This window comes from Pelobates fuscus, chromosome 5, assembly GCF_036172605.1.
Source record: "Pelobates fuscus isolate aPelFus1 chromosome 5, aPelFus1.pri, whole genome shotgun sequence".
In the NCBI taxonomy this organism is placed as follows: Eukaryota; Metazoa; Chordata; class Amphibia; order Anura; family Pelobatidae; genus Pelobates; species Pelobates fuscus.
The window spans coordinates 352,554,210-352,626,298 of NC_086321.1; the positions used below are offsets into that span (position 1 = coordinate 352,554,210).

The 72,089-nt window shown below is 42.2% G+C and overlaps 2 protein-coding genes across 3 annotated transcripts; both read left to right on the forward strand.

The window, feature by feature from the left end:
• Positions 1–2,448: 2,448 nt before the first annotated feature.
• MATK (megakaryocyte-associated tyrosine kinase) lies at positions 2,449–40,215 on the forward strand. Of its 2 annotated transcripts, XM_063453308.1 has the most exons (13): positions 2,449–2,531; positions 3,592–3,666; positions 14,411–14,524; positions 14,751–14,866; positions 16,436–16,655; positions 17,083–17,176; positions 17,942–18,007; positions 27,244–27,343; positions 28,243–28,327; positions 28,411–28,484; positions 34,730–34,925; positions 36,321–36,407; positions 39,826–40,215. In XM_063453308.1, exons 2-13 carry the CDS (start codon positions 3,658–3,660, stop codon positions 39,997–39,999), a joined length of 1,335 nt encoding a protein of 444 aa, XP_063309378.1. In that variant the 5' UTR covers positions 2,449–2,531; positions 3,592–3,657; the 3' UTR covers positions 40,000–40,215. The 2 variants fall into 2 exon arrangements, with proteins under 2 accessions (XP_063309378.1, XP_063309379.1); XM_063453309.1 differs by lacking the exons at positions 2,449–2,531; positions 3,592–3,666 and having other exon boundaries at positions 14,450–14,537; positions 14,758–14,866.
• Positions 40,216–41,657: 1,442 nt separating this feature from the next.
• On the forward strand, positions 41,658–58,235 carry LOC134610355 (complexin-4-like). Its single transcript, XM_063453310.1, has 3 exons — positions 41,658–42,071; positions 44,719–44,806; positions 57,086–58,235. The coding sequence occupies exons 1-3, from the start codon at positions 41,902–41,904 to the stop codon at positions 57,302–57,304; spliced, it is 477 nt and encodes a 158-aa protein (XP_063309380.1). The 5' UTR covers positions 41,658–41,901; the 3' UTR covers positions 57,305–58,235.
• Positions 58,236–72,089: the final 13,854 nt, after the last annotated feature.

Below are 72,089 nucleotides of genomic sequence, written 5' to 3' on the forward strand. Positions count from 1 at the left end.
GGATACCAGAATACAGGGAAGTCAAAACGAAGCCAAAAAACAGGAATAAACGCTCAGGAACACACTCTCAGACAACCACTAAGGGAAACCATGACAGGGCAATGAGGAGAAGTAAAAACGAGTTTAAATAAGCCCTTGTTAGAGCATCTGCATAAGCGTACCCTTTTATGCTCAAAGATTAGATGAAGCACATGGAGGAAAAACTCGAATTTATTAAAACAAATAAATACAAAGGATAGCAAATTAAAACCAGATCTCAATAAAATAATGAATAGTCCACCTGCACTGATGTGTTTCGGCTGAACAAGTCTTTCTCAAAGTGTTGTATAATTGTATGTATTTGACGTGTTCTCACCGTTTGTTTTATTTGGTTTATTTTCTTCAATTCTAACAAGTGAGCAGACAGGTTGTGGTGGTAAGGGATTCTATTATTAAAACCAGACAAAGTAACTGTGTGATTTGATTTAGAGAGTAAGGAGGAATTTACAAACCTTTTTTTTATTTATTTATTTATTTATTTATTTATTTTTAAGAAAAGACTGACTGTAATCTTAAACATGTTTGGTGTTGCAAGAAGCTTGAGTAACAAAGTGGGTAGATGAAGTTACTGGTATCGGATGAATAGTATGACATAATTTGTATTACTCAATAGCAGTTTGTGTATAGCAGGGTGTGTCAGTGTGCATACTGTGTGTTTGGTCAGTGTATCAGTGCATGTATACTGTGTCTGAGTGTGTGTGTCTGTGTCTGTGTATATACTGTGTGTTTTGTCAGTGTGTCAGTGCGTGTATACTGTGTCCGAGTGTGTGTATACTGTGTGTTTGGTCAGTGTATCAGTGTGGCTGAGTGTGTGTCTGTGTGTTTACTGTGTGTTTAGTCAGTGGGTCAGTGCATGTATACTGTGTCTGGGTGTGTGTTTGTGTGTATACCATCTGAATGAGTGTGTGTATACTGTATGTCATTGTGTGCATAATTTGTGTAAGTTTGTGTATTGCAGTGTGTGCATGCTGTGTCTGTGTGTGTATGTCATTATGTGTATATAGCAATGTGTTTTTATAATATTGGTGGATATTTTGGCTACTTTTTTCTCACCACTTTCCCAGTGTCTAGTCAGAGAAAAGTACCAGCCTTTACATTGGTGGCATTTTTGCAATACTGGCACCAGTCAGCCAACCTCAGATCCCGGCTGTACCGGTAAAATACCGGCCAGATGGCAACCCTAGAAGTTTGTAGAGAGGCTGTATGAGTCACACAGTGAAGATGTGACTGCATAAACAAAAAGGTTTAAAGGACCACTATAGGCACCCAAACTGCTATGTTTATATTTGGGTTAATCCAGCCTCTAGTGGCTGTCTCATTGAAAGCCGCTAGAGGGCTTGCGAGCTTCTCACTGTGAAAATCACAGTGAGAAGATGCCAGCATCCATACGAAAGCATTGTAAATGCTTTCCTATGAGATGGCTGAATGCGCGCGCGGCTCCTGCCGCACATGCGCATTCAGCCGAGGAGGAGGAGAGCAGGAGGAGATCTTCCCGCCCGGCGCTGGAAAAGGTAAGTTTAACCCCTTCCATTCCATCCAGCCCAGCGGGAGGGGGTCCCTGAGGGTGGGGGCACCCTCAGGGCACTATAGTGCCAGGAAAACAAGTATGTTTTCCTGGCACTATAGTGGTCCTTTAACAACTAAATGGCAGAGAACTGAGTAGTGAAACTGCAGGGGCATGGTAAAATAACACTTTATTATAGGGACACTCCATACCCCTAAAACACTGTAGCTTGCTGGAGTGCTTTATGTGTTAAGAGAGTGTCCTCTTTTTTTTATTTTACATAAACTGCAGATTTCACCATATTACACCCCACTGTCTGTCAATAAAACAATTGGTCTTGTTACTTTCTTGTTATTCAGCTCAGTGGAGCTAAACTCAAGAGGCAAAAATTGCCCAGAGCACCTGCCTTGCAAACACTTCTAACTGAGCTGCATTGGGAAGCCTGTGATTGGACAGTTATATGAAGCCTGGCTTTGGTTAAATATAGAAGCTTTGTAAAGGCTGCAGACAAGAGATGTTTATATAACCCAATTAAAAAAATGCATGCATATTTTCATAGGGGTTGTATCTACTAAACTATTTTTTTTATTACTTGGGCAGTGCAGTGTCCATTGTAGCTAAAGTTGTTTTGGTGCCTAGCCTGTCTCTTTAATTCATGAGTTTCTCCTATTTCATCCTTAATTATTTATTTTGGAATTTTTAGACATACAGGGTTATTCAGTAAAGGGAGAATTAAAAGAAAATTTCAAATAAAAGAATAGAGTAGCCTAACTGACCACATATCTAACTTTTCAATGACGTGCAAGAGTCACAAAAAAAAAGAACCCTCAAACGTGTTGCTTCCTGATTTCTAAAATTACTTCAAACATCCTTTTACTTTTAACTGGTGTCTGACCTGGCCCCATTCTACAAAATAATTTGCAAAAGACTCTGGTGTAACGACAGTGAGCTGAAAGCGTAATTTGCTGATTTACTTGGTGAGCGTACGGTAAGTTAATTTCTATTAACTTTAACCTTTTTGTTTTAATGGACTCAACGTGACTGTTAGAGATCTCATATATATTTACTGTCAGAATTATTTGCAATTCTGCTTACCAACGTGGGTAAAACAAATTCCAGCAGAACAATATGCTTCTTATTCAATATTTCTTAGATAACGTACTGCTTAATTACTGCCTTGAAATCTAAACTAAATTACTGAATGTTACTGGAATGGTAGACTCCACTGTCCGTATGTTCTGTGGGCATGTCATACTTACATGTATTTATATATATGTATATTAATATTTAAATTCAATTACTATGGGCCTTTTACAAAAGTAGGAAAAAAGAAAGTGCTAGTGCGCTTAAAACATATACAGACACCTCTAATATATAAAAGTGACTTGCAATATGCAAAACAGTGTTAATATTAAAAAACCCAAACAAAAGTGTCGTTAAAATGATTTTAGGGCAAAAGGCTATTTTTTTCCCCAAATTTAACATACATATTAAAAAGGGGCAGTCTAATCACCAAAACTAAAATTAGTGAATAAACTCTTGAATCGTTTATGAACTGGTAAAAATATATGTTCTACAGAGGTCATTAATTCACTGCATTTAAAGGTAAACTGTAATGAACAGGGCAATTCAGAAGCGTATTTAAGCTAAGATTAGCTTAAAAGACCACAAATTTACCAACTATATCTTAATGGGATCTATAAACAACAAGGACAATAAAAATAAACAATCGAAAAATGCCTTATTTCAATCAAACATCTAAGTATATATGTTCCTGCCTACCCCCTTATTTAAATAATTATGGTGGCCATTATACGCAAAATAACTGTTAAATAATTAGGTTAATACGTCTCTGCCATGTTTCATGACTTGTTTCTTTTCTACAACCAAAAACTATGGTAATCGTAAAAATAATAATATCCTAACAGAAGGGAAATTAAATTAAAAAATACCTTGTAATCACTAATAGAAAAAAAAATGTATGCTTTAAATAAATGTAACGTTAACAACCGCATTACTCTGTAACAGTTACTTCTCCTTAATATTAGGTTTCTTCTTCCTTGAAGACTGAAGGATGTGACTCATGACTGCGAAGGAGCTAAGTGTTCATCACAATGTCTTCTGTAAGTTAAGCACTGTGGTTAGTATAAAAGTCCACGTCCCACAGTACACATTCAGAACCAAGAATATTTCAGTGTTATTTTGCTGATATTCTGCAATCTTCTGCCAGTGGCCTTGCTTGCTGCTTGCTTCATCTGAGCCTTTGAATCTTGCAAACCACTTGTTTGTTAAGTCCTCCAGGTCTTGACGTTTGACAAAACTGCTGTACATTCTTTCTTGAAAACTTGTAGTTCCATAAAGCACACTTTACAAGACATATATATTTTCCAATGAAACTAGAAGGGACGGGTCAGAGTACCACAGTGCAAGAGTTTTTTGTTGTCTTTTTATAGTGTAATGTCCACTGTTGGATGGTTATGAACGGTGTATCGGTAGAACAAGTGACTGGTTTCTAGATTGGGATTAAGGCCTGTTCTGCTACAATGCTCTTCCCTTGACCTCTGCTACTAGGACAACCAAATTTCAACCAGATTTAGCTTTAGTATATATGAGAATTGCCAATCCATTCGGAATCTGGACATCTTCTACAGGGCCGTCTTTAAAATTGATTTGGCCCTGGGCAAGAATTTGATGGGGCCCCCTAACCCCACTCCCTGACATGCAATCACGCTCTCCACTTCCCAACGCAGTAGCGGAACCATTTTCCCATGCTTGCAGAGTCGTATTTAGCACTGAGTTGTGTTTGTGTGTTTGAATGGAAGCATGTTTGTGTATGGAGTATGTTTGTGTAAATGTAGGGGTGTGTTTGTATGTGGTGTTGGTGTTTGAATGCAAGCATGCATCATTGTGTAGGTTTTTTTGCTTGCTTTTTAAATGCTGGGTTGTGTTTATATATATTTTTCGTGTTTATGTATTGTTGACGTTTCAGTGCAGGACTGTGTTTGTATGTAGTGTTGAAGGTTGAATGCAGGGGTGCACTTGTGTGTAGTGTTGGCGATTTGAAAGAGATGTATGCACATGTACACATAGATTGCCACACAAACACACACACTGAAACACATGCAGATACACAGACATAAACACTGACACTCACACTAACACACATGCAGATACAGACTGACACAGATACACACACTAACACATACAGACACACATACAAACACTGACACATATGGATACTCAGACACACTGATGCATATACTGACACACATGCATACACAGATAAAAACACTGACTATATACAGATGCACACACAGATATACACACGCAGGTACACACACTGACAACATACAAATACATACAATGATAACATACAGATACATACACTGACACACATACAGGCACGCAGATACACAACCGGACACAAATGCAGAAACACACAGACCACATAGAAAAACATAGATATACTAAATACAGATACACCGATATACATACTGACAACAGAGATACATACTGACACACACACAGACACCCTGACAGACATACTCACACACATGCAAAGTTTACACTTTTACACACTGACAGACATACTGACACACTGACATTCTGTCAGACAAACTGATATGCACACTGACGGACAAACTGACATTCACAGACAGACATACTGATACACACAGAGGCCCTGACAGACATACTGACACACACAGAGACATAGTGACACAGACACCCTGACAGACATACTGACACACATACACACATACTAAGACACACAGACACCCTGACACCCTGACAGACATACTGACACACTGACAGACATACTCACACACAGACACCCTGACAGACATACTCACACACATACACACACATACACACACACATACACCCTGACAGACACCCTGAAACATACACAGACACCCTGACAGACATACTGACACACACACACAGACACCCTGACAGACATACTGACACACACACAGACACCCTGACAGGCATACTGACACACACACAGACACCCTGACAGACATACTCACACACACACAGACACCCTGACAGACATACTCACACACATACACACATAGTAAGACACACAGACAGACATGCAAACTTTACATTTATAAAGCCAGCCTCCAGCCCTACCTTATGGGTTCCCTGGGGTCCAGTGGCAGGCTGAGGTCGTTGGGAGTGTGAGGCTCCTGCACTCCAGCTCCCTCCTGGCGGCCTCCTCATCCATCCTCCCGCGCGGCTTCTTTCTTCCTGGGAGGAAGTGACTCACAGCAGTCACTTCCTCCCAGCCTGCTGCAGTAACACAAGGGGGCCCGGTCGCGCTGTTAAAGGGCCACAGCGCACGACCGGGCCCTCTTAGTGTGTGGGGTCCCGGTGCAGCCGCAGCACCGGCCGGGCCCAGGGGGCAAAAAAATAAATAATTTGGGCGGACAGCGGGGCCCACGGAGTAGCTGCTTTGGGCCCCCCAGGAGTGAGTGGGCCCGGGGCAGCTGCCCCGTTTGCCCCGCTTTAAAGACGGCCGTGATCTTCTATATAAACCTAAACTTTAGAAATCCCAGAGTCTTTACAAGCTGGCTTATGTGTGTGGAACCTCTGCTGGTACCTGTGAACCTACTGAAAGGCTTCCTGTTACCAGTGGCATAAATACAGGGGTCGCGGCTGCAACCAGGCCCGGCCCACCAGGGGGCCCAGCCGCCCTGCGACCTGGTATGTACACCAGTGTGGCCAGCCAGGAGCTGGCCACCTCAGGGCCCCCTGAGGCTGGCCCTGGTGTCACCGGGCTGGCGGGCGCACGAGGGAGCACTCTCCCCTCACGTCATATTCCGGCTCTGGCATCAGGGAGAGTGCTCCCTCGCGTGTCTGCCAGCCAGACAGCCAGACAGCCCGCCCGGTGACCAGCCGCCCAGCAGCACCACTGGACCCCTCAGCTCTCCCAAAGGTAAGGAGGCTGGGGGATTAAATTTTAAAGAAACATGTGTGTGTGTGTGTGTGTTAGTGTTAGAGTGTGTGTGTGTTAGTTTTTGTGTCAGTGTGTGTGTTACTGTGTGTGTGTCTGCTAGTGAGTGTGTTAGTTTTTTGTGTGTGTGTGTGTGTTAGTTTGTGTGTGTCCACGGATCAATTTTCGCACCGGGGCCCCATGTACTGCTACCCTAAGACTTTGCCAGCATCATGAGAAAACACAAATAGTGCAATAATGTCTTAATATAGAAAAGAGTCAATTACATATGTGTAATATATGCTCACAATTTAAAGAGCCTTTTTTACGATACAGCTCTGGACATGAAGGCTTATGTGCCTTTTTGGTGGCAGCAAAACTTCTTCTGGTGGTCAAACAAAATCCTTCCAATATGAGATGGAAAGCAAACTAGTGGGATATTGTAGTAAGACAAATAGCCCTAAAACGGTGAAGGTTAATATGCTCACCTTTACTTGGAGCCCAAAAACAGACTGGCTCCAAGTTTATGGACAGAATGCCAAATCTGGAGTGGCACAAACCCTCTTTTGTAAACCAATATGGAGAATACTAGGCCAGGAGTCACTTCGCTGTAATGTGTAAATAAACATTTATTTAAACAAAATTGAAATAAAAATGAAGCTAAAACTTTTATGAACTTTTAAAACGTTTATGTAGAAGTGATATCCTTTAGCCTTGAGACGCGTTTTGCCTTTCTGTGGGCTTTATCAATCAAACACATAGATTGAGATAGTTGAGTCATAGAAAGAATTACTTGTTTAAATGAGGGAGGAAAACTACATTTACTGCAGTTTAACATACATTTTCATTGCTAGCATATGCAAATATTTATGGAAAAAAAATGTCAAAGTCCTTCCTGCCACCTCTCATTCAATTCAACTGATTGTAACGTGCAGGAAAGCTGTCCATTATGAGCTTCTCCTGGTATTTGGCATAGCAACTATCAGGCTTGGGCTGCAGTTTCTGTGAATGTTTCTCTAACAAGCACTTCTCGCACTTGCTAGAGGAGTATAGGAATGCAGGTGCCCCAACTGTCCAAATTGAAGTGTGATAGCCCAGATTTTGGGGTGCTGTCCCATCATTTTGGGATGCTGTCCCATCATTTTGGGATGCTGTCCCATCATTTTGGGATGCTGTCCGGTCATTTTGGGGGCTGTCCCCAGCCAAGACCACATGAGCGCATCATTAGATGCACCCGTGCTGTGCTGAGGGTGCTTAGATCACGGAGAGAGCACATCAGCAGCATTCTCTGCATTGTCAGGGCCAGCCTGATTGTGTCTAGTGACAAAAGCTACGTCACTGGCGCACTGCCCAAGGCTTATCCACCCCTTTACCACTCTCATAACACCCACAGTTAGGAGTTATGGGAATGGAGTGACATATGGCACTGTGTTGTGGAGTAGAAGTGCTGGCATTGAAGGCAGCATGCCAACATCATGGGGGGAGATGTAGAAGGAGGTGTTTCGAAGGAAGCAGATCCAATCATAGTGCAGATGTAGAAGATAGGCAGCAGCTGGGGTGCATGTCATCATTTTATGAATCGCAGATTATGGCATAACTAAAAATGAGTGGCTGATTTATAACAAATTTACAAACAAACATATAATTTAACTAAAAACAAATATATACACTCACACCAGAAAAAATAAAAGGGTGGTGAAAAAGTTATGCTATGGGCAATGTTATGCTGGGAAACGTTGGGGCCCTGCATTTATGTGGACGTTACTTTTGCACGAACCACCTACCTAGAGATTGTTGCAGATTGTACACCCCTTCCTTGCAATGGTGTTCCCTGATGGCAGAGGCCTCTTTCAGCGGGGTAATGCACCCTGACGCATATTCCAAAATCTGTTAAGGAATGGTTTGAGGAACATGACAAAGAGTTCAAGATGTTGCCTTGACCTCCAAATTCCTCAGATCTGATTCCAATGGAGCATATATAGGATGTGCTAGAACAACAAATCTGATCCATGGAATCCCCACCTCGCAACTTGCAGGACTTAGAGGGTCTGCTGCCAATGTCTTGTAGCCAGATACCATAGGACACGTTCAGAGGTCTTGTGTAGTCCATGCCTCAATGCATCAGAGCTGTTTTGGCAGAATAAGGGGGACCTACACAATGTTGGGCTGGTGGTTTTAGTGTTGTGGCTGATCAGTGTATAATGACAAGTACCTAATTCTAATGTGAATGTGATTAATGACAATTGTGTACAGTATATCATGAAAAGTGTTTACATAGTCCAGTAATGAAGTAGTGCTCAGAAGATAAAAACTACCATAGAGTCATATAGTATTAACATTTATTTATACGGTACGTTCTCCATCATACAGATTGTGTTTGCAGTTTCCAGCTCATGACCAGGATGTGAGCACGAACTTTAGACACTCGGCCTCATTAAATCATTGTTTTACAGACTTCCTCTTTTTTTATCTGGTCAGAAAATGAAGGGAGGTTTATAGATATGCATAATAATAACTATAACGTTTCAAGCACTGAAATCCTGGTAACACCATTTGGATACATCCATGACACACTGAGAAAAAGAAGGTTCTACTAGTCTGAAGAACTGACATTCTGCATACAATGTGGGGAGTAAGTGTGAGTATCTTACTTATACAGGATTATTAACTAAAGGGAGAATTTAAGGTGAATTTCAAATTTAAAGTCAAAATACCCAAACTGAAAACATTATCTAAGTCAGTAACTTAAATTTGGAATTTACTTTGCATTCACTTTGAATTCTCAATTTAGTGAATAACTCTGATAGAGAAGAATTTTTATGGACAGAAGAGTGAATATGAGAGAGTTTATATTTTAAAGTAGACAATATGCTGTAAGCTTGTTAAATCAGGGCCAGTCTATGGGAAGGAATGCAAACTGTGTGACGCGACACTCTGTAGCGTCGCGTCGGGCACACAGGCGAGTCGCAAGTTATTTTCCCGGTGCCATGATGATAGCACTGGAAACTGTTCTCTCCCCTGACGGCTCGGCAGGACCGAAGGGATCTACCTTTCCGGCCTGCTAGCACTTTGCTGACAGCTGACAGGGAGGGAGGGAGAGAGGACACGGGGGAGCTCTAACCTGCAGCTCCGCAAGCTCGGAGCGCTGCCGCGGAAACCATGGCAATGCTCCGAATTTCGTGAGAGTGAACTCCTAAGGCTGCTAAAGTTCATTGTCACCACCAGGACTTCCCCACCCAGATCACCAGGGATTGCAGGAAATAAATTAATTAAATTTAATTATTTTTTTTAATAAAAAAAAAAGTATATATTTTTAAATTTGCCCTCCTACCCCCCACAGACCCCACACCACACAATAGCTCCCCCATACAAACACACTGCACGCCATACACACACACTGACCCCCCATACACACAATTACCCCCCCCCCCAATACACACACACTGCCCCCCCATACATAGCTGTTCCTGGGTGGGTGCACAGCGCCCAGGCGCTCTGTGAGTAGAGGCGCATCGCGGCGCAAGGCTCTGCCCCTCTAGCTCACCATGCCCTTCATTGCCTGAAGGCCCTCAGAGCTAATGGAAGGCTGGCTGGGCTGGAAAGTGAGCACACACAGGGAGGGGGGGGTGGGTACATAAGGGCACAGGAGAGGAGGTGGCTAAAAGGGCATGGGAGGGTAGGGGGACTTCATAAGGTCACAGGAGAGGAAGGGGCTAAAGAGGATACAGGAGGACACAGAGGGCAGGGGGCAAAAGAGGGCACAGGGGGGAATGGGGCTATGTAAGGGTGAAAGACTGCACAAATGAATATTTATGAAAATATTTTTAAAAATTGTGGGTGTTTTTTTACACACACTCAGAGACACTACATCCCCTGCACACAGAGACACACTGCATTCTCTGCACAGATGCAAACACACACTGCATCCCCAGCACACATTCAGAGACACTATTCACTACACACACTGCATAGCATAATGTGGTCGTGTTTTGGTGTGCATGCCATTGGCAAGGAGGGGGGACAGCATTTCATAAATTTTTATTTTTTACGGTACACCTGAGGTGGAGCTTAATTTGAATTATATCAAATGTATTTTTGGGTTAAAGTCCGTAGTCCACATAGCAACGCCCCTGGTTATGGGATAGAGCCAAAAGTGGAAGAGAATGGTTAGATAAGTCACACCGGGACATTTAGAAAAAATAAACAAACATACTGCTGAAAACAACAATGAATGCACACACACACACACGTCTTACAAATACATTCTTGCACTTACCAACACATTTCATACAAAATCTATTCAATAACTGTATCTGTACACATTAATATTATACACAAATACTAATTTGAATTCACACACATCTGTAAATACATTTCTGCATTACAAATACATTGACTCTCTGCAAAATACACCCAGCTTACATGCAGTTCATACAAAGCTCTTTAAGGACAAGATGGCACTGGTTAGGTGTTTGGAAAAAGAAATGTCACTGATTAGCAATTTTGGGACAACAATAACACTGGTCAGCAATTTGGGCACAAAAATTGCACTATTTGGACACAGAAGTGTCACTGATAAGATGGGGACAAAGATATTTTGAGACTACGCTGGCACTAATTAGCTATATGGTATCAGAGAGATGGCACTGATTAGCTATTTTGAGACAAAGATGGCACTGGGAAGCTGTATGGGGACAGAGGCCACACTGGAAAGCTGGGCACAAATATGGCACTAGTAAGCTTTTGTCGGGTAAAGCTGGCACTGTAGGAAATGGTTGACATGTGACCTGGGTTGGAGGTGGAGTGATTTCCATAGAAAATGGGTGTGATTAGAAATGTTATGTTTGTAAAGGGGAGGAGTAAGCAATATAGCCGTGGGGGGGGGGGAGGCGCCAAAAATATTCTTGCACCCAGACGTCAATGACCCTAGGATCGGCCCTACCCCGATACACACACACTGCACCCCCCCACCCCACACACTCACTGTACCCTTCACACAACCTGTCCCCCCTCACACACACTGCACCAAACCACACACACACTGTACCCCTCACACAACCTGCCCCCCACACACACACTGTACCCCTTACACATACACTGTACCCCTCATGCACAAACTGCCCAACACACTCACTGCACCCTTCAAGCACACACAAACTACATCCTTCACAAACACAATGCACCAATGTACACACACTGCAACCCTGTACACACACACACGCACACTGCACCCCTCACACAGACACATATTGCACCCTGTGATGAAACGCCTTTTCTCACTGGATTTTTAGGTGACAAGCTGCCCTTTTCCCCTGGCTGTTGGAGGAACCTGATTGCCAGCCTCCTTCCGCATGACTATGGCCCCTGGGAGATTTGGCCCTTTAAAGACTATTTTAGCAGATTGGATTTTAAAAGACTTGCTGCCCCTTTAAATTGTATTGGAGCAGTTCTGCAGCTTTAAATTGGCACTTCGGATGCAGCCGAAGTGCCGAAGTAGTCGAAGTGACCGCCATTTGTCAAACAAACACATGGCGGCGGCCATCTTTGTTTATTCGAACGAGGTCAGCGGTATGTGTAGCCAAATCCATGGAACTTTAATCGGCTTCACATTTCAACGAACACCGCTGACCCTTACCTTCTCCTACACTCCGTTTTCAGCTGCAGAGACTAAGTCCCGTTCGGAAGTTTGAACTCACTGCTATACTAAGCTAAATGCACGAACGGCCCCGGTTCGTCATTTTTCTGTGTAAAATAGACCAACAGCACAGCCCAAATCTATGGAACTGTTTTGGGCAGGAAAATGTGCTTGTGGTCGGTCATAAAGGACTCCCAGCTAACTTTTTATCTACTGGGGGGATTTGTATGATTTTTGGTTATGTTTATATTTAAAGTATGCTGATTTGTGTGAATATGATGCATATTTTTCAAAGTTACAGTATATGTATGAAAAGTATATTTTTCCTGCCTGTGATAAATTACATTAACCCATTGTGTGCAGTAATTATATCACAGGCAGAGGGGAGGGATTGTATGTTTGTGCTGGGTGTGTTTTACGTTTTCCCTGTAAATGATTGGTTGTACTGTGTCCCACCCTGTGGGATGTCCCCTTGCATGGGGACTTGCATAAAAGCCAGTGTGTGGTCATTAAAAGTTCAGATCATCTTGTACCTTCATGAAGTTTCGGCTCATGTTTGGGGGATGGGAGAACTACACTCTGGGGATTGCTATAATCACTATACTCCCCAGGGTATGATCAGTAAGCTCTGCTAAGAGCTTGTTCCTGTTCCTGCTCTCTGGAATTCGGAGAGGTTGACCTACTGGAAGCTGTAACCTGGTCTTGGGTCCAGAGTTGGTGGAGACGGCGAGACCCCAACCAAGCTGCAGCAGTTCATGGGAGTCTACAGTGGTTATGGTGTCTGGCGGAATGTTTGGAGTCCTCGGAAAGCACTAGGAGCATCCATCAACGGAAGGTAGCAGGTCGGGGTGCCAGCGGTTCCGTTACACACCCCTTACACACACACACACACACACACACACACACTACAGCGCCTATCCCGGCAAACCCCAGGAAAGTTGTCAAACTGTTCTTAAACAGTTTGACTACTTACCCTGGGAGAGGACTATGGCACTACTGGCACCATAACCACTACAATGTAATGTAGTGGTTATTGTGCCTGGATTGTTTCTTTAAATAATCTACAAGTGCCACTCCCAAGGTTAGGGCCCCAGTATATGCCGCAGCACTGTACATATATACAACCTAGACATTTTTTTGACTTGGGATGTCTTGGAAAAATATTGAAATATTAAGAGGGCGTCTTGAACCTAAAAAGTTTGGGAACTGGTGAATTAACCGATAAGAGGGACATGTTAAATGTGTATAAAAAGTAATATGTGATAGATATAAGTAGTGAATTTATCAAGAAACGATAAACCAAGTAAAGAAAGCAGCACGTTGGGAATGACGCAGTTAGATTGCCTGTTGCCAGCACCCTTTGACCAATTCTAATTCTGACATTCTGACACATCTTATTTTTATAGTCCTTCAGCCATGTATGATCAGGAGGATGTTGGTCATTTGTGCACACGCAAGCCTCCTAAGGTCAGTTTAAACCAGACCCACACTAGGATCCTTGTTAAGTGAATTTGTGATTATAGTATTATGCAATTTTGACTTATTCATCGTTGCAATCCCTAAAGGATTACTGCAAGTACCATGACCACTTCATTGATTTGAAGTGGACATGATGCTTAGAGTGCAGTGTTTTGCTTTGAATTGCAGCACATACATAAAACCCTTCACTGACAGAGGTATAACTCTGATAGCATTATTAGCCAACCAAGAACAAAGATCTGAACTGGCTAATGTCAATTCTGTGCAAAATTAGAGTCTGACGCCAGAACCCACAGCATGCTGGCCCCAGACAGCCTATGGTGACATGCCACTCTGCCCCTGTGCCACCCCGTCTTCCTTGGCATCCGTCCCTACCCGGCAAAGGGGAATGACGTCAGCAAAGGAGAACTTTTTTGTGAGGAGTGGGGGGCGTTTGGATGGGTTGACCAGTGCAGAACGGGTTACTAAAACAAACACCAGGTTGGAGTACCCCTTTAATTATCCTAATCCATCTATACATTCAAATACATCATTTGCAATAGGGTAGTCCGTATCTTCATCTCTTTGAAAAGTTTTCACTATGCTTGTCCAATCTAAGGTCTACTAATATGTCTGACTTTTCTGATTTTGTCATTTTTTTTTTGAAAAAATTGGTTTCTCTCTTGGTAGAAGGAAATCATTATTATGGATTACAAGTATTGTGCATGATGCTACGTTTGCTAACCACTTCTCTGGCAATCTGATACTGACTATAGTACATGATTAAAAGAAAATTAAAACCTTAAGTTAAAGTAGATGTTTCTCTATTTTATAGAAAGGTCTGCAGCCTGGGATGCAATGTATAGCGAAGATTGACCACACCAAACCTAAACCAGAAGAACTATCATTTCATAAAGGAGACCTAATTACTATCGTTAGCACCTGTGAGGTAAGGAGAATATGTAATATTTAAAGTTTTTGTGACGCATGTGCAATATGTATTTTAAATATTTTTTCTGACTTATCTCAGTAAAACAACTCTTAGCTTCCGTAATTATGCATGAGTGTGAACTCCTATTTTTTGTTTATATATAATATTTCCGGTCATGTTTCGTGTCATTGTTATTGTCTGTTAAAATCCACATGGCCAATATTTTCCCTTTTTTGTCTGCAAGAATAAAGGATGGTACCGAGCCCATCACCATACCAGCGGCATGGTCGGTCTTATTAACTGTAACGCATTACGAGAACGACCACCCATCAAAGTGGATTCCCGACTCAGCTTAATGCCGTAAATATTTAAATATTTAATTCTTCTTCCAAGTGTTCATGTCTTGGTTAACTTTCTGTAACTATCTCCGGTTTCAATTGTATTTACACTCCCTATTAATCTCTCCTCACTTTACAGCACGTAGCTCATCTCCTATATTTTTTACGAAGATTTTATTATCATTCCCCTTTCCTTCAATGTCTTTATTTCCTTCTACAGCTCTCTATATAAATTTAGCTTCATACCATCGCAGCTTACACATGCACAATTCATTATGTTTAGAAGTAATCTGTGTGGTGCAAACAAATATTACCGGGTTGAAAACAGGAGGAACATAATGCCTACACAACAACATTCTAAAAAGATGCAACGTTACAGTTACAATATTATTTACATGGGAAAAATCACATATGGGTATAAAAAGTGTTTTGAAAAGGAATCTAAAGAAGAGTAGTGGGGCTCTCACCGTGGAATCCAGTAGAACCTGCAAGGTACATTGAATCGGTGACTGCTCCCCTTTTACTTTTTTGCACTACTGTTCAAGGTATCCACCTTGAGAGGACTGCTAGAAGAATTTGCAGTTCAGCCTGGTGTGGAAGAATTCCAGGGTGCCTGCCAATCAAGCAGACCAGTCAACTAAGGGCACACCATGCACAGAGTACTGTTTCATCGTTCTCTGCTGGGACCAAGTACATGGGTGTAGAACAAGCTTTTATAATAATCTTTTTGCGCTACTCTTTTTGGGTACTCTTTTTGGTATCCTTTTTGTGAAGACACCAGGAGCAATGTCAGTGTGGCCGGACAGGACCTTGAAATGGAGACTGTTGGGAGGCCTGTGGTGTTTTATAGGGTTTTTTTTTAACGTTATCTTGATACGTAACATACTAACTATTTTGTTTAGACATAGAAACTGACCATTTCAGTATTCATTATGCTTGTTGTAACCCTATTTACACAATATGCATCCCATATAGCTAAATAACTAGAGTTAGATTACAAGAAGACACAATATACAACAGACACGAAAGGCAGAAATTGCCTCCTTCCCCCAACATCCACCAGGGGATCATGGTCTGTAGTTTATCCAAAGTCAAAGTTCTGCTCATCACACGAGATGATTGGAATAAGCCATACCATGGCTTCTATCAGTGTATTCACAGCACTGCTGACTGTTTTGTGCAGGATAGGAGAGAGATAGATGTCCTTGAGTGTTTGGCTATACGCTTTATGTGTACTTTGCACTGGTGGTTTTAGATGACATCTGAGAGGTGTGTAGATATTCTTACAGCTGATTTAGTTATTGCCAGGATGAAAAGTTGATATAGTACATATAGTGCTATAGTGACCCCTAGTAACAATAAATTTGAGTATTTCTGCATATTTTATGCAGTGATATTAGGCGTAGGTGGAAACATTTAGTATTCTCAGCCAATCCAGTCAATTGTACAGATTTGTCTACAAATGAATGTTATGGGACCTCATAAATTGAAAGGCACTTGGGCAACAGTAGCAAAGAAAGCAGTCATAGGGGCTTGATTGTTTTCCCTGTCTATAACTTCAACCTAATTGTTTCTTCTAACTGTACTCTAGCTGGTTCCATGGAGCCATTTCTGGTGAGCAAGCCATTCAGAAGCTTCACCCAAGAGAGGATGGATTATTCTTGGTACGCCAATCATTCCGACACCCTGGAGACTATGTCCTGTGTGTGTATAACAAAGGCGAGGTCATTCACTACCGGATCTGTTACCAGGATGGGAAACTGAGCATTGACTACAGCCATAACTTCAGCAACCTCATAGACTTGATAGAGGTAACATATATTAAAATAATATATGTTATATGAGAGTTTCATTGACGAATGAAGTAATGGCAAAGAGAGATTTACTTGATTTTTTTTACATACCAATCCAAATTTTATTATTGCTTTTTCTAGTTCAATAAAACAATTATTTCATATGTGAGAATCCTGGTGGACTAATGCTATCAGCTCAACCATAGCAGTTGTGTTGGTGATTTTACTGGTAACCAACACGAGAATGGACCATGAGTTGTGAATCCCATTATACCTCTGGGCACAATCTGAACCAAAGTTTTGTCAACCTTAGTCAGAAGAGCCAAATGGTGGAAAAATAAAATTGTCCAAGGGTTAAGATCGATGAGTGTGCCAAGCGCAATAACAACAATATTTGTGCCCATATTACATGGTTTTGTTTTACGTGGGCAATTTTCTTTTCCAGTTTTACTCCACTTACCAAGGGGTTCTCTGCACCAGGCTACTGAAACCAAAACCCAAAGAGGGAATAAAATCAGCAGAAGATGAACTTTCTAGAGGTGAGTAAGTCCACTTTGGAACCTTTAGTACCCTTTTTTTTGGTGTAAATTTTTATTTTTGTTGTGCGACAGAGGAACATACCGACTTGGCAAAAAGGCATCTTTAGTACCCTTTTATCCTCAAACTTGGCAGCCTCCTAAATCCTCTTCTTGGTTGTTGGCATTAGTTAGTGTTATTAATATTGACATTATAAGGGCCATAACAGCTGGTATAGAGACTGACACAGTTAGTGCTAGGAGAATGACCAGGTATCCTTCTGACATCAAAAACGGTAGATTGAGAAGACGATCTCTTCTGGTTATTAGACAAACCTGGGTTCTGGATAATTCATATATGTATTTCTACACTATTCTCAACTGCAACTTATGCAACCAAAAGGCCCTATTTATAGTTTTATTTATTTTGTTTCTTTATTTTTGTACTATGTCAATAGTTCATGCAGCCGCAAGGCCTTTTCAATGTCATCAAGGGCTAATTCAGTAATAATTTAGCTTACGTTAAAGTCTGTTAAATCACACATAATTTGGAGCTTCACGTTATCATTGACAAATTTTAATTTTACATCTATTTTCTGCTCAGATAATTCCTTATAGCCAAATACTAAATCATCTACTTACCTATACGTTTCTCAGACGCCCTATTGGACAACTGACTAAATTTGTTACTAAATTATCTTTACAAACCTCACTGTCTCTGTCACTTTAACAATCTGTGGGTTTTGTTTTTTTATGAATTTCTTCCTTCCCATGTTGCTATCTCAACAGCTGGTTGGTTGCTCAGTTTTCAGAGTCTAAAAATTGGGAAGAAAATTGGACAGGGGGAATTTGGAGGTAAGTCTATGTACCTTTAACTTTTGACAGCCGACATTCATTCCTCTTGTTCCCTTATGATTTAGTTCTTCTTCTGGTAGAAGTTGTTTGAATATAGTAAGAGTCGACTCTATTATAAGACATTTGGAAATTAAGCAGTATATCAGATATGTGGTTTTACCTCTTGCGACACAAGTGGTTCTAGCTTAAAAAAGTAGCGACATCTATGCTAGCAACAAAAATATGTATTTTTGGCCTAGCCTGTTTGTAAAAATGGACTTCCAAGCGATACAGTGTACATTTGAGTTCTCATAAAATGAAGCTATATTGATAAAATGCAATAATTAAAATGGATTCTGCATGTTCTGACCCAATGTAGGCATTAAGCAAGATGCTCTCACCGGAAACATAAGTCTACATTTTAGGCGATTTTTAGTGCGGGGATTCAGATAGTTCAGGTGACGTCTAGATTCCCCTAGAGCAGGGCTAGACACTCTTCGACACTCCAGATGTTGTGAACTACATCCTCCATGATGGTTTAGTAGCATTATGGCTGTAAGGGCAATATGGAAAATGTGGTCCATATCTGGAGTGCCAAGGGTTGCCAACTCCGGCCTTAGAGTTTATCCGGTTGCATTGCATTATATTATTCACTAGTCTATTATTTGCTCTTACCTCCTATATCCCAGACATGACTCCACTGGCCATGCTGTCTGGGTGTCAGATTAAGAATGAAGATGGTGATCAAAGGATTTAAAACCAAGTTAAAGACCAAACAGGCACATTAGATCAAGAGTTCAGTCAGCTTATGTGTAAGGGTGGGAAGAGTAAGGAAGAGATATAGAGGTATAGCTTAAAGGGACACTTTAGGCACCGTAACGGCTTCATCGAAATGAAGTGGTCATCGTGTACGGAGTCCTCAGACGCCATTCTTACAATCAGTTTTAAACCGTTTTTAATGTTTTGCTGCTAAATAAGAGTCTCCAACAGCAGCCCATCTCCTGTGTGCTGCTCAGGCTAACGAGAAAGCATTAGCCGGAAGAGCAATAGGCTGTGACTGTCTGAGAATGTCAGCTAGCCACTTTCAGTCTATCGCAGTACCTATTGCTGGCTAGAAGGACGTTTGTAATCTCTTTCCTAGACATACTTCTAGCTGTGGGTGGCCAGGGATCCTTATTTAGTGTTAAACTGCTTGAAAACGGTTTGACGTTGCATGCAGAGACCGGGTCAGGGCCAGGGGACTCTGAGCGCCATATCTACTTCAGTGAGATATAATGGTTATATTGCCAACAATGTCCCTTTAAAATGGGCCAAGTGAGGAAATGAAATTTAGAATACCTATGCCATCACACCTAATGTTGCCAGATTTTAATTTGTAAGTAACACAGTAAAGAGGAGGCACCAAGTCCTGCAATGGCTTTTTCTCAAGAGGGATCTATTCTCTAAGTTGGGGACAGCATTTTGTCAGCCCTGTGCCAAAGTAGAAACATACTGTGATGGTGCCTGTGTGTATGTAGGCTGTTTGTGGTAATGAGTGTGTGTGTGTGTGTACTGTCTGAAGTTGTGTGTGTGTGCTGCTTGTGATGTTAAGTGTGTATGTTGGTTGCTTGTAATATCTTTCTGTGTGGTTCGGGCTGTCTGTGGTATTGTGTGTATATGAGGCCTGGCTGTTTTGTTAAGTATGTGTGTGTCTGGGGATTGGTGAGTGTATGTGGTGTGTATGTGAACTGCTTATGGTATTTGTGAGTGTGGTTTGGCAGTCTATCTGTGGTGTGTATGTGGGCTATTTGTGGTATTGTGTGGGCTGTCTTTAAAGTTAAGTGTGTGTGTGTGTGGTGAGGGCTATAAGTTTGGTGCCTGTGGTGTTGTGTGTGTGTGTGTGTGTAGGGGATGTCTGTAGTTTTATATGTATGTTGTGTATTGTAGGAGGTGATAGCAGGGATGATGTTTACTAAAACAAACTTGTAAAAAAAAAAAAGTATATTTTGCTCCCCTTGCCTACCTCTGTCCAGGGATGGGGACATGACTCCTCATTAATCCCTGGTTGTCTAGTGGTGAAACTCGCAACCTTGTATGGATGTAGACACATTCGCACCATTCCAGTGCTTTAGAAGTGATGAACCCTACATATCATGGAACAGAGTGCATCTGTAAATGCCTGATTCTAAATGTATCAATTTTATGTCTGTTGTGGACTTTAGGATCGTGTCTTTCGAGCGGATATATAAATGTCATGGTCCGCTGAAGGGTGCTATATCTAAAATCCAAGGCATGTTACAAAGTGGTTTTGGACATCGCAGGGTTCCCTTTCATTTACTATAGGAGAGAGACCTGGGTAAAAGTCTAGATGAGGAACAATGGAAGCGGATTTTTGCAAAGTGTCACACTGTGTCAAACTGTATACTGATAAATAAAAATAGCCAAAAATGCATATCTACATGGTATATGGACCCAGTACGGCTCAGCCACTTTAACTAGGTCTATCTACTCTGTGTTTTCAAGGCTGTGGTCCGAGGGGCATATTCTTCTATATTTGGTGGATGTGATAAGTTTGTTGTCCTTTGGATGGAGATGTTCTCCTTAATCATCTTTGTTATTTAACTTTTGGTCCCTGATCCTGCTTGGTACTATGCCTATAGTTTAAGATTAAGAATGAAGATGGTGATCAAAGGATTTAAAACCAAGTTAAAGACCAAACAGGCACATTAGATCAAGAGTTCAGTCAGCTTATGTGTAAGGGTGGGAAGAGTAAGGAAGAGATATAGAGGTATAGCTTAAAGGGACACTTTAGGCACCGTAACGGCTTCATCGAAATGAAGTGGTCATCGTGTACGGAGTCCTCAGACGCCATTCTTACAATCAGTTTTAAACCGTTTTTAATGTTTTGCTGCTAAATAAGAGTCTCCAACAGCAGCCCATCTCCTGTGTGCTGCTCAGGCTAACGAGAAAGCATTAGCCGGAAGAGCAATAGGCTGTGACTGTCTGAGAATGTCAGCTAGCCACTTTCAGTCTATCGCAGTACCTATTGCTGGCTAGAAGGACGTTTGTAATCTCTTTCCTAGACATACTTCTAGCTGTGGGTGGCCAGGGATCCTTATTTAGTGTTAAACTGCTTGAAAACGGTTTGACGTTGCATGCAGAGACCGGGTCAGGGCCAGGGGACTCTGAGCGCCATATCTACTTCAGTGAGATATAATGGTTATATTGCCAACAATGTCCCTTTAAAATGGGCCAAGTGAGGAAATGAAATTTAGAATACCTATGCCATCACACCTAATGTTGCCAGATTTTAATTTGTAAGTAACACAGTAAAGAGGAGGCACCAAGTCCTGCAATGGCTTTTTCTCAAGAGGGATCTATTCTCTAAGTTGGGGACAGCATTTTGTCAGCCCTGTGCCAAAGTAGAAACATACTGTGATGGTGCCTGTGTGTATGTAGGCTGTTTGTGGTAATGAGTGTGTGTGTGTGTGTACTGTCTGAAGTTGTGTGTGTGTGCTGCTTGTGATGTTAAGTGTGTATGTTGGTTGCTTGTAATATCTTTCTGTGTGGTTCGGGCTGTCTGTGGTATTGTGTGTATATGAGGCCTGGCTGTTTTGTTAAGTATGTGTGTGTCTGGGGATTGGTGAGTGTATGTGGTGTGTATGTGAACTGCTTATGGTATTTGTGAGTGTGGTTTGGCAGTCTATCTGTGGTGTGTATGTGGGCTATTTGTGGTATTGTGTGGGCTGTCTTTAAAGTTAAGTGTGTGTGTGTGTGGTGAGGGCTATAAGTTTGGTGCCTGTGGTGTTGTGTGTGTGTGTGTGTGTAGGGGATGTCTGTAGTTTTATATGTATGTTGTGTATTGTAGGAGGTGATAGCAGGGATGATGTTTACTAAAACAAACTTGTAAAAAAAAAAAAGTATATTTTGCTCCCCTTGCCTACCTCTGTCCAGGGATGGGGACATGACTCCTCATTAATCCCTGGTTGTCTAGTGGTGAAACTCGCAACCTTGTATGGATGTAGACACATTCGCACCATTCCAGTGCTTTAGAAGTGATGAACCCTACATATCATGGAACAGAGTGCATCTGTAAATGCCTGATTCTAAATGTATCAATTTTATGTCTGTTGTGGACTTTAGGATCGTGTCTTTCGAGCGGATATATAAATGTCATGGTCCGCTGAAGGGTGCTATATCTAAAATCCAAGGCATGTTACAAAGTGGTTTTGGACATCGCAGGGTTCCCTTTCATTTACTATAGGAGAGAGACCTGGGTAAAAGTCTAGATGAGGAACAATGGAAGCGGATTTTTGCAAAGTGTCACACTGTGTCAAACTGTATACTGATAAATAAAAATAGCCAAAAATGCATATCTACATGGTATATGGACCCAGTACGGCTCAGCCACTTTAACTAGGTCTATCTACTCTGTGTTTTCAAGGCTGTGGTCCGAGGGGCATATTCTTCTATATTTGGTGGATGTGATAAGTTTGTTGTCCTTTGGATGGAGATGTTCTCCTTAATCATCTTTGTTATTTAACTTTTGGTCCCTGATCCTGCTTGGTACTATGCCTATAGTTCAACTGCTTGGTAGTATGTGTGGCGAAACCGAACTCGCCACGTGTCCTTGGAGGGGGCTGCTTGCCCGCCTCTTGCCTTTGGACTATGGACCAGACTTTATGGGAATGTGATACCCCAGATAGCCATACCATGGAGCCTATCTATATAATGAAAGACTATGGGAAAGACTTTAGCTCCATGGCAATTGTACTGTGTGAGTAGGATCTGCGCGCTATTCGGTAGTTTTGTGCGTGCAGATCCCAGCTATCTGGGGATAGGTGAAATGTCTGTGTGTTATGTGTAAATGTGACTTTATGTATTTTAAAGTGTTTTATGTTGTTTTGCAACCATGTGGTTAATGGAGTCTGCCTTTAGTCCTGGGTAATTGGATTACTTCTCCAATTAACTCCAGGGCAGAAGGGAGGAAACCAGGGTGCATTGTGGGGATGTTTTTCTGCCAGCCAGAAAGGAACAAAAGATACTTTTAGTAACTTTTTAACCCCTGGTCGGATTCATGCCATTTTTTAATATGTTGTTCCCCTGAATGGATTGATTGTGGATATGTATTTTTATGTGAATGTGATGTATGGTTTTAAAGTTATGAAAGTTGTGTAAAAGTATATGTTACACTGTATGCATAATGGGATTATGTGTCACACTAAGGGGAGGGGATGTGTGGGAGGTAACATCTATGTCATTGGTTCTTTTATGCCTCCCCCTGGGTGTGGCCTGTATGTGTTAGTTGGAAATAAAAGCCAGGCTGGATGAGCCAGTCCAGAGTTCCTGTTTTACCCTCAACTTGAGTCCTGTGTCTTATTGGGGGAATCTGCTACAAGGGATTGCTATGCTAGGCATATTCCCTTGCTATAATCACTGAGCTCTTGTAAGAGCTTGTTCCTGCTTCGTTCTGAAGGGAGATAGCTGCAGCCTGCGGTGCTTATGGTGTCTGGTGGAGTGCTTGGAGTCCTCTGGAAGCGCTAGGAGCATCTTTCAACGGAGGTACCCAGTCGGGGTGCCAGTGGATCCGTTACATTGGTGGCAAGCGGTGGGATGGCGTCCTAGTGCGAGGTAAAGCAGCTCAGAGACACTGTTTGGATTTACAAATTGAGGGCAACGCTAGCACTCGTGCAGCGCCCCTGGGAGCAGACTAGTATGGAAGGTTCTGGCTCTGGAGATGATTGGCTGGCCGAGGTGAGGCAGCGAGTGGCCGAGTATGGGGATGATATACCCATGGAGACACGCCGGGTGATCTGGAACCAGGTCATGGCCGAGCGAAACACAAGGCTGGACCGAGAATTCCGGTTGGCGAAAGAGAGGAAGTATGCTCAGCAGCAGGAGCGTTACAGCAGCCGAGTAGAGGCTGCATCCGAGGAGGTTAGCCGTCTTTCCCTGAGGCGGCGGGAAGAACCCGAAGTGGGGGTCCTCATAGACTGGTCCTGTGAGGAACCACAACAGGCAGGTAGAGATGGGACCAAGGTCTCTCCACCGGGATGCTGGGCAGCCGGCCCAGATCCCCAGCAGCAGCCAGAGTTGCCAGGTGGGGAAGCAGGTGGCCCTTACTCACAAATGTTGAGGGGCCTCACGGATTGGTCCTGGGAAGACTCACAGATGGCAGGTGGAGATGGGACTGCGGTCTCTCTACCGGCCCTACAGGGATGCTGGGCAGTCGGCCCAGATCCCCAGCGGCAGTGTGCGTTACAGGGAGCTGAAGGTGCCGTTCTTGCTCCCCAGCGGCAGTCTACGGTGCAGGGAGAGGAGCCTGTTATCCCCTCTCCCCAGCGGTTGAAGGTGTGTAAGGGAGAGGAGTTTGTTATTCCCTCTCCCCAGCGGCAGCACAGCTCACCAAGGGGAGACAGTAAGCCCCTCACCAGCGCAGATGGGACCGTGGTCTCTGCGCCCTGCCTACAGGGAGTACAGAGGGTCAGCCCTGCTCCCCAGCGGCTGAAAGTGTGTAAGGGAGAGGAGTTTGTTACCCCCTCTCCCCAGCGGCAGCTTAGCACACCAAGGGGAGACAGTAAGCCCCACACCAGCGCAGATGGGACCGTGGTCTCTGCGCCCAAGTTACAGGGAGCTGAAGGGGCCGTCCTCCCTCCCCAGCGGCAGTGTGATTTGTTGGGAATTGGGAGCCCAGGCTCCATTCCCCAGCGGCAGAGTATCCAGCAGGGAATGGAGAGCCCAGCCCCCTTTCCCCCTCAGCAGGACTCTGTGCTGGGAGGAGAGACAGTCGGTCTCCCTCCGCAGAGACGGGAAGTATGTATGGGAGAGGAGATTGTTACCATCTCTCCCCAGCGGCGGATCATTAATGTACAGGGAATAGAGAGCCCAGTCTCCATTCCCCAGCGGCAGAGTGTTCTAATGGGAGAGGAGCTGGTTACCACCTCTCCCCAGCGGCAGCTTAATGTACCAGGGGGAGACTGTAAGCCCCACACCTGTGCAGATGGGACAGTGGTCTCTGCACTTCCAGCACAGGGGGTAGGGACGGTCGGTCCTGCCCCCCCACGACAGGGCTGTTTAGCCAAAGGGGAGACAGTCTGTCTCCAGCAGCAGAGCTGTGTACCCAGAGGGGAGACGGTCGGTCTCCCCCTCCCACAACCAGGCTCCAATCAGGCTACTTCAGTGGTAGCGCTGGCACCAGGGCAGAGTACCGCTGGTCTCTGCCCACTCAGCAACCCACCAAGGCAGACTACCAGTCCCCCACACAGCCGTGGTGAGGCACCTGGACCTGGACAAAGTTCTCCTCTACCCAGGTGTAGTAACCAGTTATTGTGGGTGGGAGGTACTGCTGTTTGTGCTTCATGGGTGGGTTGCTGGACTAACCAGGGCACGGACCGGCAGGAGGTCAGATACCCTGTTAGTCTGGGGGGTAAAGGGGAGAAGTGTGGCGAAACCGAACTCGCCACGTGTCCTTGGAGGGGGCTGCTTGCCCGCCTCTTGCCTTTGGACTATGGACCAGACTTTATGGGAATGTGATACCCCAGATAGCCATACCATGGAGCCTATCTATATAATGAAAGACTATGGGAAAGACTTTAGCTCCATGGCAATTGTACTGTGTGAGTAGGATCTGCGCGCTATTCGGTAGTTTTGTGCGTGCAGATCCCAGCTATCTGGGGATAGGTGAAATGTCTGTGTGTTATGTGTAAATGTGACTTTATGTATTTTAAAGTGTTTTATGTTGTTTTGCAACCATGTGGTTAATGGAGTCTGCCTTTAGTCCTGGGTAATTGGATTACTTCTCCAATTAACTCCAGGGCAGAAGGGAGGAAACCAGGGTGCATTGTGGGGATGTTTTTCTGCCAGCCAGAAAGGAACAAAAGATACTTTTAGTAACTTTTTAACCCCTGGTCGGATTCATGCCATTTTTTAATATGTTGTTCCCCTGAATGGATTGATTGTGGATATGTATTTTTATGTGAATGTGATGTATGGTTTTAAAGTTATGAAAGTTGTGTAAAAGTATATGTTACACTGTATGCATAATGGGATTATGTGTCACACTAAGGGGAGGGGATGTGTGGGAGGTAACATCTATGTCATTGGTTCTTTTATGCCTCCCCCTGGGTGTGGCCTGTATGTGTTAGTTGGAAATAAAAGCCAGGCTGGATGAGCCAGTCCAGAGTTCCTGTTTTACCCTCAACTTGAGTCCTGTGTCTTATTGGGGGAATCTGCTACAAGGGATTGCTATGCTAGGCATATTCCCTTGCTATAATCACTGAGCTCTTGTAAGAGCTTGTTCCTGCTTCGTTCTGAAGGGAGATAGCTGCAGCCTGCGGTGCTTATGGTGTCTGGTGGAGTGCTTGGAGTCCTCTGGAAGCGCTAGGAGCATCTTTCAACGGAGGTACCCAGTCGGGGTGCCAGTGGATCCGTTACAGTATGCTTACAGTTCAACTGTTGTCAAAATCAGTTCTGAGACTCTCCATAAAGTTTTGTACAGTGACTCGCTTGTGTTTCGCACATATTTGGAAGATATTACTTTATGGAAGATATGACCTCTGACTTGCTAGGTAACCTTGCAACTCAGAATAAAACCTGGTTTCTCTGGAGGCAATACCTTGGTACAATCCAGACATCAGCTGAGATCTAACTGGAAGAGGGATAATTTTCACCCTCTTTCTTTTCCTCATTCGTCTAACTGAAGTTGTTATAGTGCCTACCGTACATTTCCCCTTGTAAGAAGGCTTTTACAAGCACGGCTTCAAGACACCTCCACACCCAGTGGATAGGAAGGCTGAAACTGTTACTACCCGGCTGTCAGTCTCAGGCATACCTGTGACGTGTAGTGCCGTCACGTCTTGTCAAAGAGGATAATTGCATTTAATGATTCTCTATGACAAGAGAATCATTGGTGATTACAGCAAGCACTACACAGATTACAGCAAGCACTTCGCGTGCATCTATGTTCAATAAGGAGCATTGGACAGGACTGTTCTCCCTGAGGCACGCCAACAGGATGATGTCACACAAGGATGAGCAGGCAGCAGCACCAAAGAAGACTCAGCGCTGGTGAAAAGGTAAGTAAAAAAAAATATATTTTTTTTTATTTTTTATTATTAGAGCACACAGGGGAAAGGGAGGCTAAGACTAGCTAGGGACAGGTAAACTATTGCATTAGGATACAGATTTGTCCCTTTAAATGCATGCGTGTTTTCATATTTTTGGGGGGGGGAGAGGTGCAGTGGAGTATCCGTTTAATTTCCTCTAACCTCTGTCCTCAGATGTTCTAGAGGGTGAGTACATGGGTCACCCCGTGGCCATCAAGAATATTAAGTGTGATGTCACTGCACAGAATTTCTTGGCCGAAACAACAACAATGACGTAAGTGTGCAGTACACCACCCCCAGAATATGCAGATTTAATATCAAGCTTATGATTTACGGATGGAGACTTATTTAGAATTTGTCAGTCCTACAATTAATTGACAAAAGCAATGTTTACTGTTCCTGAACACACGATTTTTGCGACCATAAGAAATAATACAATATGTTTTAGAAAACTTAAAAAGAAATATATAGATAGTAAAAAATGGTATAGGGCTCTATAATTTCGTTATGTCACTGTAAATCTAGAAACATAGAAACGTAGAATGTGACGGCAGATAAGAACCATTCGGCCCATCTAGTCTGCCCAGTTTTCTAAATACTTTCATTAGTCCGTGGCCTTATCTTATAGTTAGGATAGCCGTATGCCTATCCCACGCATGCTTAAACTCCTTTACTGTGTTAACCTCTACCACTTCAGCTGGAAGGCTATTCCATGCATCCACTACCCTCTCAGTAAAGTAATACTTCCTGATATTATTTTTAAACCTTTGTCCCTCTAATTTAAGACTATGTCCTCTTGTTGTGGTAGTTTTTCTTCTTTTAAATATAGTCTCCTCCTTTACTGTGTTGATTCCCTTTATGTCACTAACGGACTTAAAAAACACTCAAAGCATCGTAACCACAACAGCGCTATTAGCTTTATGACTGAGAACGATCAGCTGATGCTCTCGGGCTATGAGCTGGCCTTGCCCTGCAGGGCTTAGCTTAGGAGAGCTAACAGAAGCTTCAAGCAAGAGAGAAGTAGGGAGCAGACCCTGACAGACCCCAAATAAAAAGTCAAACCATGCCATGCGTATTGAAATGGTTATGACTTTTGGGGGTGTCCTTTTAAATGCATTCTTGAATATTCTAACCATTGGATTACAATGATTATATCTGTTTCTTTCTGTCCAGGAAACTACAGCACAGAAATCTGGTCAATTTGATGGGAGTTATCTTACACAATGGACTGTATTTAGTAATGGAACTGATGAGCAAGGTATGTTGCAAGAATAGAGCAAGACATGACTGCTGTTTGGGCACAAAACTGTAGCAACTGTTGGTTCATTTTCTCTTTTATAGGGAAATCTGGTGAACTACCTGCGGTCCCGCGGACGGAGTATGGTCTCGCCCCAGCAACTTCTCCGCATCTCACTGTAAGTAAACCCAATAGTAAATGGGGTCTAAATTAATCACTAAACACTAATGTTATTGTTTTAACTGTCAATAAAATACACAAATATAAAACTTGTTTAGGCCTCAAAGGCAAATGAGGTAAGAAAAACCTTGTTCATTTTGGGCGTTGCAGAATTTTTGGGTGTTGCAGATCCTAAAATTCACAGATTCTTAATGTGTCCAGAAGGTATTGAAAGCAGTATTGAGGGGGGAGGAGCCTGATCTGCAAGCTGAACAAACACATGTTTACAGGGCTCCTGCTGTTCAAGCTAATTTTCCCAAAAAATACAAGTTTCTAAAGCTTACACGTGCGCCAAATTGCACAAGTTAGGGGGGCCTTGGTGAGTTCCCAGATACCTGATTCGAGTATTTCTGTAAATGGGAGTCCGAGATGGCTTACCGTAGCCTGCAGGTCACGGAGCTGGGGAGAAGCGGCTGCTCGTCTCGCCCTGATACTAGCTGTGCGGACACACAGATCTCTCCTACCCCACCCCCCAATGGGCTAGTGGTGGGTATCCCGGTCGACTCCTGGGCGGCAACACAGCTGTACAAGACAAGCAAGCCAATCCCGGGTGAGCGGCATGCAGACATTGAGAAGCAGAAAATGGTGGACGCAATGTGCTCCCTCGAAAGCTGGCACATCAAGGCCAGGCTGGACAGCATATTTGCTGCCTTCTGGAGGAAACTAGAACTCTGGGAGCAGCGGGTTCCAAAGCAAAAAGCGAGAGAACACCTTCCTAAGTAACTGTTGCCACAATCCCATCACAGACACATGGTTCTTAAAGTGACCAGTGCTCGAATATGGTGGCGGATGAGACCCAGCTCAACGAGATCTCATGCAACTCATCTGACCCCGAAATCTGCTAGACCACACAGCAAGTGAGTGGCAGTTCACCTTGATCCACGCAGCCTGCTACAACCTGAATCGGCTGTCAGGGAGAACCTATACCCCAACACACTCTGGGTATTGAGACCACTCAGAGGACGCCTGCATACCTCACGATGCTTGCCTTATTCCTACAACATGCCAGCAGGTTTGTCCTTAGGCAGACTACTGGGCCTGGCGTTGAGACTCTCCTGGCTGGATTCTGGTTTGCCCCAGCTGGGCATTGGCTGACTTCGGGACTGGGCTCAGGAATCAAGCATGGTACCTCCGCATTGCACCCACAGTACCTACAGCATGAAGGAAGCATATAATTTGTTTTGTTTCCCCTCTCTTGTATTTTTATTCTTTAATTCTCAGTCTGAGATATCTAGCTTATATGGGGGGCCTCCTGGGGGGATTTTCCATTCCCATTTCAGTCAGTCTCCGTGCCTATAGCATATATCCATACTCTGTTATCTGATGCCTACTCTGCACTGCGTCTGTGTTTGCATACCTAAATTTAAAAATGTGCTAATGCTTCATTACACTCATTCTTATATTACCTGTCACTTCATTACTGTTTCATCTATGTGTACCATGTAAATTTTTGTTCTTGCACAACAAAAATAAAGAATTGTAAAAATAAAATAAAAGCAGTATTGGTAAATGGAGATGTCACGGTTCACTCCTAAGGTGATATTCCTTTGTGTAGTATCTGTATTCACCACTCCCCGTTTGGTGCTATTCCTTATTTCTTATTATTTACCTACTCAACTGGTCCTTGTTGAGCACCTTTATAATTTGGTCTCACCCTTCCCTCAAGGTCAGATCATTGTTTCCTGTATCCTGTGACTCTGACCCTGCATCCTCTGGTCTTGTGTTCCTGTATCCTCTGGTCTTGTGTTCCTGTATCCTCTGGTCTTGTGTTCCTGTATCCTCTGGTCTTGTATCCTGCATCCTCTGGTTTTGTATCCTGCATCCTCTGGTTTTGTATTCTGCATCCTCTGGTTTTGGGTTCCTGTGTCCTCGGGTCTTGTATCCTGCTTCCTTTGGCCTTGTATCCTGTGGCCTTATTTCCAGTGACTCTGACCCTGCTTCCTTTGGCTTTGTATCCTGTGGCCTTGCATCCTTTTCACACTGAAGAATATCCTGCGGCTCTGGACCTGAGTCCTGTCAGTCTCTCATGGTGCCTGTCCGGTCGTGCCCAGTGTATTACATATTACCTACAAGACTGTACTTTATACTCTGCCTGCACCTTCCGTGCTAGACTTAAGTTTATTGTATATTTTGTTTTGGCATTGTATTATTGTAAATTGTTTGGTTATCGTGTGTCTTTTTTGTTTTGGTTTTCATAATATACTTATTTGTACTCACATTCCTTGTGTCTCTCATTTTTTCTATGCATATTGGGTTCCTACACTTAAAGGGATATTGCTGTCTCAAGGCAGCACCCCTTCCTACCGTGACAGGAGAGAATGCAAGTTTGTTGTACAAGAGCTTGCTTTTCATATCAGGTTATCATTATGTATATACAGTATAGCATTTCTCTCTGATTATACACACTGGAAAACTTTTTATCGACCTGGTTAACCACGATTAACAGTCTGCAATTAGTACAAAGAATCAACAGAGAGCTGTGCAATGCGATTTCTTAAAGGCTTAACAGGCCTATTACGTATCTTCCTATTTTAGCAACTGCCTGGCACCCCGACTGGGTATCTCCGTCAATCGCTGCTTCCTAGTACTAACGAGTACCATAAGCACTGCGCTGAAACACCATAACTACTGCAAACCCCACGAACTGCCGCAGCTTGGTTGGGATCTCGCCATCTTCTACCCACCCTGGACCTATGACCAGGATCCAGCTTCCAGTGGGTAGACCTCTCTTAGTCCAGAGAGCGTAGCAGGAACAAGCTCTTACAAGAGCTTAGTGATTATACTCAGGGGAGTATAGTGATTACAGAAATCCCCCAGAGTGTAGTTCTCCAATCCCCCAAACATGAGCTGAAACTTCATGAAGGTGCAAGATGATCTGAGCTTTAATGGTTCAGGTTGGATTTTATACAATTCTCCAGGCCAGAGGAACACCCCCTGGACCTGATGGGGCACTGGAACACAAAGGACATAAACCAATCAGAACAAACATACCGTCTGTGACACGCCCATGTACAGCACACAATCCCTCCCCTCTGCTTGGGAGATAATTGAGTAAAGTCCTGTAAGTAACTCAATTATCTCCAGGCAGAAAAAAAGGGGAGTTTGTCACAAACCCATTCTGTACCAGTCATCGTGCTACATCACTGGGAAGTGTCCAAGCAAATATATAGACAAACATTTGATTAGCCGTTAAAGACAAAAGTTCTGTTTTTCAGATAAAAAAAAAGACACCAGCTGTGGTAGAATTTCAATTTAAGTGATGCTCTGCTAGAGTTACTGGTAGCTTCTAACACCTCTGGGTCTATATTTTGACCAGCCCTGATGTCAGTTATAATCACTTGCATAAGGTACAGTTGGATGGAAAGTAAGTCTAGCAACTAGTTTTCGCAACAGGCACCTTTTGGAAATTTGGAGCGGTGATCTCAAGTATATATACAGACACTCTTCACTTACCGACCGGGTTCCGTTCTTCCGACCCAGTCGCAAAACGAGTTGGTCGGTAAGTGAGGATGCGCTAGCGAGCATGCGCAAGAGAGCAGGTCTAAGTTTGGGGGAATTCCCCAGAACATAGACCAGTTCATTAGCGCAGGGAATCCCGCGAATCTATGTACGGAAAAACTTCCCCTAACATAGGTTAGCTCAATAGCGCAGGGAATCGCTGTAATCTATCCCTTAATTCCCCACGCTAGATAGCTGGCCGTAAGTGCGAGCAGTCGTAAAACAGGTAGGTCGTAACGTGAGGACCACCTGTATCTTTAGCAGTAGAAGTAATATCGGGGGCTCTGGCTCTGCCAAGTGGTCTCTATATTATAAATACAAGGTGTGACCTCCCCCCCATACCTCCCCTCCCCTTTACAAATTCTGCCTCTCTGGTTTGTGTTTTATTTCTCTTACCTCATTTACCTTAGAGGCCTAAACATGTTTTGTGTATTGTATTATAGTGGTTATGATGCTAATTTAACCCAGCCATTTGTAAGGACCACTTATATCTACATTCAGGGAACCCCACTGTCATAGCAGACCTGACTCAGACCAAAGCTGTGTAACTTTTTTATATGAAAATCTAGCAAAATAGGATGTATTCAGTAAACAGTGAATTGCAATTACCGTAATGCGAAAAAAGCTAAAAATAAAATAAAATAAGTAAATAACATGAGGTTATGGCTAAATAACTCATCTATTTTTCCTGATTTTTATCTTTGGAATTTCACTTCAATACAATTCACAGATTACTGAATAAAAACTCCAATCTACTGAAAGTATGCTCTGCTGAACCTTGGGTTTAGATGTAAGGAGTAAAAATTGAATATAGTTAATTTATGCATATTGCACCTAATCCATTGTTATGTTGAGAATTATGTATTATGTTACCTTTTGTGCCTCTGTTAGAAGTTTCGTGTTCTACGCAAAACAAAAGTAAAATTGTCACATTTCAGTTAATGCTGGAATCTCTAGGAAAACACCTAATAGTCGCCTGTCTGTGAATTTCCTGCATAGATAAAAAAAATAAAAAATAAACGTTCTGTGTAACCACCGACATATATTGCATCTACACTTTTCACGTCATGGGAAATCCACCAAAACAAGAATTAACTACAAATGAATAGTGAAAATGTGCACAATTCCCCCTGATGAAGAAATAACTAATTTCAACCACCTCGATCCAGAGACACAATACCCACTTTTCAGATACAAAATGTGTTCTACGTACTATGGCTGTCCAGAAATAAAAGACAAAGGGGCTTCTTACAATGATTTCTTTTTAGAAATACAATTTGTTTAACAGGTTTATAGTTTAAATCACATTGTAAAAAAAAATATGAATAGTCTGTGACACATTTTATTTGCAATTAAAATAAATCTAATTTATTGGGGTTATGAGAACTAATGATAAGTGTGTTAGAAAAGAACATTTTGTGTCTGTCGTGGTTACATCTGCCCTTTGTCCTTATTGATGGTTGGAGATGCAGCTGAGAGAGCGACTAACCATGACAAGATTTTGGGGCATTTTTGAAAAACAAAAACGCCTCAATATTTAGTTATCCAACCCCTGGACATGCTTAATCCGCTCTTTGGGTTTCTGACATTAATCCTTGGTTTGTATTGGGCTTTCAGATGCTAATAAACAGTCCTGCATGCTGACCTCTCTACTTAAGCTGTCATTGGGTAATAGCATCAGTGGGTGGAGTCAAGCAATCTTTAAAGTAGTTATTGTATCTATAGATTTCTGGTGATGAGCAGGGCATGGCCTATTACCGAGTCAGAGGTTGTGAACAGGGGGTTCAATAAGCAGAGTCCAAACTGTCAGGGGAAAACTCAAGTCCTGTCCCAAAATCCAATGCCCCGACATTTTGAAACTTGAGCAGCCGCCACGGCACCATTTACGATATATTTGTATAGTTTTGTGACAAACTGTTCATTGTACATGACTAGTTTTTAATTGTAAATAGCACCTGCCAAGATTAGAGGAAGACAGATTTTATGTAAGCACCTTCCTAGTTTTTCCTGATCACGTGGAAATCCCAAAAATGAAAGATGGATATTGAGAAACATAGAACTCGATGGACTTTGTGACTCTCAGTCTGAAGTAATATATCAAACAAAATACTTAAAACATGTATAATGTGGGATGAATTGACAAAAAAAAAATACAGCACTGTTAATTTTAGATTTAGATATTTATTAACTACTTATTGTATTGTTGTGTTGATTTAACACTTAAAGGAACACTCCAAGCACCAAAACTATCGTGGTTATGCTGGCCGGAATGCCCCCCCCGTCCCCCTCATGTAAATAGTCAAATTGGTTTTGACTAGTTGACTTCTAAACTGGGGTCCGCTATGCTGCTGCTACCCACCTCTATTACTTACACCAAAGCTGGAACCTCAGTTGGCGCTACTGAGCTAAGTGAGAGTGTTAGCTCTGTGGGTGAGAGAGATCAGCTGACACCTAGGAACTTCCATCTCTCTGGAGTTAGTACAGGAGGGGGGAGCGGTGTTTTGCAGACTACTTATAATGGGAGGCACAATCAAATATTGTGAGCTGTAGTGCTTGGATCATTCCTTTAAAAAATATTATATCAAATTTGATTATGAGATTGTGTTCACAAATCTTAAAACGTTTCTCTACACTCATCCTAGGCTTTCTGGCATTAATAGATTTATATTTGCATGATTCTAAAGTGAGCTGCTTGTTGTACTGTAGAGATGTGGCTCAGGGAATGGAGTATTTGGAAGAAAAGCGTCTCGTACACCGGGATTTGGCTGCTCGTAATATACTTTTGTCTGAAAAAGAAGAGGCAAAAATCAGCGATTTTGGATTGTCCAAGACCACGCTCCAGCCAGATGACCTTACGAGACTTCCTATCAAGTGGACAGCGCCCGAGGCATTGAAGCATAATGTGAGGAATTTTTACATCTAACCAGTTCTATATTGTAAAATACTAAGTAACGCAATGCTTAGCAAGTCTTATAGATTCCCCCAAACTACCTGTATACTATCTCGTCTTGAATTATACTAAACAGCAATAGCCAGAGATATGTTTTTTGTTATGTTTGGTTTTTATTGTAGAGTTGAAAGTAACAGTGTTTCCACTACTGCTCTAATTAGTTAGAGGGACACTCCAAGCTAGAGCGGAACCCTTACTTCTTAATTTATTATTTGTTTTATTTATTAAACAGTAATGTATATTGCACAGCCAGGTCAGATTAGTAAGAATTAGTAAGACAATAATACATTAAAGGGAAACTTTTCTTTTCTTTTCTTTTGTTTTTTGTTAATTGTTTGTACAAAGAAAATCCATTTTTGGGGGGAGTGTGATGTTGAAAATAAAGAAAACATTCTTATTGCTTAGTTACTCCCACATTGGCTCTTACTCAAAGTTTGAGTGGTAGGGATAGTCCGAGTGAACACTGTTGCTTATGGTTGGTGCAGGGTTGCACTGCTAGCTAGTGCCACTTGGAAATTAGCAATTTATAGAGTGGCACGTTTTTATATTTTTATTTTGTTTTTTTAAGTGTTTAGAGAAAGAAAATATAGATTTTTTTTCTGATTGTGTTCACACACCCATTTTGCAACACAAACACCTATTTTTGCTGAATAAAGATGTGCTACTTTAGACAATACGCAATTATCCATGTTCCTAATTTATTGTACTAAGAAGAACAAACTCGCCATCATCACTGTCACTTACTAATACCAAGAAAACATTGAATGAAAGTAGGAAAAGGGATCCTGTTCCCCAATTCTTCCCCAGCCCGAGTGCCATGGCTTCTGAAGGTTTGAACACAAAGATTTATATCCACAGACAGGGATTGCACCGTCCACAATCCTTTCACCTTTAGTTTAGATAAGCTCAACATATAGTGAGTGGACTCTTGGCTGGTTTCTGTGCTTCACTCTGTATATTACACACATATTGCCCTCTGAAGTGTTTTTGTGTTTTTTCTGTGCTTTATATTGAGTGTATGATCTACATTTATACAGAAGAGCCCTTTTTAAATGACGATTTACGATAAAGGATTTATGCTACATTGAACGAGCAGTGGTGGATAATTCATGACGATCGATATCTATTTAACTTTTTGGCTCTGCGTTTTTAAGAAGGAGATTACATCTCGGACACACATAACCTAGCATTCCTTTGAAGATAAAAGTTACATTTTCCCAAGATTCTTGTATCCCCTAGAATAATCACCCTGCATGTGCATTTTAGCCTAGGTGGCAAGTTCATTTTGTCATTAATAATGACATTGATTAATAATTTTTTTTTTTTTTTATCATTGTTTTTTTACAGAAATTTTCATCCCGTTCAGACGTGTGGAGTTTTGGGGTGTTGCTCTGGGAGGTATATGCCTACGGACGATCACCATACCCCAAAATGGTATGTACTAATCCACTGTTCTTTTTCTCGTAGCATGATAGCTTTTTGTGTTAGTCTAGGAATAATTATTAGCCTACAGATTGGAACACAGCAGACCACAAGGCTATTATAAAGGTTACCTGGTTAATTTAACCCCTTCACTAATAAGCACTTTTTGATCGAAAAAATATTAGCGTAACATTTATTTGAAACAAGGGATGCATAGCTTGTGTGTAAACATATCATAGCACAGACATTTTGTGTATTCATTTCTTTGTAAACAAGGATTTTCACAAGTTATGTGAATTTACACAAATATATACTGAAAATGGCAACAGAATATAAAAAGTAAGCATTAATTCATTAGGTTTTAAATGAATTACGATTCATCCAAATTTTGTGTGATTGACAGGTCACCTGAATCCTGTAACTTTAAATTAAATGTTGATTTTATTCACTGATCATATAAGTAGTGACCAGTAAAGGGTATGAAGGAGTAGCAGTAAAAATAAAATATCAGCCATAACATTAAAACCACCTGCCTAATATAGTGTAGATCCCCCTTGTGCTGCCAAAACAGCTTGATGCATCCGGGCATGGGCTCCACAAGACTTCAGAATGTGTCCTGTGGTATCTGCCACCAAGACATGAGCAGCAGATCCTTAAGCTCCTGCAAGTTTCTAGACATGTTGACTCCAGCTACTTAGGGAGACAAACCAGTGATCCTGTGTTCCTACCCTTACCGTGCACATGTGGCAGTAGGAGAAAGCCCGAGTCATTGATTCTAGTGTGAGACTAGGTTTAGATTTCTGCTGTATCTTGCTATTGCTGCCAGGGGCACTTAAAATTACTTTGTGTGGGGGATAGAAGGTTGGTAAGCATTTTGTCTTTGCTCCTAGTGTAAGACTAGGTTACTAATATACAGTTGTTAAAAAGCTATTATTTATTTATTTATTTGTTAGCTGTTTGGAGAAAAGAAAATCCTTGTTTTGGGGAGTGTGGTTATCAGTAACAGTGGATAAAAAAGTTCCTCTTTCCTTCTCTGGGTCATTTATTCTAGTGTAAGACTTGAGTTTAGCTTGCAACTGTATCAAGCTACTGCTAGAGGCACCTGACACAACTTTGAGTGTGAGATAGGAGATCACAATGACATTACAGCAGTACATCCACCAAGCTCTAACCCATTTTGCAATACCAACACCTATTTTTGCTGAAAAAAAGTTGTTTCTTTACACAATAAACAATTATTCATATTCCTTACCTCATTTATTGCAATAAGGAAAACAAACTCACCGTCATCAATGTCACTTATTACTTCTAAGCCAGAAATTGAGTGAAAGGAAGGAGTACTGTTACCAAATCCACCAAATCAGCGGTATTGCCATGACTTCTGAGAGCTGGAACACCTCTTCCTTGGCCATGAGGATTTCTGGCACCTCCTCCATCATTGCCTCCTCCACCACCACCGCCACCAATATTAGTTGCAACCAAACTCAGTATAGTTGGATTAGCAGCATGTCCATTACATCCGACATTCAACACTCAGGAGGCAATTGTTTCTTTTCCCCATCCTTTTCATGCTACAACAACTCCTTCTACCACAGCTAGGTCAAGCACTATACCTTCTTGGTGCCCAACTAAGAAGCAACTAAGGGAGAGTGCATCAGAGTTTACTTTGCCACTCTTAAGTGAGGACTTAGCTCAGTAGCGATATGAAGCAACATCTGCAAAGCTACCACACGTCTATGTTACTGAGGGAAGAAGCAGACAAAGGTACTGGGGCAGGCAGTCCACTGGTGCTCTATCTGGTTCTATGCAATTGTCACAACCTACCAACGGTGCTACCACTACCCTCTAGGCAGAGCAGAGAGTTGGTGAGGATAGTTACAGTAGTCAACAGAAGCAGGTTGGACAGGAACCCCTCGTTGTCCATTGAGTTAAAAAAGAAACTATATTGTAATTTAGAAGAAGAACAGTGTATCTTATTTACACAGACTGATTTCTAAACATGTTTATTGTAGTTTAAAGGGACACTATAGTCACCTGAACAACTTTAGCTTAATTAAGCAGTTTTGGTGTATAGAACATGCCCCTGCAGCCTCACTGCTCAATCCTCTGCCATTTCGGAGTTAAATCCCTTTGTTTATGAACCTTAGTCTCACCTCCCTGCATGTGACTTGCACAGCCTTCCATAAACACTTCCTGTTTAATTAAGGTTTTTTTTATCCCCTGCTATGTTAATAGCTTGCTAGACCCTGCAAGAGCCTCCTGTATGTGATTAAAATTCAATTTAGAGATTGAGATAAAATTATTTAAGGTAAATTACATCTGTTTGAAAGTGAAACCAGTTTGTTTTTTCATGCAGGCTCTGTCAATCATAGCCAGGGGAGGTGTGGCTAGGGCTGCATAAACAGAAACAAAGTGATTTAACTCCTAAATGAAAGTAAATTGAGCAGTGAAATTGCAGGGGAATGATCTATACACTAAAACTGCTTTATTTAGCTAAAGTAATTTAGGTGACTATAGTGTTCCTTTAACCCCTTAAGAACCAAACTTCTGGAATAAAAGGGAATCATGACATGTCACACATGTCGTGTGTCCTTAAGGGGTTAAAGACTCGTTACCAGGAGTATTATTGTGGCCACAATAAAACAAAGTTAGAGGTCTCTAAAATACTTAACAAAAAATCATGAGAGCCTAACTGTGCAGGAAGCAACCCCACCGCAGCTCCAGAAAATCTACAAACAAGCAAAAGGAAAGGAGGTCTGTGCAACCAAAATGATTTGTGTACACCAGTGCTACCAAAGGACAAACTCCATACATCAAACATTTTGGGCTCTTAGCCTTTATCAGTGCATATGTCCTTCTGATTGGACCCCAAGCAGGTCAAATCACTCCACATGCAGTCAAACCCCCATATACAATCACACTCCGCCAACTCCACACATACATATCACACTCAGACAACCAACACAATCACACTTAGCTAAGCCTCACACAGAATGACACTCAGCCAAAACCCACACAATCACACTCAGCCACCACACACATCCCACAGAGCAAGAAGGGGGGCCCTTCTTTGATTCTTGCACCAGGACCCTGTGATTCTTAGTTACGCCCGTGACTCAGAAACGCCAACAATATGGAGCTCCTAGAAAAGAGGTATATTCAAATTGAAAAGAGGAACAGAGAGGTTTTGTTGTGCCCAAATTAGGGACTATCCTTCTACATAGGGACACTTGGGAGGGATGCATTAATTTGTCTGATCATTTGTTTCCTTGTTTGTTCATATTTATTTTCTCTTCGGATTTCAGAAATAATATATTTTTTTTATAAACAATTCTAATTCTTTTAAATGAATTCACATGTCTTTTTATGTATATAACTTGATTTGCCAATATAAAAAACGTGTTGTTACCTAATACCTCCTATTTTGCAGTCAGTCAAAGATGTAGTTGAAGGGGTGCAGCATGGTTACCGTATGGAAGCCCCTGAAAATTGCCCGCCCGCGGTGTATAACTTAATGAGAAGCTGTTGGATGGATGATCCAGGAAAACGTCCCACATTCAAGAAATTAAGAGAGAAATTGGAAAACATGATGAAGGGAGAGTGAAAGTGGAGATGGGTATTTTTCTGTATTTTTCTGAACTTCACCAGAGGAAAATAACATTAAAGGGACTCTCTAGTGCCAGGAAAACAAATCCCTTTTGAAGCCTGGAAAAAAACAAACCATTATGGTTAAATATAAAACACTTGAAAGTTTTATGTAAACAAACAAAACGTATAAGAAATCTTGTTTTGAAACTTGGACCACAGCCCATATTTTATTTACAGATTTAGTTTTACTAATAAAAGTAAGACAACAAAGGCATCATTTATTTTTTCTTACATTAACTTCAGTGTGTAAATGTGTGTCAATTTAACTGTGTCAAAAGCTTAAAGGAGCACTATAGTGTTGGAAATACAAAGATGTATTAACTTTAAAGGAACACTACAGTCACCAAAACAACTTTAGCTTAATAAAGCTGTTTTGGTGTATAGATTATGCCCCTGCAGTCTCACTGCTCAATTCTCTGTCATTTAGGACAGCTCTAGTCACCTCCCTGCATGTGACTTCCTAAACGCTTCCTGGAAAGAGTCATCTAATGTTTACACTTCCTTTATTGCAAGTTCTGTTTAATTTAGAATTTCTTATCTCTTGCTCTGATTATAGTTTTCTAGACCCTGGAGGAGCCCATTGCGTGTGATTAAAGTTCAATTTACAGAGCAGGAGACAAAACGTTTAAAGTCAGTTACATCTGATTGAAAATGAAATAATTTAATATTCATGCAGGCTGTGTCAGTTACAGCCAGGGGAGGTGTGGCTAGGGCTGCATAAATAGAAACAAAAGTGATTTAACTCCTAAATGTCAGAGAATTGAGCAGTGAAACATCAGAGGCATGATCTATACACAAAAAATGCTTCATTAAGATAAAGTTATTTTTATGACTATAGTGTCCCTTTAAGTAAAAATACAACTTTAAAAATGGTATTGAAATACTAAATGCTTTCTTCAATGATACACAGAAATCACCAAATTACATGCATGTGCAGGTAGGGATATAAATAAGGAGATGAGGACAAATTGGCTTTGGATTAGGGTTCGATTGGGTGCCCCCAGCACGCCTCTTAACATGCCTGTGCTGTGGAGAGTGGAAGGATTTAAATTGGAGACATATTATATAAAACATGTCTGCATGTGAATAGAGGTATCTCTTAAAACAGGGGTGTCCACAAGGTAGATCTCCAGATGTTTTAAAACTACAGCTTCCATGACGCTTTGTTATGGTAAAGCATTCTAAAGGCATGCACAGCATCATGGGATTTGTAGTTCTACAACATCTGTGGATCTACCTTTTGGGCACCCCTGTCTTAAAATATACCCTTACAAACTTTTCACTAAAGTGAGAATTCAAAGTGATTTCAAATTTAACTTTAAAATAGCCGACCTGGGAAAAATCACTAAGTCAGTTATGTTTCTCATTTGGCTACTTTCCCCTTAAATTTTAAATTCGCTTTGAGTTCTCACTTTAGTGAACAAACCCTGTTGGGCTTGTGATGTGTACGGCATCAAATCTGTTTCACTTGTGGGATAACTGTGAAAGAGGCAAACAAGTGAAAAGGTAAACGAGGGTCAGGAATTCCCTAGTCTGGGTGGAAGAGGATACAATCGACTCCACCTCCCTAATACATAATGCTTTAAGCTGTTTAAGGCTATCCGCAGGACAAGTTCACCTTGTACACCTTGACGAGAGAAAGGAGTAGCAAGAATACTGGGAGGAAGAATTAGTCCATGATTAGGGTAGTGGGTCTGTTGTTGTTTTCGGACAAAGCATGCAAGTTGCATTTCTTTTGGATCACAGAAGAAAGGTAATTTCTTTAGGATGTTCTGAGCTGTGAGAGCCATAAACCAATATCCAAAGGGTGAGTGAATAAACTGCGGACACAGGGCAGCCAGCGTTACATATCTTAATCATGGCATTCATGCTAAAGTACATGATGGGAAACTCCATGAAGAATTTGGGAAACAACCTTAGTGGGGAAACAGAGACACAAGAGGCTCCGGACGGAAAAGAGACGGCACAATCCAAGGGCATGACAAGAGAAGAGTTTGAAGAGTATCAGAGACAGCTGGTGGAGGAGAAGTGAGTGCCATTTACTGTAACATGCATACACAAACACGAAAAAATTACTAGATGTGTGCAGATAGATATTATTTGTGTGACAGTAACTAAAGACAGTATGCATACAAAGGACGCAAAACAATGAAGTGAAAATAATTCCTTTGAGGGATTTCAGAGTGATGAGACTGGATGTCAGGTGTTTTATGAATATTTCCAGTAGGCTTTAATTTCCCCCGATGAGGACGTCATGATTACATACAATTATATTTTCTGAATTATATGACATTTAAAATAAAATAAAAAAAGATTTATTGAATTCGTTCCAAGGCAGCTGGAGTACCAGAGATTGTTACTTGCGATTCCAGCTGAGTATCAACATATACACAGACACATATACACAAAATCACCACACGCACAAACACACATGCACACACAAACACGCACATTCTCACAAATGCTCCAGTTCTATTTTTCTTAATGCAGTAACTGGACCTACATGTTACGAGCTACTTGATTTACATTTTTTGGGCAGTAGGTGCAAATCACAGTTACTACTACTCTTAGTCTGTTAAATTAATGATGGCAGCTAGGAATTATGATTGCTGCCCAGGCGTGCAACTCCCATCAATCACGACAGCTAAGTCCTGATGCTGCACAAGGCATGACACACCCCTCGATTTAAAGTGTGGCATCACTCTATGGTATACAGGATCTTAAAATATTTACATGTTTATTTGGTGTATGTTTATGTGCAAAATAGCTATGCCATTTTTATACATTGTCAAAATGTTTGACATCTGTTATATATTTGTTTGTGCATGTACACATGAGTCGTCAGTGGTGTATTTTGGATTTGTGCTGCCCTAGGCACAAATAAATTCGGGCACCCCCAAAATCTAAATTTGACCCCCCAATTCGTGCAAAGGCCTATTTTTTGACTGACAGACATATGCCCTCATTGATACATGCACTGATATACACTCACTGACAGATACAGTCATTGGCACACACATACAGTCATAAGCACACACTGTTTAACAAACACACACTTTCACTGACAGACACACACTGACACACCCACTCACTGACAGGCACACATTCTCAGATACACATAAAATGACATACACACACTGACACACACTCACAGGCACACCCATTCTCACTGAAAGACACACACACTTTCACTCACTCACAGACACACACTGACAGCTACACTCACTCACAGTAAGGTGGACAGCCCCAGAACACAAGGCAAGCAAGGCATTTGTCTGGTAGCTTGGGGTGGCATTTTTTTGCGCCACCCCCCTGAAAGTGCCGCCCTAGGAAAATGCCTTGTTTGCCTTGTGTTAAATACATCCCTGTGAGTCGTAGCTAGAAACCACCAGGCCCAGGTGCGATAATTGCCCTGGGACTCCCCATGTGTCTCATTCCCTCCTCCCCAGCCCATCCATGTGACTCATCCCACCCAGCCCCTCCATGTGTCTTATTCCCCCCTACCCACCCTTCCATAAGTCTAATTTCCCCTCCCAGCCCCTACATGTGTCTCATTCCCTCCCCTAAGCCCCTCAATGTGTCTCATTCCTGCCTCACAACACCTCCATGTGTCTCATTTCCTCCCACCCAGCCACTCCATGTATCTAATTCCTCCCCCCAAGTCCCTCCATGTGTCTTATTTCCCCTCCCAACCCCTACATGTGTCTCATTCCCTGCCCTAAGCCCCTCCATATGTCTCATTCCTTCCCCCAGACCTTACATATGTCTCATCCCCCCAAGTGTCTGATTTCCTCCCACCCAGTCCCTCCATGTGTCTCATTCCCTCCCCCCAAGCCACTCCATGTGTCTCATTCCCCCCTAGCCTCTATTGTGTCTTATTTCCCCCAAGTCCCTTCATGTGTCTCATTCGCCACAAGTGTCTCACATCATCCACCTGCATGTCTCCCTTTCCTTCTCCCCTTCCCCCCCAGATATCTCAATCCCCCCAAGCCCCTCCTTGTGTCCCATCACCACCCAAGCCCCTCTGTGTGTCCCATTGCTCCTCCAATTGTACCATTTCCCCCTACATCCCAGCCACTCCATGTGTCACATTGTCTGTACCCCCAGTTCCCCTGCATGTGTCTCTCCCTCCCCTCCTGTACCTGGTCACTACCGCGGGGCCACAGATCAGAAAGGAAGTGCTCTCTCAGTGAGCATTTCCTGTCAAACCATGGCTATGCCGCGCTATGCACACAGCAGCAGGAGAGGAGCTGCACAGCACAGCTCTCCCCTATTGCTGACCACCCTGGGACTGAGCGCCCTGGGCCGGTGCGGCAGTGCACTGGCCCTGAAGGTGGCCTAGAGTCGCAGGGGTCGCAGTGGCGGCTGGGCCACCTGGAATGACTAGCTAAGTCGCGACTGCGATCCCTGCGACCATGTTAGTCACGCCACCGTGCGTGTATTCATAAATCACACCACAATTTTAGGAACCCTCAACTCTTTGAGACTATTTTTATATTCAAAATAGACTCCAATAAAATGCACATTTCCAAATCCACATTTCGTTTAATATCTCTCTAGGTTTGTGTAAAAGACAATGTTTATTTTTGTATGTCATAGTAAAATTGCTGTATATAAATTACTAAGGTTGAGCCTTGTGTTTGTGTAGCGCAATAACATAAATGTGTGTACGCAGGATTGAGAGAGATCATGTCTTTGCACAAAAGAAGGCAGAGCGGGCAACGGTCAGGATGCATATGAGGGACAAGTACAGACTACCACAGGTAAGGATTAAGACCAAGCTTGGTGTATTATTATTAATAATGTATTCATTACTTTTCTATAAATATATGATTATTCATTTCAGTGCCATCTTTAAAATCAATGGTTCCCTGGGATAACCTGTGTTTGTGGACCGCCACAAGCCACCCATCCCTCTGCGCACACACAGAAAACCCTGAAGACAGACACACACAGTGCAGCACAGTGAGAAATGCACACAGACATAAACATATATATTATAGCACAGTCTTACACTCATACAAAAAAATAGACATATAGACATAATGCAACACAGTCACATACACACTCACAGATACACAGTACAGAACAGCCAAGCAACTACAGTCCAGACAGAGTAACACTCAACATACATCACAGTCACTGTGTGTATATATGTAAAGGCACAGTGTAGCGGTACTTACCCTCTCCAGGGGCTGGCTGGGGTCCTCTGTTCTCGCCGCGCGTGGTCCTGCATCTGCACGAGCCGCGTGCGGCTCATCCAACGACAATATCAGACAGGCGGGCAGTGACCGCTCAAGCCATCCAGACTCTTTTATCTAGAACAGCTCCGGTACCTGTACCAGCGCCTCCTGTAACCCCTGTACCAGACACAGCTAATATGCCTAATGCTTCAGCACATCTAACCCCTCCACCTAGGTATGGAGGGGATGCTAAGACAGGGGATTCCTTTATCAAGTGGAATTCCACTTTGAGATGTATCCACGTTCATTTCCCACTGATAGATCTAAGGTGGGTTTTCTTATGCACCAGCTTACTTATAAAGCACTTGAATGGGCAAATCCTATTTGGGAGGCTAATGGACCTATGGTACATGATTTCAATAGCTTCCTCACGGCTTTTCGTAGAACATTTGACACAACTAAAAGGTCAAAGAATGAGAATTAAGCAAGGATCTAAGTCCATAGCTGATTATGCTATTCAGTTCTGTACCCTTGCTTCACAGGTAGATTGGACTAACAATGGGCTTACTACTGCGTTCATGGAAGGCCTATCTGAAACTATATTGGATGAGGTAGCAGCTAAGGATCTTCCTGTACCCTTAGAGGACCTTATCGACTATCTCATCGATATAGATAACAGGATTTGTGACAGGCTATATACCAAGTCTAGAAATAGACGCTTTGTTTCCTTTAATTCACCTAGAGCTGAAACTCCTGAGGGATCTAAAAGATCAGAGGAAGAACCCATGCAGTTAGGGGTTGCTAAACTTACTGATGCCGAAAAACTATATAGGAGAAAGGAGGGACTTTGCCTTTATTGTGATAGGAAGGGCCATATGAGACAAGAATGTCCCGTGCATCCAGAAAACTATCGCACCTAAGACCGTATAGGGGACAGGCCTTGGGTGTGACATCAGAGTCCTCACATTTGCCTCTTAATAAATTGCTTCTCCCTGTTTCCCTGCACTTTGAAAAAACTGCATAGCAGGGAATATACTAGCCCTGGTTGATTCCGGTTTTGTTAAGGAAAATAACATACCCACTAGAGAGAAGAAGACACCCTTGGCCGTTGAGGCCATAGATGGTAGACCATTATGCTCCCCAGTTATCACACATGAAACTGAACCGTTGCATATGTCTACAGGGGTGTTACACTCAGAAACCATTCAGTTTCAGATCATTACTTCTCCTTCCTCTCACCTCGTGTTAGGGTATCCTTGGTTGCGTACTCATAATCCCACTATTGACTGGGAGTCAGGACAAATAGTATCTTGGAGTGATGCTTGCCAAGTGTCTTGTATTGTTAAAATCACCCCTTTGAATTCTACTAATATTCCTCCTGTGTCTACTGTTATACCTCCTCAGTACATGTCTCTTAAGTCAGTTTTCGATAAAAGGGAGGCCTAAAAGTTGCAACCTCACAGTTCCTACGACTGTGCTATTAATCTGCTACCTGGTGCTATACCTCCCAAAGATTTTTGTCTCCTCTAGAAAATCTTGTTATGGAGGAATATATTAAAGAATCATTACAAAAGGGATTTATAAGAAGATCCTCTTCTCCGGCAGGGGCTGGTTTCTTCTTTGTATCCAAGAAAGATGGCGATTTAAGACCTTGTATTGACTATAGGGGCCTTAATAAAATCACTGTCAAAAATGCGTACCCTATACCCTTAATCATGGAACTATTTGACAGGCTTAAACATGCCATTGTGTTTACTAAACTGGACCTTAGGAGTGCTTACAATCTCATACATATCAAAAAGGATCATGAATGGAAGACCGCATTCAATACCAGAAGTGGTCATTACGAATATACTGTGATGCCCTTTGGTCTTTGTAATGCCCCAGCAGTTTTTCAAGAATTTATTAATGATGTCCTACGTGAGTACATACACACATTTGTAATCATCTACTTGGACGACATATTAATATATTCACCTGATTTACATACTCATCACATGCATGTTAAATTAGTTTTGAGGACTCTCATGCAGGCTCTCACAGACTATTTACAGAGCACTAGATAAAAAAAACAAAAAAAAAATGTGCAATACAGGAAGATAAAAATATAGATTCTTTTTCAGGAAGTGAGGCTTTCTGAGTGATAGCCAGAGGAGGTGTAGATAGAGCAGCATAAACTAAGTGACATACCTTCTAAATGGCATAGGATTTAGCAGTGAGACTGTAGGGGCATGATCAGTTTATTATAGGACCACGAGTCACCCAGACCACTTCATCTCAATGAAGCAGTAGATTTGAAGGTTATCATGAGCGATGTTGGTGACATTCTAGATCTGCAGCTATTGTCACTTATGTCGTCATCACCCTCAAAGAAAATATGTAAAAATAATGACATGCATGTTTTCCTTGGGGGTATATATAGTAAATTGCTCTTTATTTATTAATTCTTTTTTAATGGAGCGTTCCTTTTCAGTTTTGTTCCACGACATATGTTGCGCAAAATAATGGTTGCAACAAATATATATGCACTTAGATACACAGACTCACAGACACAAAGAGACACACACACGCGTTTGTCTTCATACTTGCTAAGGCTCCCTGCAAGACTGGAGCCACACTAACCAGCATTGATTCTCCTATGATTGATCAGCTGGGCTGGGCGATGATGAGAGAGAGACACACACTAATAGGGAAGATGTATCAAAGTCATCTGTTTTAAAATGGTGCAAAATGTAAAAGGGGAGGAGTCATTAATGGATTATACAGGTTGGTTCCACAGGTTTTCATGGTGATTGCTCCATCTTAGTACTTAAGACCATTTTTTTTAGAACAGAACACTTTGATAAATACCCCCCATTGTATTACTATCCCTAGATCCTCACCTGACATACCAGTAAGGTAAAAGGGACACAATTTATGACGGCAGCCATTTTCGAATCCTGAAAGTATGAGTCCTGTCAGTGTAAAGCACCATGAGTTATTGATCCCGCTGCTGTACTAGGATTGAAGGATGGTGAGATACACAGCTTGGGATTCACTAACTGCTCTACATCGCTCAATGAGTAAATATCACACACACATGAACAACTCTATCAAGCCATACACTTCAGCCACTCATGCTGTACCTACACCACCCAGCTACACACTCAGCATAATCCACAAACTCAGGAGTATTCACACACTTCTAGGCTCTGTCACGTTAAAAAAAATACTGACTGCTTGTCTGCGCCCCTATGACATAACTTACTCCTTGTGGGTAAACACGATCCCCAGGGCGGCGGGCGCATGCATGTTACAATGCACAACATTTTTACTTTCCTCCTGGGTATCTTGGAGCCCGAGCATGCTAGCCACTGAAGCACTGCTACGGGCCTCCCCAAAAGAATCCCTGACAGCTCCCTCACCAGATCTGGCTATAAAAACTTGGAAAGAGAAAGGGGTACACTCAGTACAAGACCTAATGTAGAGAGTAAAAGCATATCCGACCCTCCAACTGCAGTATTCCCTAGCACCAAGAGACCTATTCTTATACCTAAGGGTAAAAATATACTAGCAACCAAACTCACACAGCTTCATGCTTAAACCCAAATAGAAGCATTGACCCTTACTCTTGCATTATCACCTAAACAAACAAAGCCCCTATCTCTCTGTTACAATGCCATTCTGGGAGGTCAGGCTTAAACAAAATTATCCTATATGCATCAGTGGGAATAGGAATTGGGAACAACGTTTCCCATAGAACAGTGGCATGAAGCCATGGCGATGACAAAAAAAAGCATCAAGAAGCCTCACTCTGTGGGAGGCGTACTGCAAAATTGCCATGAGGTGGTACTTGGTGCCGCAGAGGTTGGCTCGTATGTACCAAGGAACATCTGAGTTGTGCTGGAGGTGTGAAAAGGTGAAAGGAACAATGTTGCACATTGATGTTAAGCCCATCACTGCTTCAAAGTACCCCAATGTCAGTGGGTCCTACGCTACAAAATACTCATTTAAGCACCAACACTTTAATTGTTTAGTTGTTACACTGTTTTTAATTGCTTTTATCACGCTTTATTGTATACTCACTTTGCTCTTACAAAGAAATTAATTCAATACACTGTAGCTTGTGTTTAGCACCAGTATTATTTAGTTTGTCTCCCATATTTTGTAATTAGCGTAGGATCCACTGACATTGGGGTACTTTGAAGCAGTGGTGGGCTTAACATCATATGGCCATATGGCGGAACTAAATCCCCATATTTATTCTCTTAGATAGGCGTTTTATAGTAGCCTTCTTAGTTATGAATTTGTACAAGTCTGAGTGCGCCGTAACTAGTTTGAATTTTGGTCACTGCGGCAGCACCTTTCTTGCATAATGCATCTTTCGGGTGTGCCCCCAATCTCTTTTCTGTGCAACTAATACTAACAACGACGCAAGTGTGCTTACCGCGCAAACCAGCACAATATCTCCTACATATGCTACCTGAATTGGTGGGACACCCCCACAGGAAGGTGATCATAAATATACTTACATCAGCAAAAGTCAACATAGCAATACTCTGGAAAAGCAAATCCCCCACACCATACCAGTTGTTACACATAAATTAGACATAATTAGCTCTTATGAAAGCATAGCCTACCGACTTCAAGGATGTGGGTGAGAAATATGCAGAGGAATGGGGCAGTTGGTTATCCAAATAAGATGGAAAACAACCCGGAGGGCACGGGTGTCAAAGTTAAACGATTAGACATTATTATGCAAATAACTTGTTGTACAAACTATGCATAACTATCAAGATTTGTAGTGTATCAACTCATGCTCTCACCCCTCTTCCCCCTATACCCCCCCCCCCCCACCCTTCTTTTCCTTTCTGTATCCATACCCCATCCTTCCCCTAAGGTTCATGATAAAACCCGAAATGTCACATGTTGCGAAATATACATTAGAAATTCAGGTATATCTAACCCAATGACGGTTGATGACGTCAACGTAGAACAAAGCAAGTTGTGTTTACAAATACATAAAATGTTAGATAACGATTACATGACCAAGACAATGTATGTTGTAATTAACCTGAACTTATTGCAATTCTGTACCATTTTGATGATGTTTCAATAAAAATTATATATGGGGGGAAAAAAAAATACTGACAAAACTTTATATGGAGAAACATGTACTCACTGATGTAGTAGACCACAAATCAGAGCTTTCCCCGCATTTGTATACATTCTGCCCAGAGATGTCTACTTTTCAAAATCTATACTTTTATGTGATGGTTTAGTGTTCTGTACCTGATATTGAAACTACATGTGCCCATCATAACAAGTTTTGAAAACATTTATGTTTAAAAGAGGGAAGCGTTCCCTTGTGATGGTCTAAGCAACATGCAGCAAATATTAACGGACCCGGGGACGGAGGTGATACCTAGCCACTAGGAAAGCAAATCACCCTAGATAGAGGCAGGAGTAAGGGAATCAAAAAGTATAGAATACACCCCAAAATTCTGTCTAGAGCCAGAGATGTGAGATACGCATATTTCTCTACTTTTGTTACTTGTTTATCATAAAAAATCAACATTGACTCCAGATGACTGGGCATGGAACTGTACCATCCAGGGATATCACATGTAATCTATGTTATTCAAATATTATGTCAAATGGCAACAAACCAATGCACATGTTCACATTGTTCATATATGTACGATTTAATGTTTTGAGCATGCCAAGTCATGTCAATGCTAAATAAAGAATAAAAAAATAAAAAAAGAGGGAAGCGTTCCTTCTAAAATCAGATTTACAACATCTAATCTTGTTGGTTATTCTATGAGAATGACGTACTTTCAAAATAAGGACAAGTACATGGATCTATTTTGTGTTAGTTTTCTTATAGTTAAAGTAGGTAGCTCAAATTATGGGATGAACACACCAAGCGACATAGAGGTGTATGATGCCAGACGTGCACCGGGCCTGCCCTATTGTACTTTGTTAAAACTTTTTTAGTAAAGTTTGCTAGCCTTCCTGGGTCCCAGAGGCACATTTATTATAGTTGTTTACGAGGAACCTCAGCCAGTGAGCGTGGTCCTGCAATGCTAGGCGTAGCTCAGAAGACCTAACCAGATTTCCCTAAAGGAGAAACTTGGTGGCAGGGGATCCAGCCCGGGTGCCTTGCAGGACTCGAGTAAGTTGTCAGAACGTGCCAGGCTGTAGTGATTATGCTGCTTGGAGTGTTAATTTACAAAAGAAAATAGTTTTTCAGTATTTCTAAATATTATTCTTACTAAATCAGGCATTAACGGCATTAAAAATTATTAATGGGTTTCTTTAAGTAATATCATGTGTGCTGTCCGTGTGAATAGGACTTACAAAATGTATATTACACTCCCACTCAGCAACTACTTTCATTAGTTCAGCTCCTCCCCCAATAGTGATGTAAGCTATAAGCAACTACTTTCATTAGTTCAGCTCCTCCCCCAATAGTGATGTAAGCTATAAGCAACTACTTTCATTAGTTCAGCTTCTCCCCCAGTAGGGATGTAAGCTATAAGCAACTACTTTCATTAGTTCAGCTCCTCCCCCAATAGTGATGTCAGCTATAAGCAACTACTTTCATTAGTTCAGCTCCTCCCCCAGTAGGGATGTAAGCTATAAGCAACTACTTTCATTAGTTCAGCTCCTCCCCCAATAGTGTTGTCAGCTATAAGCAACTACTTTCATTAGTTCAGCTCCTCCCCCAGTAGGGATGTAAGCTATAAGCAACTACTTTCATTAGTTCAGCTCCTCCCCCAGTAGGGATGTAAGCTATAAGCAACTACTTTCATTAGTTCAGCTCATAGAAACATAGAATGTGACGGCAGATAAGAACCATTCGGCCCATCTAGTCTGCCCAATTTTTTAAAATACTTTCATTAGTCCCTGGCCTTATCTTATAGTTAGGATAGCCTTATGCCTATCCCACGCATGCTTAATCTCCTTTACTGTGTTAACCTCTACCACTTCAGCTGGAAGGCTATTCCATGCATCCACTACCCTCTCAGTAAAGTAATACTTCCGGATATTATTTTTAAACCAAGCTCCTCTCCCAATAGTGATGTAAGCTATAAGCAACTACTTTCATTAGTTCAGCGTGCACAATGAAAGCATAGCCAAGTATTCAATGTTATCCCGCCATACTACCTAACTACTTCCAAGCGCCACTTGGGGAGCACCAGCCCATCCCTTTTTTTTTTGTAGACTAGCGATGTAATATCCCACGGATCTTTCTTTTTACAATAGTCGGCTAATAACCTCCTGCTCCCTCCACCAACTATAGAAATCCTGGGCTAAAGACTCGCACATCCAGGGCTTCAGCCCTCCAACACTCCCTAGCAGTGCCAATTGCTGTGTGTGTGAGTCTTCATTATTTTATTTTTTTATCCTTTAGAGTCATGTATATGGTCATACCAGGTTCACCTTAAGATAGAACAGCATCTAAAGCAGATTAATAATTTATCATAAGTATGCACTGCATATATATGCGCTGTAATAGTTGTCACCGTTGTCACCATTCTCCGAGGTCTGTGGATGTTAAACTATTTAAATAAATACAAGGTAATAGCACTGTGATGGGAACAGGAGATCCGTTTGTAGGTAGATTTGCCTGCTTTGCCCTGTCATTAGAAACATAGAAACACGGGGGCGGGGCCGGACCGCCGAGCTGGACGGTCGCAAGACGGACCGGCTCCAGCAAAACCTGAGCCTTGCCACGATTAACCTGCTGTTTGGGCCAAATAATCCGACCGGCAACGGCGGCCCTCGACGGGCGTAGTGCCCTGGACCCAGGGTGAGGCTAACTTGCCGAGTTTTAGTCCCCTGGGAGGGAAATCCAGCGGTGAGCGGAGCGGACGGCCGACGCCCCGCTATCCCGCGAACAGTACCCAGCCGGGGGCCTGGGCCCTCGAGGAACCGGCTCCGTCCCCCCCCCCCTGGACCGGGGGGGTGATCCCGGTCCTCACCCAGAAACCCTGACACCCAGACCGCCACGATTAGGACTGAGGCCTTGCTGTACTGCCGGATCTCAAAATGGCGGAGGACACACACTAAACTTCAAGATCTCGGCGGGAGAGACCTAACCCACAACTGCCGCATCCAACGTGGCTCAATAGCACTGCGGGATCAACCACACATGGACTCCAGCCATGTACCTGCAATATGGCACCCTACTGGGACACTTACCTTGTGGAACTCCCCTCAGGCTCTCAGCTCCGGTAAGGAGAGAGATCAACAACCAGCGGCGGAAAAAAAGGCGCAACGCACCAAGCCTGCAACCACCAGACCAGCAGAGCATACCAGCCCTCACTCTGCACCACATCACCCCTTGGAAACTCCGAGGTCCAAGCCCAGAAAATCGGATGTCGCACAGCACCCCATACAGCACCGGCTAGCCAGCCCACAGCAGCCGCACCGCGAGCAGTCTATCAGGCAACAGGGAGAACGCACTGAATCCACAGAAAGCAGGACTTTCAGGAAGCAAAGAGTCCTAAGCATGAACAGAATAGTCCTTACCCTCCCTAGTGTAAAATACCGAAATGCTACCTGCCTTACTGTATTATATGTCTTCATGTATAGCTATCAGCGGCTAGGGGTTAACAGTGTACTCATTGGGCCTTACCTTCTGCATCCATGGGTGGCTAGGGGGCGTAAAGGGTGAAATTAAATCGCTCGTACCTAAGCATGTACTTAACTAAAAACTAAGCATATTACCTGCATGTAACTTATAATTCTAGTGCTCAGCTATATTCCTGTATAATTTACTGATGTCAGGGGTGTATTTGCCGCGAGGCAAACAAGGCATTTGCCTTGGGCGGCATTTTCCAGGGGGCGGCAAAAAAAGCCGCCCCCAAACGCCCAGGGCAAATGCCTTGTTAGCCTTGCGGCTAACAGACATCCTGGGCTGGTGGCTGCTGGGCTGGTGGTTGCTGGGCGGGCGGCTGGCGAGGGAGCACTTCCTCTGAGCTGTCTGCTCAGCTCCCTCGCGCGCCGCAGAGTGAGGCTGGGAGCCGGAATATGACATCATATTCCGGCTCCGCCTCCCAGCCTCACTCTGCGGCGCGCGAGGGAGCTGAGCAGACAGCTCAGAGGAAGTGCTCCCTCGCCAGCCGCCCGCCCAGCAACCAGCCCAGCAGCCCGACCGGCAGCCCCACTAGACCCCAGGGAGAGGGAGAACCCCCCCAGCATTCCCAAAGGTAAGGAGGCTGGGGGGGTAAATAAAAAAAAAATGAGTTAATGTGAGTGAGTGTGTCTGTTAGTGTGTGTGTGTCTGTGAGTGTGTCTGACTGTGTGTGTCTGTTAGTGTGTGTGAGTGTGTCTGTTAGTGTGTGTGTGTGTGTGTCTGTTAGTGAGTGTGAGAGTGTGTGTGAGTGTGTCTGACTGTGTGTGTCTGTTAGTGTGTGTGAGTGTGTCTGTTAGTGTGTGTGAGTGTGTCTGTTAGTGTGTGTCTGTTAGTGAGTGTGAGTGTGTCTGTTTGTCTGTTAGAGTGTGTGTGTGTGTGAGTGTGTCTGTTAGAGTGTGTGTGTGTCTGACTGTGTGTGTCTGTTAGTGTGTGTATGTCAGTGTGTGTGAGTGTGTCTGTTAGTGAGTGTGTGAGTGTGTCTGTTAGCAGCTAACAGACACACTCACACACTCACTAACAGACACACTCACTAACAGACACACTCACACACAGACACACTCATACACTCACACACACACACTGACAGATACGCATCCATTAGCTAACAGTTAGCTAATGGATGCGTATCTGTCAGTGTGTGTGTATTTAGAAGGCGGGGGAAGGGTTGGGTGGGGGTGGCGGGGGGGGGGGGGGGGTGAGGGGGCGCCTGAGTTTTGTCCTGCCTAGGGCAGCACAAAACCAGGATACACCCCTGACTGATGTCTCATAAGAATCTCAATCTATACAATAACCTGCATGATTTAAACGTGACCATATATATATAAAAAATAGTGCATCGTACTACCACACCCTAATGTTTCCTATGCAATGTACTCTTATCTTGCAATATGCATGTGGACTGCCTTTGGGGTACCATGTGCCTGTATGTTACCATCTTATGCACTACAAAAATAAAGAATTAAAAAAAAAAAAAAAAAAGAAACATAGAAACACGAATGTGACAGCAGATAAAAACCATTCGGCCCATCTAGTCTGCCCAATTTTCTAAATACTTTCATTAGTCCCTGACCTTATCTTATAGTTAGGATAGCCTTATGCCTATCCCACGCATGCTTAAACTCCTTTACTGTGTTAACCTCTACCACTTCAGCTGGAAGGCTATTCCATGCATTCACTACCCTCTCAGTAAAGTAATACTTCCTGGTATTATTTTTAAACCTTTGCCCCTCTAATATACGACTATGTCCTCTTGTTGTGGTAGTTTTTATTCTTTTAAATATGGTCTCGTACTTTACTTTGTTGAATCCCTTTATGTATTTAAATGTTTCGATCATATCCCCCCTGTCTCGTCTTTCCTCCAAGCTATACATGTTAAGATCCTTTAACCTTTCCTGGTAAGTCTTATCCTGCAATCCATGAACCAGTTTAGTAGCCCTTCTCTGAACTCTCTCTAAAGTATCAATATCCTCTAGAGATACGATCTCCAGTCTTTAGAGGCCAATTGAGAACATATTGACATATGGGGAGAGACCATATTTCTAAATTAGTTTTCTATACATTTGCTACTTGAGTACCGATGAAAAATATAGTTAAAAAAAGAAATTGGTGGTAGTCTGAAAATCGTCCATAGGGCATTTCAGCTCAGATATTTTTCGTCCACGCAAATACTTTGGAAAATGATTCAGTAGAATAGAAAAGGGTGCACAAATGGGCCAACCAGTGTTTTGCAAAATATAAATATTATATATTTAACCAGTTCCTTATGTTAGGGCTTGCTATGCTGTCCTACAAAAGGACCCCTATGGCGTTTTTTAACAAGCTGGACATCTTTATGCAATGCATGGGGATGTCCAGCGTCAGACTCCCGGAAACTGAAGACAGTCACTAGAGGCAGGTTTAATAAGCAATGTAAACATTGCAGTTTCTTTCAAACTTTATCTCAATGTTTTACATTGCAGGGTTAAGGGAACAGGGACAGCCAACCCAGATCACTTCAATGAGATGGTCTGGGGTTAAATATAAATCGCATATATTTGGCAGTACACTAATAGATACATTTTCTCTGCATTTGGATCACAGATGAAGTGAAAAAAGTAACCAATACAGAGGAAATGGTAGGGGCAGTAATAAATCAAATATGTAACATTTAAATAAAGGTGTTTGTTTTCCTGTTTCTCCTTTGTTTCACCTCTATTGGTCAATTCTCACTTGATCTGTAAATATTAATCAACATTTACTGGTTCTTCCCATCAATCTTTTTTTTTTTATTTCTTCCTTTCATCAATCATCTCTTTGTTTTGGATTCCATGGATGGAACTCCAAATCACTAAACAAATTAACATATTCCTCCATTGTCCAGCTTGTTTGTTTGCGATAGGTTTATATGGCACTTATCGTGAACAAACAAGCCGGACAATGGAGGAATATGTTAATTTGTTCATATGGCACTTTAGAGTTATGGAATTTGGATGACCCACCAATCCCCCTAAGTGTGGACAAATCCCATTTCATTTAAAACCGAATGCACAAGTCTCTTTGCTATTATACTTGCTAGCTCAATGTAGATGATGGTTATGCTCTTCAAAAAGTAAGCATGGTTGAGTGTACCCAAGACTAGCATGCTATAATATAGATCGAGATTACTTTTAATGAGATCACTTTTAATGAGTACACTAAATTGTTGTCCTATCCAGACCTAATGGAATTTTAATCCATATTTGTTCATCTTTCAGAGTGAGAAGGACGATGCCCAGTTACAGATGGTAGGAGGTGACGTAGATCTTCCAGAAGACCTGGCTAAGATGGTGCAGGAGGATGAGGAAGAAGAAGAAGAGCAGAATTCATTCATGTCCATGATACCGGAATTGGACATTGATGCCCTGAAAACACGAGCTCAAGGGACAATCACAGAGGTCAAGAGAGTGGCAGAGGAGAAGTGTAATGTCATGTGACTACCCATCAATTCAACAATGGACTATCAAGAACTAATGATGCGGAGTAAGAGACAAATTCTCATGAGAGAGAATTACCATCAATCCTTAGAATTTTATAGAATACCAATAAATGCAAACAGATAGCAGTCTAACAATCTATTAACATACAGAAAATACTTAAAGATATAATCTAAGCACCAAAACAAACTCAACTTAATGAAGCCGTTTTGTTGTGTATGTCATGGCCCTGCAGTCTCACTGCTCAGTTCTCTGGCATTTAGGAGTTAAATCACTATTGTGTTGTTTATGCAGCCCTATCCACACTTCCTTTGGCTATGACTCATACAGCCTCCATAAAAAAAAAAATAATAATAATTTTCAATCGGATCTTACAGCACAGTTGCTTAACTTTAGATGCTCTGTTAATTGAACGTTAATCACACACAGGAAGCTGTTGTTGGCTATAGTAGGATATTAAGGGAACACCATAGGCACCTAGACCACTAAATTTCAATGCGTTGTTCTCAGTGCCATGTTCCCATCACCCCTTTTTAAACCTACAAGTGAAAACACTGCCGTTCAGCAGAATGCCTCTAGTGGCTGTCACCCAGACACTACTCTGCGCACTAGTCTCCCAGTATTTTCTTAAGTTAAAACACTGTATTGGCTGAGATAACCCACAAAGAAGATGGAACGGCAGTGAGGAGACCAGCACTGTGAGGGAGAAAGGGATAAGTACAATTGCTTTTTTTTTTATTCTCTACAGGTGAAGGTCAATAACCTAACCGGTCCTTTAACAAAGCAGGTAATGAGAAAAAAAAATTCAGGAAGTATGTAGGGAGGCTGTGTGAGTCTCAGCCATGGGGGATGTGTCTAGGGCTGAATAAACAGAGTGATTTAAGTACTACATGTCAGAGAACTGAACAGTGAAATTGCAGGGGCATGAGCTATACACAGGGCTGTATTTACCACAAGGCAAACAAGGCATTTGCCTAGGACGGCACTTTCTGGGGGGGTGGCAAAAAACTCCACCCCAAACACCCAGGCAAATGCCTTGTTTGCCTTGTGTCCTGGTGGGCCTAAGAGTTGGCTGGCTACCTTCGCCCCCCCCATGGTGTTAAACTACTAATATTCTATCCAGGTAGTGAGGGAGCGCTGTCCTCCGCTCTTCTTGCTCCCTTGCGCTCCCTTCTGTCATTCTGGGAGCCGGAATATGATGTCACTCTGGCCCTGGCATCACTAAGCAGTGCAGAGGAAGCAGAGCCAGCCCAGCCAGCAGCCCCATTAGAGCCAGCAGCCCCAGCAGAACCAGCCAAGTCAGCAGCCCCAGCAGAGCCAGCAGCCCCATTAGAGCCAGCAGCCCCAGCAGAGCCAGAAGCCCCAGTAGAGCCAGCCCAGTCAGCAGCCCCAGCAGAGCCAGTCTAGTCAGCAAGAGCCAACAAGGAGCATGCCGAGAAAGCCCAGCAGCTGTCAGGGACAGTATCCACTCCAGCTCTCCCAAAAGGTATGGGGCTGGGCGGATTTGACTTAAAAAAAATATTAATAATTTGTGAGTGTAATGATTGAATGAGATAAAGTGTGTGTGTGTGTGTGTGCCAGTCAGTAAATGTGTGTGTATGTGCCAGTCAGTGAATGTGTGTGTGTCATGGTGAGTGTCTGTCAGTGAGTGTGTGTCATTGTGAGTGTCTGTCAGTGAGTGTGTGTGTGTGTGTGTGTGTGTATGTATGTCTGGAGTGAGTGCATGAAGCTGTCAGTGTGTGTCTGTGAGTGAGTGAATGTTTGTGTGTATTTCAGAGTGTGTCAAATCAGTGAGGATGTGTGTGTGTCATTGTATGTGTATCTGAGTGTATGTGTCTCTCAGTGAGTGGATGTGTCAGTGAAAGTATTTTGGTTAAACAGTGTTTGTGCCAATAACTGCATATGTTTGCCAATGACTGTATCTGTCAATGAGTGTATGTCAGTGCATGTATCAGTGAGGGCGTGTGTCTGTCAGTCAAAAAAAAAATGGTCCTGACATAAATTAGTGAGGCAAATTCAGATTAGGGGCGTGCCTGAATTTTGTCCGCCTAGGGCAGCAGAATTCCAAAATACACCACTGGCTATACACCAACACCACTTCATGATGTTTAAGTTGTTTTAGTCCTTCGAGTCCCTTTAACCCCTTAAGGACAGCGGGCGATCTATGCCGTCCTTGGGGACCGGGCTCTAAACTTCGGCGAGCGGCATAGTACGTCCCCGCCGTCCAGGGGACTTATTTGCTCGCTGGTGATTCCCCCATCGGCGATCACAATGGGGGGACTAGTCCCCCTGCGTCTCATCCGGCCCTCCTGGGCCATGTGATCGCGAGGTCCTTGCGAGGACTTCACGATCACATGGATGGAATAGCCGTCCATAGCAATGCCAGCAGGGGGAGTGCCTGGAATGACAGGTAGTCCCCTGTTGCCCGAGAAATGTTTAATAAAGTTTAAAATCAGTTTAAAAATAAATAATATATACTTAGATCATAGATATATATTAAATATAAGATCTAAGTATATATATATATATATATATATATACACACACACACTTACACATGCATACACATATGCTGTCTAAGTGTATTTTTATATTAATATATATATAATTTTATATATATATATAAATATCAAAATGCACGTAGAATGATATTAAGTAAATATATATATATATATATATAATTATAAATATATATATATAAAAATACTTTTAAGATGTGCTTTAAGCAATAGCTTTTCATGGCCGCATTCTAAAAAAAATGTTAGTTTCCAGACAGAGCATTCTTGCAAAAATGCTGTATTTTATTTTTATATGATTAAATTGAATGTTTACCTATTGTATTCCATTTAATTTTATTTCATTTAAATGCTTTCACCCTCAATGTCATTAAACACCGACATACAACTATTTTTCCATTTATTTAAGGTCAGGGCTAGGCAACCTTTGGCATTCTAGATCTCCCATAATTATCTTACAGCCATAATGCTGGCAAAGAGATGTAGTCCATGATGTAGTCCATAGCATCTGGAGTGCTGAAGGTTGCCTACTACTGCCTTAGATATTTGGCATTCTACACTTCCAGATACAAAAAATATTGTTATGCATCACCTGCATATCTCAGTTTGAACTTTGAGAAGTACTGCTTGGGCATAGGTACTCGCAAAATCTCATTCCAACAACGATCCCAGAGTTCCCAGCTTGACATGCAAATGAGACCAGACAGGCATTGTGTTTCAGACATTATACTGCATTTCTGCAGATACCTTTAGCAATGGACTCTGTTCGAAAACAGCTTTGATCCAAAGGGATCCAAAGGGGCTATGATCCAAAGGGGTCAGTGACCAGAATCCAGCCATGGACTGCAGTTTCCGCCTTGGTAGGTGATGCATAACAGTAATTTTAGCATTCGCACTACAGGGAGTTTTAATGTGTTTGGTCTCACCACAATCTTTTTGGTACCTCTTCCAGATTGTAAATCTCTGAGAGGCGCTGTACTACTTAAACACCACATGGGGGCTCACTTGAAACTAGTTTCACCTTTGATAAAACACTGAAGGCACAAGAAAAAAAAGTGCCTTCATATATATATATATATATATATAAAATAAATACAGTGTGTGCTGTTTATCATGTTAATTTATTTGATCAATTCGTATATATGAAAACAGTGAGATAGGTATAGTTCCACAACACTGCAATGTACAAATCCCAACATGTCTTATATACCACTTAGAAAATATAACAAAAGTTACAAGAAAAGGGGGAGGGATACAGCCTTAGAATACCAACAGGGTTAGTTACGAAAATGAGAATTGTTGGGAATTCAAAGCGAATTTAAAATTTTATGCAGCCAAACAGTAAAGCAATCTCCAAGTCAATTGTGTTACTTCTTTGCCAACTTTGTCCTGAAATTTGAAAATTCTCAATAATTCCCACTTTAGGAAATAACTCAGACTGTTTGCCATTGATATTTAATCCACTCAAGTAAGTAGAGGGACCTTCCGGTAACGACACAGCCTGGAGAAGTAACCGATTCCTTATTATTAATTATTATTATTATCTACTATTTATTAAGTGCCGCCTTATTCTGCAGCACTGCACAGTTGGGTGAAAACAGAAATGAAATTTAAACATATCAGTTTAAGAGGAACAGATTACTTTGTCCACGACCTTTGAAATCTAGAATGCGCTGCACTTTTATATAAAGGTGAGTTTACAATCTAAAGATTGTACTTAGATCATATACCAGGAGCAAAGCCAGGTTAAGGTTGCCTAGGGCCCTAGACACATTGTCAGATTTTGTCCCTCCTTTAGCCCTGGGGGCTCTGTTGGTGTTGGTGGTGTGTGTGTGGTGGCTGAGTATTGTGACAGTGTGTTGAGGAGGGTTCTATGGGGGAGTCTGATTGTGTGTGTAGGGGAGGCTGGTTGTGTGTGTAGGGGAGGCTGGTTGTGTGTGTAAGGGAGGCTGAGTGTCGTGTGTGTGCATATTCTCTCCCCAGCTGCTTGCCTTCAGTGTTGGTACAGTGGAGTGTGAGTTGGATCCCTAGTGGTCCAGTGAAGAATCTTCATGATCTGTACCAATATTATATATCTATTGGTTTTGATGCTCTGTGTCATCAAGAAGTGCCGGGGGGGGGGGGGGGGGGGGCTGCGAAGGTGCCCTTAAAATGGTCTGTACCTGATATTGGCCCAGACCACAATGCTGCAGCTGTGAAGTGGGAGATCAAGCTCAGAGCAGGACTTCTAGGCTCAGGAAGTAGCCCACAACCCGTGTCTAAACCCTGGCCCTCGGTGCTAACTGCCACAAAATTAACCCTTCACGGGTTAATTTTTTGCCAGATAGCTACAACCAGAGGGCAAATGTTGCTTAAAGCTATTGTTCGCTTGCATGAAAGTGTCAGGATCCCGCGGGCGGCTGCGAGGGGAGGCTGCAGTCCGCTCGCGGCACTCACCCTCCAGCCGTCCGCGGGTCCTTTCCCGGCATACGCTCGCTGGGCGGCATCCTCCCAGCCTCGGATGCCGCCCGCGTCCTCCTCTCCATCCCCCAGCGGCAGCATGCATGACGCTGAACGCTGGGGGACCGCCCACTCTTGTACACGCCGCGGTCAGCCACCTGACCCGGCGTTAAAGGCACAGTGCCTCAATCACAGTGGGAGGTATACATATCTCCCACGTGTGATTACTAATTCTGATTGGAAATTATCCAATCAGAATTAATCTAATGGTTTAAATACTTACCTTTCCTGTTCCTCCCTGCCCTGTTGTGGTCTTTGCTTGCTAGTATTGATACTGAACTTGTGTTTTCTGGTTACGTACTCTCTGGCTTGTTGATCTGACTCTGTGACTTTCTCCTACCCTTTGACCTCGGCTTGTTTCTCGTTATCCTGTCTTCTGGTTCCCCTTACTCGGCTTGTCTCCTGACTATTCTGTGTGTGCTTAGTCCGGCCACGCTAAGGTCCGGTACTGCACCTTTTCTGTGTGTGTGTGTTAGCGTGTTGGGTTCCCCGAATCGTGACAGAAAGCAAATGAACAATAAATTGTGAATGTGCATCATGCTAAATGCATTCACTCTTAATTCAGTTTAGAATTGGTGCATTTGCATTCAAAAGCACCAATTTTGATCCGGACATCGAATGTAACCAGACGATTAATGCAGATTCGCTCCGGCCAACCGAATTCTGACCGTACTTGGCTTTAGTTAACATGAGAATAGCCATTGTGGTCATAATTTGGTTACTTTCACCGGATTTTGTTGATTTGGACAACATCTAGTGTCTCAGGAGATAGGATGAGCCACTGCACCGACTGAATCTTAGCACTGGAAAAAAGTTAAGCAATACCCTTATTATTCCCTAAAAAGGAGAACACTATAGCATTAGGAATATAAGTTTGTATTCCTAACTCAGTGTTCCTTTAACCCCTTAAGGACTCATGACATGTCATGATTCCCTTTTATTCCAGAAGTTTGGTCCTTAATGGGTTAAGGGGTTAACATATGTTATCAGTAAATTTTTTGTGTTTTTTATTAAGTAGAAGTGACGGTTCCCCTTTAACTCTACACCCACAAATTTTGCAAAAAGACTTTACAAGGTACTAACTATAGTCAATTTTATATGTTAGTATTAAAAAAAAAAAAAATAACCTCAATTGTCCATGCCAACATTCTATAGTAAAAATGCCACCAGTATACAGAAGCGTGGATAGAGTTAGGAGTATATTGTTAGAATTATAGGGGACTGTGCCCAGTCACTCACACCTCGAGACATGTAAATGTATGTTTCATTCATTGCTGTGACACACTCTGGCCGATTGAAACTACCCCTATGATGACGCTCTCACCCCCACCCGAGTACAGGAGCTGACACAGCATCTTGCAGTCTGAGCTGCTTTGTTCCTAATAGGATCGGGGGTTAAATCTGTCATTAAACTGCCACCAGCCGCAGAGCTGCCTCTTAACCAATTAACCACCAATTAGCGGAATGGAGACGTTGTGCATTAATATTTTAACGTGATGAATCCGATCAAAGCTTTACGGACCACCCCAGGCACATATTAACTCCTCGGCAGCTGCAGCTGGCGAAACAGCACGATACTTTGGGTCAGTATTGCTGTGAAGGGGTTAATCTATAATTCTTAGTCACTGACTTAACAGATTTAACGAGAAAAGCTGTCACTTTAACAGATAAGGTACGGACCCAGAACCCTCGTCCAATACATTGACATATGTTGCCGGAGTCGTGACCCTATACATTGGACACATGTAGAATCAAAGTGATACTAATGGCTAACTAACCGGAATAATAATACAATTAAAGGTATCGCCTTAACTCTGCTTGTTTTTATATGTTTCCACAGCGAACACAAACAGGGATATACTTCAAACTGTGAAAAATCTGCAAGTCAAAGTGATTTTCAAATCCGAGTCCAAAATACCAAAAGCTGGTTTGTAGAATTTTCATATTCTCCTAATTTGGCCTAAAATTCACTTTTGTGTTTCATTGAGCCATAGGCATGCAGTCAGGATAGAGGTGCAGGCCCTGACGTGGGCTTCACCAGTGATAAAACTCATGCCGTTAGCGATGCCCATCGTGGGTGCAGGGAAAGTTGATGAAGTTCTGTTTGCATTGTCCTAGTGCGTCTAATGATGCCTTTGAGCTCTGCTGTCCGGTGACAGTTCCCGGATGTCCCCAGATGCAGGACACCAGACAAAACTTAAGTAAGCTCTATAAAAGTCAATCAATAAGGGATCAGAGTTTTCTATGCATTGAAATTACTAATTGATTATTATTGTATTGAATGCCCATTTCAACTGTCCCTGGAGTTCTACAATCAAGCATAGCAGGATCACTGGACTGCAGAGGACACTGGCCAAGGATTCTGGTTATCTCTCCCCACCAAAACACCTAAACTTAAATAAGGCACATGATCAGTTCCAAAATCAGTTCCCCTCGAGGGCATGCATCTGTCGGGAGGTGACAACTTTTCCTGGTTTCAAAACTTGCTATGGCCAATCTGAGTGTTTTCATTGTTTTTTGTTTTTTTTTATATATAATTTCCTGCTTTTCAGGGGCACCAGTGAAAACCCCCATGAAACATGTATGTTCACAGGAGTTATTACAACAGGGGGTATGTTGGTGAGTGGGGAGAATGACACATAAAGTTGCATTACTGCCATAATAGATGTGTTAACCTGGTGCACTTGCACATCAAGCTAATGCATGCAGCCTGACATTCAGTTGGTTGCCAAACATATTCATTTTCTTGTTCAGATAATTCCATAAGGCGAATAGAGCATACACACTTGTTCTATATGTGCACTTTCTCTATAAACACACATGCCCATCTCAGTCCCTTGTTCTATGCTTCCCGTTACTAAACTCCTGTTCTGTTCATGTGATTTATATTTTCTGTGCTTAACAACGCATTCTGTTAAAACAGCAATAACAATTGCCATCTGCGATGTAAAGAGAAATACCTTTCCTTTAGAGCAGGAGGGGCACTTGCAACACACGTGCCCTATGTCAATCTCTACCTCTAATATTTCAACTCAGTCTATCAAGCCACACAGCTCTCACACTTTGATATCCTCAAAAAAAAAAGGCATTGTGTCACTACCATAACAAAAATTAATATTTGATAAAGATAGAATCTTTAAGAATTATTTAGATTGACCGTGTTGGAATCTCATTGAAATTCCAACCCAGTTAAAAATATATACTGAGACAAAGTAGGGACAAGATGTAGTGGATATGTTTAAAAAGGATCCAAGGAGATAGTGAAACCACTTTGTAGTCAAGAACGAATTCCTTTCTTAAGGCACAATTCTAAATCTATTCAAATTGGGTTTTTATTTATTTTCGATCATCAGCACAAACAGATGTGTGAAACATTGAACTTGATGGAATTAAATATTTGAACCTATACTACTACGTAACTATGAAGCCACTGGATGCTCACTGTTTGGTAGACATATACCCCTACTCACGGCATAGCGAGTAGGGGCAGAAAGGAGGTTAGAACCTCTGTTATTTACTAATACTACATATTTTTTACTTAATATTAGTAAAGTTGGCTATAAACAACTATTTTGGTCTTTCAGCTTTTTAGTAGATAGCTTCCTAATATTTGAGGGATTTATGGGGCCATCTACTAAATGGCAGCATGATGCAGTCACGGCCAATTCTCCGAATGAAATTCTGAACCAAAATAATGACTGAATGGGTTTTCTGAAAGTCCTAAAAGCAAATGATTTAATGGATGAAATTCGGTTCTGACTAAACAAATTTATTTTTTTTCCAGTCCAAAAACATTTAAAGGGACACTATAGTCACCTGAACAACTTTAGCTTAATGAAGCAGTTTTGGTGTATAGAACATGCCCCTGCAGCCTCATTGCTCAATCCTCTGCCATTTAGGAGTTAAATCCCTTTGTTTATGAACCCTAGTCACACCTCCCTGCATGTGACTTGCACAGCCTTCCATAAACACTTCCTGTATAGAGAGCCCTATTTAGGCTTTCTTTATTGCAAGTTCTGTTTAATTAAGATTTTCTTATCCCCTGCTATGTTAATAGCTTACTAGACCCTGCAAGAACCTCCTGTATGTGATTAAAGTTCAATTTAGAGATTGAGATACAATTATTTAACCCCTTAAGACCGCAGCCAAATGTACAAGTTGTGATCCAAAAAAAACGTAAACAAAACCTGGCATTTGCGCTATATGTCTGTCCAACCGTAATTCACCTCTTTCATATTAAATGCACCCACACTTATTATATATCATTTTATTCAGGGGAAACAGGGCTTTCATTTAACATCAAATATTTAGGTATGGAACATAACTTAATATGAATACAATATAAAAAAATGAGAGAAAATAAGATTGTTTTAAATTTTCTTAGTTCTATGTGACATTCTAACTGTGAATGTCATAATACTGTTTGCTTTTACTGCAATAAAATACACATATTTGTATTCAGCGATGTCTCACGTGTAAAACAGTACCCCCTATGTACAGGTTTTATGGTGTTTTGGTGTTTTGGGAAGTTACAGGGTCAAATAAAGCATGTTACACTTTTCAGTTTTTTCACATTGAAATTTGCCAGTTTGGTTACGTTGCCTTTGAGACTGTATGGTAGCCCAGGAATGAGAATTACCCCCATGATTGCATACCATTTGCAAAAGTAGACAACCCAAGGTATTGCAAATGGGGTATGTCCAGTCTTTTTTAGTAGCCACTTGGTCACAAACACTAGCCAAAGTTAACGTTAATATTTGTTTGTGTGTGAAAAATGCAAAAAACTAATTTGAAAGCCAATTTTGGCCAGTGTTTGTGACTAAGTGGCTACTAAAAAAGACTGAACATACCCCATTTGCAATACCTTGGGTTGTCTACTTTTGCAAATGGTATGCCATTATGGAGGTAATTCTTATTTCTGGGCTACTATACGGTCTCAAAGCCAACGTAACCAATCTGGCGAATTTCATTGTGAAAAAAATGAAACGCAAGCCTTATGTTTGACTCTGTAACTTTTGAAAACACCCTAAAACCTGTACATGAGGGGTACTGTTATACTCAGGAGACTTTGCTGAACACAAATATTTGTGTTTCAAAACAGTAAAAAGTATTACAGCAAAAATATTGTCAGTGTAAGTGCCGTTTGTGTGCGAAAAATGCAATAAATTTCCCTTTCCCTGACGATATCATTGTTGTAATACATTTTACGATTTTGAAACACAAATATTTGTGTTCAGCGAAGTCTCCCGAGTAAAACAGTACCCCCCATGTACAGGTTTTATGGTGTCTTGGAAAGTTATAGGGTTAAATATAGTGCTAGCAAATTAAATTCCCTATACTTTCGGCCTGGGTTGTTAGGCAGGTCCCGCTAATTGTAATTAATTAGGATACCTAATTATGTAAAATTATTACATAAATATATATGTAAAATTATTATATATACACGTGTGTGGATATATATATGTATATATATATGTATATAATTTTTTTACAATTATTTTTATTTATATATAGGTATACATATAGTGATGTATACGTATATACTTAGGTATATACATATATATATTATTTCTTTCTACGAGTATTTTGATATCAATATATATATATTAATATCAAAATACAGTTAGAACAAAATTACACACATATATATATTTTTAATTATTTTTTTTAATTGTTTTATTTATTTTTTTTAACGTATTTATATATTTTTTATTATAAAATATATATATATATATAATTATAATTATGTATATATTTAATCAATATCCTTCTACGTGTATTTTGATATTAATATATATATATATAATTATATATATAAATATTAAAATACACTTAGTGTATGTGTAAATGTGTGAATGTGTGTGTCTATATATATATATATATATATATATATACACTTAGATCATATATATTATATATATATAAATGATCTAAGTATATTTTATTTTTAACTTTAATTTTTATTTATTTTTTACTTTAAGGGGTTAAGAGGGGAGGAGAGGGGCAGAGACAGTGTCAGCCAGTGATTTTACATCACTGGCTGACACACAGGATCAGTGGCTGTCACTGTGATCACCTCCTGCAGATCACGGTAATTGGCCACAGGGGGAGTGCCTGGGTGGCCAGGCATGCCCCCCACCGTGATCTGCAGGGGGATCCTGCCTGAAGTTACTATGGGTCAGCCAATAGGCTGACACATAGTAACTCTGATCGCAGTGACAGGCTGTCACTGCGATCAGATCGCAGGGAGAGGCTGTCTCTGCATTCAGATCACAGAGACAGCCTCTCCCTGCGATCAGACTCTGCAGATCGCGGTCACTGACCGCAGGGGGACTGCCTGGGGGGCCAGGCATGTCCCCCGACCGCGATCTGCAGATTTAAAATGCGGCCGGCTCCATGTGTCAGCCGATTTTAAAATCGGCTGACACATGGTAAATACCGATCGCAGTGACAGCCTGTCACTGCGATCGGAAGCTGCAGACCGCGGTCCCCAGGCACAGGGGGGCTGCCTGGGGGGCCAGGCATGCCCCCCGACCGCGATCTGCAGCGGCCATGTTCCGCCGGCCACATGGGGCTGAAGACCGCCCAGGACGTACTATGCCGTCCTGCGGCGTTTAGAGCCGCCCAAATAAGGACGGCATAGTACGTCCTGCGGTCTTAAGGGGTTAAGGTAAATTACATCTGTTTAAAAGTGAAACCAGTTTGTTTTTTTCATGCAGGCTCTGTCAATCATAGCCAGGGGAGGTGTGGCTAGGGCTGCATAAACAGAAACAAAGTGATTTAACTCCTAAATGACAGTGAATTGAGCAGTGACATTGCAGGGGAATGATCTATACACTAAAACTGCTTTATTTAGCTAAAGTAAGCTTAAGTAATTTAGGTGACTATAGTGTCCCTTTAAACAAAACAACAATTTCTCAAGTGACCGAGTCTAGTAAACATATAGGCTTCAAATGAATCCAATACAGTGTTCTTTTTCAAATGAATGGACTCTCTCATTTTTACAAAGAAACACACAGTTGGTGGAGCAATATTAACTATACTTCTCTATGGCTATAAATGGCAATGTCCTATATGGAAAATAAAGAAAATACACAATAATGCAGTTGTACTAATAAAAGAAGATACATTTAACTGAAAATCGACACACTCAAAAAAGTAGAGCCAGAGGCGGGGCCTGACCTCGTGGCAGAGAGGACGCTTAACACAGCAGCTCCTGCTGTTTATGGCAAAATAAGCTGATTTTCGAAGCCAAAACGGCAAACAATCGAGACAGAACGGCTACCCAGAGTGCGGTGACAATGGGGTGCACATGCAGACACCAAACAAGCGACACACTAAACCCCATTCACCCGACATGATGGTGAGGCCTACACGCATGGCGGGCGCGAGAGGGACGGCCGCTCTCTTGATGCCCCGACCAGCCAAGTAACAAGCCTTGGGCCCTCGTTCCCTCCCCTCTGGACCGGTGGGGGTCATCCCGAGATACCCCTACGAGATACCCCTGCAAAGTGGAGGAAAACTGACCACGAGACCCGAACTGCCCGTCACAGAGTTCCCCACAATGGCGGTAAGCGTTAACACGACCTACCCACAGAACATATGGCAGGAAACAGAGCTCCGACTGAACGCCATCTTCACCTCCTTCTGGAGGCAACTGAAAGCTCAACTGCAGCCTCCGGCACATATACCACAAACTGCAGACTGACCACGCACCTCACAACATGGCTTCCAGTTGAGGAAGGCAGCAGCTCCCTCTACTTACACCCCTACGGGAAGCCAGCTCCGGCAAAAAAACCGCTCGGGACTACATTCAAACCCCAGGAGAAAACCCCCACGACCTGCTCGGAGACTTCAGCCTCGGAGGGGAAAGACAAACCCGACCCGGAGGGTGAAACGAAGGGGCGCAAGACCCAGCGAAGCGACCAACACAAGACAGGCATGCCCAACTCAGTACCCAGTCAGGAGGGCATATCACCCACCAGCAAACGCTCCTCCGAAGGGACCAGGAGCTCGGCGCCCCCTCGCACAGGGGAGACACCACGAGCTGCTACAAAAGATACAGAGCGAACACAACCAGCCCCAACAAGGCATCGGCTGAACCTACCGGGACTGTAATCTCTTGCAAGGCTTAGTGCCCAATATCACCTGTTTTCTTTTTATATGCCTTCTCAATCGAACTCCCATATATGACTGCTGGCAGTTCTGACCTATTTTCAGTTTTTCTTGTGTGCTAGCGCAGGGGATCATGCGTCAGCCGTAGACATGCTCAGAATACCTAGCATTTAAGCAAGTTAGAAACTATGTTTATTCTGTTTAATGTAACTGCAGACTCCTAGAAGGGCTGGTTAGCAACTAAGCTCCCTACAATGTACTTAACCTTGTTTCCCTGAATACTGCTAGAAATTCATTAGATCTGCCATGTCACACACTTACAAGAATGCTATTATTTAATGATAAGCGATCTGACACACGATTGATTTTTCTATGTTATAAAAAGGTAGTTCATGCAAATAGTACAAAATCGTTTAGACATACCTGCCCAGGTTACTATGTTGTCAAAAACCAATTGTAGTTAATGCATAATCGCTTAGACAAAGCTGACTAGTTTACTATGCTGACGACTACCCATTGTAGTTAATACAGATAGTTTATAAGCGACTTGACATACTAGCCTAGCTTACTATGTTTCTTTCACAAAAAATGTGCAAACCCTTCATGCCACTGTTTAGCCTATGTTAAAAACAAAAGCACGCCGTTGTGGCGCATGACTATGCTTTGTAATCACCTGCACAACAAAAATAAAGAATTTAAAAAAAAAAAAAAAAAAGTAGAGCCAGTTTTTCCACTTGGCTCAAGTGTATGGTGTAGTAGGATTATGAAGAGTATCCTTGGTCCGTCTTCTGGATAATGGTAGACAGCTATAAACAAAACCCAATATGTGAAGGCAAAATTAAATGTCAAAAACGCATTTCTCCTCCACAGAGTCAGTTGGTGGACTCTCTCATCTTTACAGTAGGTTTATTCTTAGGGGTGACCATCGAAGTGACATATTGTGAGTTGGACATCTCAACCTCTTTTTCACCACCTACCCTGATTGAAGGCCAATCTATTAAACTCCTGTAGCATAAATACCCCTCGGGACACCCTGATTATATAGGTAAGATAATACACTCACAAAACTCTAGGGCCTACAGCTTCTCTTCATGCATTCACTACTTTCTGACCTCCCATCACTTACTCTTACAGGTTGTAGACTCTGCTCAATACATAACATTTTAATTTCAGACCATGTGCTCACAAACCTAACGTTGAACCTGGGTCACCTTAATCCCACACTAGATGCTGGTACATCCCCATATCTATCTGCGCAACAAATAGTATTTTAGCAACATGCTTGAATTGGCATGGGCAAAGTTTGCTCAAGATAACTTCTAACACCTAAGTGACAAAATTCTGTTTTGGTACACACTCTAATGTTTTAAAAAGTAGTGGTTGTCGAAATACAAATATCTACATTTTTATTTAACAAAGGGACACTTGCGTTGCATTCCAGTCCCATCAGGAGACAGTAAAAAAACAAAAGTAGGCTGAAACTATATAACAGACACTTTCCACATAGATAAAGCCTAGTCCTGGTTGGAATTCGCCAATTACCAACTTTGCAAGTGACAAAATAGTTCTCTATAGTTACTGAATCATATGGCCAAGCAAACCCCACCTAAACACTCCATTCCCAGCTTCAGGAAAAGGAATGGGTCCCTCACATA

Coding starts and splice junctions, on each gene's coding strand:
- MATK (XM_063453308.1), top strand. Junction 27,344..28,242: donor GCCGAAACAACAACAATGAC/GTAAGTGTGCAG, acceptor CTTTCTGTCCAG/GAAACTACAGCACAGAAATC. Junction 34,926..36,320: donor CCGAGGCATTGAAGCATAAT/GTGAGGAATTTT, acceptor GTTTTTTTACAG/AAATTTTCATCCCGTTCAGA.
- LOC134610355 (XM_063453310.1), top strand. CDS start 41,902: ATGGCATTCATGCTAAAGTACATGATGGGAAACTCCATGAAGAATTTG. Junction 42,072..44,718: donor AGACAGCTGGTGGAGGAGAA/GTGAGTGCCATT, acceptor GTGTGTACGCAG/GATTGAGAGAGATCATGTCT. Junction 44,807..57,085: donor ACAAGTACAGACTACCACAG/GTAAGGATTAAG, acceptor TTCATCTTTCAG/AGTGAGAAGGACGATGCCCA.